The sequence below is a fragment of the Strongylocentrotus purpuratus genome, unplaced genomic scaffold (assembly GCF_000002235.5).
Source record: "Strongylocentrotus purpuratus isolate Spur 01 unplaced genomic scaffold, Spur_5.0 spur5_scaffold_8, whole genome shotgun sequence".
Classification (NCBI taxonomy): Eukaryota; Metazoa; Echinodermata; class Echinoidea; order Camarodonta; family Strongylocentrotidae; genus Strongylocentrotus; species Strongylocentrotus purpuratus.
In genome coordinates, this window is record NW_022145614.1 from 28,364,645 (window position 1) to 28,436,733 (window position 72,089).

Below are 72,089 nucleotides of genomic sequence, written 5' to 3' on the forward strand. Positions count from 1 at the left end.
CCTTGAAGATTTCATTTAATTCCTTATGTAATATGTCACACAACATAATATGATGAGATAAAAAAAATTAAGCCTGTCGAATACTTTCATGCAAAGCAATATAGGACCTATTAAAATATTATCATACTACTTTTAATGTAAGAAATATACGTGATATCAATAAAGATTAGATTGTAGATCATAGGTTCCTTAAAAGTTTAGATATTGAAGTTTTCATATCTTTCTGGGTTAGTAATTACAATTGCCTATTTCTTTTTTAATTAATACATGAAACAGTTTATATTCCTGAGGAATCGTTCGCCAAATCATGGTTTGAATATTTATTCACTTTCCTTTACTCTGGGATAAAATATACACACTTTTTTTTCCTTGATTTTCATTCCATTCTATATAATATTAATTATATATTTCACTTTGATGTATGAATAATCCACAAGCACGCGTCCGCCCTTCCACCCTTCCACACACGCACATAAACCTCGTCAACTCACACGCGCACATCCAAACCCACACACACACACATACTGATGTAAAATAAAAATAGACTAACAACCAGCTATTCGACTAGTCATCAACTCAAAAAGTCTTTTTCATTATTCATTTACTTATACTTTTTTTGGCATGAGTATTACAATTAAAAATATGTCCCATTTGCAGGCCAAAAAAAAATGAAAAGGTTAAATTCCAACGGCATTTGAAAGACAATACTAATTTAGAACTTCCCTATAAAAAAGGGGGGGGGCTTGAAAATGTCTTTAAGTGGGAAAATAACGACTATTAGTTGTCGAATCGACTTAGGGGTTATAGAGCCAGTAAGTTTGTACCGAATGGTCGTCCGTTTTATGCTGCCCAAAGATTCCATCTGTGTATTTTCGGTCATTACAAGAAGTGGGTTATTGATGTAGACAAATGATTATGTACCCTTTACAGCTCAGTTTATGTATGTTATTACCAAAGATGAAAACAGGTCAGTCAGTCACTCAATAGTGTCTGACAGTGAAGTCTAGCAAGTAAACGCGTTTCCTTGCATAATTTGAATATTAGGACACTGCTAACGTTTAAATTTCACAGATAGGACATACATGACATATTCATAATTCCTGCAAAGTTCTACAGAATTTGATGTTGGCTGCAAAAGGGACATAGTATCTTTAAGCTAATGAGATGTTATCTTTGCATTTATTCATAATAATAGAGCAATATTTTTCGGATAAAAAGATCGACCCTTTCACAGTTCCTTTTGTTGTTATCATCTTCGTGCTAGCTTTTATTCAAGGTTTAAAGGTTTCAAGATTTCTTTTTATTTCCACATGATATAACACAATCAAATGAATATGAAATATATACAAATTCAATAACATAATATTGACAAAACATTTTACAAATGATTATACAATTGTTTTAATTAATTGGCACAATGGTAAAACATAGTGGCGGAGTCTATTAAAAAAGCATGGCTTATGTTTTATAGACCCCTTGATAATAAAAGAAAGTTGCAAGTGCTCTGTAATTTAGTAAGAAAATATATGTATACAAATGCTTAGGTAATCCTACACCCTCCCCCCCCCCCCCCCCCCACGCTACAAAACAAGAAGGTTGTCTTTATTATTCTTTAATATGCTACCAGAAGTACCAGTTTTGATACTGAAATACTTGCATACTGCAATCGTCCCTCTTATTTCAATTGTACGACGCAAATATGTGCCTTACATAAGCCAGACGACTTCCACATTGCACTACCACATCAGCGGATGAACATGGGAAAACGGGAACTTGCGAAATATTCTGGTATATGGAATAAACTTCGTCTCTCCTTTAGCAATAATTAGGATTGATAAACTTGATGTATAGCTTAGATGCTTGAGCCTTCAACCCCAAATCGGAAGGAAGGATTCAAATTCTATCTATCTCTCTCATTCTCTCTCTTTCTCTCTCTCTCTCTTCTATGCAGTCTATTGTGTTCCTTTGCTTTTAAAATTAGTTCCATTAGTTTATCACTTTGAACTGCCCTTACCTGTCGTATAAATGATTGTCGTATCTCAGGCCATTGGTAGTTCATAATTTCCGAAGCACTGATTCAAACATTTATAATTTGCCAGTCAAATCGTCTCATCAAAATGCATATAGAGAAGTATTATACACATGCATTAGGAATTAGATGAACATTTAAATGGAAACACAAAAAAGGAACCATTTTCAATCCAATCTTTGTTTTATTCTATTGAATATGTCGTGCTCGGTTTTTTTTTTAAAGCTATAGACAGTCACAACCGTGAATTCATAATACGTCACCGCAGAACCAAAGTTATTTTACGCATGCGTAATCGATTCTCCTAGCACATTTTTTTGGGGTTGCAATAATAATCAGAAATTCCACCACTATATGTAGAGTAGTTTGTAACATGTATAATCCTTTAGGGATTTCGAAAATATGTAGCTCAGTGGCAGAGCAACTGACTTATAATCAGAACTGGTCCCGGGTTCGATCCTCGGTACCTCCAAGGAGATTATTTCTTCATGTCAATCCTCTTCAATCTCGTCCATTTTTCTTTCTCTTGATATAAAGGATATTTCTTTCTTTTTTCATTAGAGAGAGGGAGAGAGAGAGAGAGAGTAAAACCGTATTATCGTTGACTCAATGTAGATGTAAGGATAAGTTTCATTTAGGTAGGCTGTGGCGTGGCGTGTGTTCACCTTTGAGGCGGCACTGAAACGATTGGGGACACCAATATTTCTCGAAAAATGAAATGCAAATTTCCCTTTCCAAACGTCCATATTTCTCCATGACCCTCCTAACCCCTTTACACCATCCCTTCACTACCGCCCCAAATCCATCTCTCTCTCTCCCTCTCTCTATCTCCCTTCCTCTCTCTCTCTCTCTCTCTCTCTCTCTCTCTCTTTATCCTTCTTCTCCCTCTCTCTCCTCTCCTATCGTTCTCTCTCCGCCCTCTCTCTATCATAAATCCACACGTCATAAATATCTCCCTTTTCTCATATCGCCACACTCCAGTGTCCTCATCCTAACCTACTTAGCCATCTTTGTAAACCTCAACCCCCAAACTGATAATTGTTACTAAACTTTCTATCGCGTCACCATAAAAACACAGGATATTGCGAAATGTTCTCGTTTAAAATACCCTCCGACCCTCCTCGGAATATTATGGATTCATAAACCTCATGATTATGTCGAGGGGGTATAGCTCAGTTGGTAGAGCGTTCGACTTAAAATCGAAAGGTCTTGGGTTTCGAATCCCAATACCTCCAATAGAGGATTTTTCTTTTCCAAGGAATAATCAACGGTGTGTAATAATGGCACAATATTATGTCTGTCACATCCGTTCTGACATCTCTCTCCCCTTGTCTTTATTTCACCTATATGCTTTTGTTGCATATGAAATGTTTTTTCGCTCTCCTGAAAATTCATGATTTTTGAGATACGAGGTATTGTCACCCTATCGATGAATATCTTTTATATTCGGACTTCACAACAAAATCTACGAAGAATTCTTACCTTATCCTTTTCTTGAGTAAAGACTGGTTAAAACATCGCAGAAAATCTGAGACACTGTCTGTAAATCTTCGCTGGAAAGTTGCCTGAAAAAGGCTGAATGTTGCGATCATTCGGGAATCGCACACACACTGCACTGTATGTGGTCACGGCGCTCGCACAAAGAAATTTTGTACACGTAAACCAATGGGGTTCTCAGCCAAATTTATTCATGCGGCCTTTACCCGGGGCACTATTGACCGGTACGCGGGCATGGCTAAAATCACGACCCCAAATTCGACTATTCAGACGGCTATATATTTTTGAAGAAAGGTATATAATAGTTCATAAGTACTAAATCAAAAATGTTTAATTTACTAGTCATCATCTCATCTAAAGCACAAAGAGAAGAATTGTACATGTATTACGAAATAGATGGCTCTTTAAAATGGAATTTTAATCCTAACCCTAAACCTATTAAACCTTTGGCGAAAATTCCCCCAGCAATTGTCACAGGAATAAACGTCGCACCTGGAACATCATCATTATCCACCAACCATTATCCACAGAAGGCGTTCCTTAAAGACAATTTATACTCGTCTGTTTCCATGTCATAGTTCACATAGTTCACAGGGCTTCTTTATGTTGCTAGGGAGTGTTAGTTGGGTTTTGAGCATAAATCTCGTCTCAGAGAGAGCCGGCGTCCCATCAAGAAATTTCTGCAAGAGATTGGGAAAGCTTTCTCATGTCTTTTGGATTCAAAGTTCATGATGATGGTTGGGGTTGTTCTTGTGAAGTGCCGGGGTGGAGGGTACACACATTACGTTAGGCCTTCCAGTAAAGTGAAGTCCACTCTTGGGTATTGATACAACCTGACATCGTGATATATAGACTACCGAAGGCTGTCAAAATCTCCATGCTACGAATGGTGTTTTTAGAACATTGCGTTTCTTCCTTTCAGTGGTTTAATTCCTCTTCCATGTGAATTTCATGACCAAACTGTTCAGCATTTTAAAAACCTCTTGTCTGCACTGTTTAATGATGATAAAATAGACTACAGAGTTGGACCAGGTTGTACACGATAATATATATATAAAAGTCACTTGAGCTTGACGTGAAACTGGATGACCGAAAATCGGTTCCACGATTTCCGAAATCGTATAAGGAATCCAGCATATGAAATATGAACCGGTAATTGCAATTACAAAAGTTATCGATCTCAATTTCTTTTTCCTTGCTGCTAATGCACGCATTGCTATTTGGTAATTGTTTTTCATAACCCGATCTTTACACGAAATCGTTGATACTGACGGGTTGATACGATTGTAGAACTTTCGGATCCGGAATACAGATTCTTCCTGTCGAGCAATATCGTTGGTGTGTCTCCAGGCAGTTCGGATTACGATCAAGTAGAGTACCGTGATGATAACCGCCTGAGCCCAGATCGAGATGGTGTAATTTAAAATGGTTATTGGTAAGAAATCTTTATCGGTTGAGTCCATGAGGCACATCCCGAATTCTCGAAAGCGGACGATGTCAAAAGAGTCTCCTGCGAATTCCATCTCGAGAAGGCCAATGATAACGAAACTGCAACACGTCGATACTACAACTGCAACACAACGTCGTCGAGTTACAATGGACGGATATCGAAGGGGTCGAATTATTAGGATAAACCTGTCGATATTGAGTAGTGTCACTGTTGCTGCTGAAAAGGACGGCACGATTCCCGCAAGGGATCCAATCGATTTACAAGCTACTTCGCCATAAAACCAGTACCCCGATAGAGAAGGTTTGATCATAAGGATGAATATAAACGTGAGCATAAGATCAAAGAAGGCGAGAGCGATATAAAAGACTTTCGAAGTGTCTGCCAAATCATTCAGCCTAGGTATAACGATAAGGTTGATGGTGTTGCAAGAAATAGAAAGTACCGTGCATACAACAAGAAACCAGGCTGCTGGGATCGGATGAATATGTTCCCAGGATTCGGTACCGGCTGCTGATTCTGTCGCAGACATGATTGATGGTTGATATAACGCTTCTTTTTTGTCAAGATCTGCCAAATTCTACATCAATCAGGACATCAGAGGGTCCACAGATAAGACAGATCTAAGGCTTCGAGGGAAACTTACTTAACGAACTAAATGGATTGACTTTCATGCATGGACTCACGTTGTTTGTCTATCTCTACGCTCAGTTTACTCGACATCGATAAAAACATATTGCGTAGCTACTGCAAGCCTTCATCTAGACCTGTGTCATAATTGGGAATTCAGTAGCGCTGGAAATTTCTGTACGACCGTTATGATAAAGAAAAGGCTCAAGTTTGATAAACATTCGGTATTGATCAGTTTTGATGATTACTCTCTGCCTCATTAAGATCAGGCCGTGGATAAAATGGGATAATGTTTTGAAATATGTTTTAGGTAAACTCACAAATCTAACGGGCTATCTTTGCACCTTTGACTATCTGTCACTGCTAATTACATTGCTGTCTGCCCTTTTAACGAAGGGAAAGTGCAAAATGCAATATTCTTTTACCCGTCTTTCAACCTTCCATTCGATTGCAATCCACAATATTGCCAACAATGATGGTTTTTATCATGCAATGTCACTCATCGAGTCACGCCTCGTGAGTCCCCTAAATGTTATAACCTAATTAGCTTTTCAGGAATAGGTGTCAGATAGAAGAAAAGAAATCCTTGCTCGCATGTATTCTGATCACGTCTTCAAATACTAAGGACCACTCTGATTCTTGACAAGAAAAAACAAGCTCATCTTGGTATCCTAATGCTCGAAGAAGTATTACACATGATTATGACCTAATTAATTATCAACGGAAGATTCCAGATGTCATGTTTTATCATGACTTTCAAAAAAATAGTTTATTTATCGTCTGTTTTTTTCCTTGAAGATTTCATTTAATTCCTTATTTGATATGTCACACAACATAATATGATGAGATAAAAAAAATTAAGCCTGTCGAATACTTTCATGCAAAGCAATATGGGACCTATTAAAATATTATCATACTACTTTGAATGTAAGAAATATACGTGATATCAATAAAGATTAGATTGTAGATCATAGGTTCCTTAAAAGTTAAGATATCAAAGTTTTTATATCTTTCTGGGTTAGCAATTACAATTGCCTATTTCTTTTTTAATTAATAAATCAAACAGTTTATATTCCTGAGGAATCGTTCGCCAAATCATGGTTTGAATATTTATTCACTTTCCTTTACTCTGGGATAAAATATACACACTTTTTTTTCCTTGATCTTCATTCCATTCTATATAATATTAATTATATATTTCACTTTGATGTATGAATAATCCACAAGCACGCGTCCACCCCTTCCACCCTTCCACACACGCACATAAACCCCGTCAACTCACACGCGCACATCCAAACCCACCCACACACACACACACTGATGTAAAATAAAAATAGACTAACAACCAGCTATTCGACTAGTCATCAACTCAAAAAGTCTTTTTCATTATTCATTTACTTGTACTTTTTTGGCATGAATATTACAATTAAAGGTACTATGTCCCATTTGCAGGCCAAAACAAATGAAAAGGTTAAATTCCAACGGCATTTGAAAGACAATAGTAATTTAGAACTTCCCTATAAAAAAAGGGGGGCTTGAAAATGTCTTTAAGTGTGAAAATAACGACTATTAGTTGTCAAATCGACTTAGGAGCTATAGAGCCAGTAAGTTTGTACCGAATGGTCGTACGTTTTATGCTGCGCAAAGATTCAATCAGTGTATTTTCGGTCATTACAAAAAGTGGGTTATTGATGTAGACAAATGATTATGTACCCTTTACAGCTCAGTTTATGTAAGTTATTACCAAAGATGAAAACAGGTCAGTCAGTCACTCAATAGTGTCTGACAGTGAAGTCTAGCAAATAAACGCGTTTTCTTGCATAATTTGAATATGAGGACACTGCTAACGTTTAAATTTCACAGATAGGACATACATGACATAATTATTCATAATTCCTGCAAAGTTCTACAGAATTTGATGTTGGCTGCAAAAGGGACATAGTATCTTTAAGCTAATGAGATGTTATCTTTGCATTTATTCATAATAATAGAGCAATATTTTTCGGATAAAAAGATCGACCCTTTCACAGTTCCTTTTGTTGTTATCATCTTCGTGCTAGCTTTTATTCAAGGTTTAAAGGTTTCAAGATTTCTTTTTATTTCCACATGATATAACACAATCAAATGAATATGAAATATATACAAATTCAATAACAAAATATTGACAAAACATTTTACAAATGATTATACAATTGTTTAAATTAATTGGCACAATGGTAAAACATAGTGGCGGAGTCTATTAAAAAAGCATGGCTTGTATTTTATAGACCCCTTGATAATAAAAAAAAAAGGTGCAAGTGCCCTGTAATTTAGTAAGAAAATATATGTATAAAAATGCTTAGGTAATCCTATACCCTTCCCCTCCTCCCCCCCCCCCCCCTACGCTACAAAACAATAAGGTTATCTTTAATATTCTTTAATATGCTACCAGAAGTAGCAGTGTTGATACTGAAATATTTGCATACTGCAATCGTCCCGCTTATTTCAATTGTACGACGCAAATATATGCCTTACATAAGCCTGACGAATTCCACATTGCACTACCACATCAGCGGATGAACATTGGAAAACGGGAACTTGCGAAATATTCTGATATATGGAATAAACTTCGTCTCTTCTATAGCAATAATTTGGATTGATAAACTTGATGTATAGCTTAGATGCTTGAACCTTCAACCCCAAATCGGAAGGAAGGATTCAAATTCTATCTATCTCTCTCATTCTCTCTCTTTCTCTCTCTCTCTCTCTTCTATGCAGTCTATTGTGTTCCTTTGCTTTTAAAATTAGTTCCATTAGTTTATCACTTTGAACTGCCGTTACCTGTCGTATAAATGATTGTCGTATCTCAGGTCATTGGTAGTTCATAATTTCCGAAGTACTAATTCAAATATTTATAATTTGCCCGTCAAATCGTCTCATCAAAATGCATATAGAGAAGTATTATACACATGCATTAGGAATTAGATGAACATTTAAATGGAAACAAAAAAAGGAACCATTTTCAATCCAATCTTTGTTTTATTCTATTGAATATGTCGTGCTCGGGTTTTTTTTTATAAAGCTATAGACAATTATAACCGTGAAATCATTAGAAATTATGTCACCGCAGAACCAAAGTTTATTTACGCATGCGTAATCGATTCTCCTAGCACATTTTTTTTGGGTTGCAATAATTATCAAAAAGTCCACCACTATAATTATATGTAGAGTAGTTTGTAACATGTATAATCCTTTAGGGATTTCGAAAATATGTTCATGGGGGTGTAGCTCAGTGGCAGAGCAACTGACTTATAATCAGAACTGGTCCCGGGTTCGATCCTCGGTACCTCCAAGGGGATTTTTTCTTCATGTCAATCCTCTTCAATCTCGTTCATTTTTCTTTTATATAAGGATATAAGGATATTTCTTTCTTTTTTCATTAGAGAGAGGGGGGAGAGAGAGAGAGTAAAACCGTATTATCGTTGACTCAATGTAGATGTAAGGATAAGTTTCATTTAGGTAGGCTGTGGCGTGGCGTGTGTTCACCTTTGAGGCGGCACTGAAACGATTGGGGACACCAGTATTTCTCGAAAAATGAAATGCAAATTTCCCTTCCAAACGTCCATATTTCTACATGACCCTCCTAACCCCTTTACACCATCCCTTCACTACCGCCCCAAATCCATCTCTCTCTCTCCCTCTCTCTATCTCCCTTCCCCTCTCTCTCTCTCTCTCTCTCTCTTATCCTTCTTCTCCCTCTCTCTCCTCTCCTATCGTTCTCTCTCCGCCCTCTCTCTATCATAAATCCACACGTCATAAATATCTACCTTTTCTCATATCGCCACACTCCAGTGTCCTCACCCTAACCGACTTAGCCATCTTTGTAAACCTCAACCCCCAAACTGATAATTGTTACTAAACTGTCTATCGCGTCACCATAAAAACACAGGATATTGCGAAATGTTCTCGTTTAAAATACCCTTCGATCCTCCTCGGAATATTATGGATTCATAAACCTCATGATTATGTCGAGGGGGTATAGTTCAGTTGGTAGAGCGTTCGACTTAAAATCGAAAGGTCTTAGGTTTCGAATCCCAATACCTCCAAAAGAGGATTTTTCTTTTCCAAGGAATAATCAACGGTGTGTAATAATGGCACAATATTATGTCTGTCACATCCGTTCGGACATCTCTTTCCCCTTGTCTTTATTTCACCTATATGCTTTTGTTGCATATGAAATGTTTTTTCGCTCTCCTGAAAATTCCTGATTTTTGAGATACGAGGTATTGTCACCCTATCGATGAATATCTTTTATATTTGGACTTCACAACAAAATCTACGAAGAATTCTTACCCTATCCTTTTCTTGAGTAAAGACTGGTTAAAACATCACAGAAAATCTGAGACACTGTCTGTAAATCTTCGCTGAAAAGTTGCCTTAAAAAGGCTGAATGTTACGATCATTCGGGAATCGCACACACACTGCACTGTATGTGGTCTCCGCGCTCGCACAAGGAAATTTTGTACACGTAAACCAATGGGGTTCTCAGCCAAATTTATTCATGCGGCCTTTACCCGGGGCAACGGGTATCTTTTAAAAAAACTATTGACCGGTACGCGGGCATGGCTAAATTCACGACTCCAATTTCGACTATTCAGATGGCTATATTTTTGAAGAGAGGTATATAATAGTTCATAAGTACTAAATCAAAAATGTTTAATTTACTAGTCATCATCTCATCTAAAGCACAAAGAGAAGAATTGTACATGTATTACGAAATAGATGGCTCTTTAAAATGGAATTTTAATCCTAACCCTAATCCTATTAAACCTTTGACGAAAATTCCCCTAGCAATTGTCACAGGAATAAACGTCGCACCTGGAACATCATCATTATCCACCAACCATTATCCACAGAAGGCGTTCCTTAAAGACAATTTATACTCGTCCGTTTCCATGTCACAGGGCTTCTTTAAATTGCTACGCAGTAGGCCTACTAGTTGTTTGAGCATAAATCTCGCCGCAGAGAGAGTCGGTGTCCCATCGGGAAATTGCTGCAAGGGATTGGGAAAGCTTTCTCATGTCTTTTTGATTCGGAATTCATGATGATGGTTGGGGTTGTTCTTGTGAAGTAAGTGGAAGATGTTTCTGGAGGGTAAGCACATTACGTAAGGCCTTCCAGTAAAGTGAAGTCCACTCTTGGGTATTGATACAACCTGACATCGTGATATAGACTACCGAAGGCTGGCAAAATCTCCATGCTACGAATGGTGTTTTTAGAACATTGCGTTTCTTCCTTTCAGTGGTTTAATTCCTCTTCTATCTTAATTTCATTACCAAACTGTTCAGCATTTTAAAATCCTCTTGTCTGTACTGTTTAATGATGATAAAATAGACTACAGAGTTGGACCAGGTTGTACACGATAATATATATATAAAAGTCACTTGAGCTTGACGTGAAACTGGATGACCGAAAATCGGTTCCACGATTTCCGAAATCGTATAAGGAATCCAGCATATGAAATATGAACCGGTAATTGCAATTACAAAAGTTATCGATTTCAATTTCTTTTTCCTTGCTGCTAATGCATGCTTTGCTATTTGGTAATCGTTTTTCATAACCTGATCTTTACACGAAATCGTAGATACAGACGGGTTGATACGATTGTAGAACTTTCGGATCTGGAATACAGCTTCTTCACGTCGAGCCATATCGTTGGTGTGTTTCCAGGCAGTTCGAATTACGATCAAGTAGAGTACCGTGATGATAACCGCTTGAGCCCAGAACGAGATGGTATAATTAAAAATGGCTATTGGTAAGAAGTCTTTATCGGTTGAGTCCATGATGCACACCCCAAATTCTCGAAAGCGAACGATGTCAAAGGAGTGTCCTGCGAATTCGAATTCGAGAAGGCCAATGATGACCATGCTGCAACACGTCGCTACCAAGACAGCAACACAACGTCGTAGAGTAACAATTGACGGATATCGAAGGGGTCGGATTATTAAGATAAACCTGTCGATGTTGAGCAGTGTCACCGTTGCTGATGAAAAGGCTAGCACGAATCCCGCACAGGTTCCAATCGCTTTACAAGCTAATTCACCATAAATCCAGTAACCCGAAATAGAAGGTTTGATCATAAGGATATGTATAAACGTGACCATAAGATCAAAGATGGCGAGAGCGATATAAAAGACTTTCGAAGTATCTGCCAAATCATTCAGCCTAGGTATAACGGTAAGGTTGATGGTGTTGCAAGAAATAGAAAGTACTGTGCATACAACAAGAAACCAGGCTGCAGGGATCGGATGAATATGGTCCCATGATTCAGTACCGGCTGCAGATTCTGTCGCAGACATGATTGATTGTTGATATAAGGCTTCTTTTTGACAAGATCTACCAAAGTATCAATATGGACATCAGTGGGATTAACAGAAACCTTACTGAAAGAACTAAATGGATTTACTTCCATGCATATATAGACTCTCGTAGTTGACTCTGTCTATGCTCAGTTTGCTCGACATTGGTTAAAACACATTGCGTACTGACTGCAAGCCTCCATCTAAACACTGTGTCATAATGCTTTGAAGTCAGTAGCGTTGAAAAATTTCGGTACAACCGCTATGATGAAAAAGCTCAAATTTGATAGTCCTTCTGGATCGATCAAATTGAATGATTACTTTCTGCCTCATTAAGATCAGACCGTACAAACAGGAAACCGGTCACCAGGCGCGTACGCAGGATTTATTCGAAAGGGGTGTTTTAAAATGGGGTTGGGGGGGGGTATTAAGGTCAACTTTTTTAGATCACCTATTACCACAATTGGGTTTTAGTTATGATTATTTTTTATTTAATTTTTAAAAAGTTGAGGGAGGGGGGATATCCTCCAAAATACACCCTACAAAATTGAGGGGGGTTTGACCACCCCCCCCCCCTGCGTTTGCGCCTGTCTGTCCCTGTTAATAACATTCTTGTCTGCCCTCATAACGAAGGGAAAGTGGAAAATGCAATATTCTTTTAACGTCTTTCAACCTTTCATCAGATTGCAATCCACAATATTGCCAAGTGCAAATATAGGCATCAACGTAGAATCACTTTAAGCCAACCCTTATCATGCAATGTCACTCATCGAGTAATTAGCTTTTCATGAATAAGTGTCAGGTAGAAGAAAAGAAGTCCTCGCTCGCATTCATGACACTCATCCGAACTTTCTCGTCCAAACTTTCTCATTCTTTCTATTTTTCTTGTGCGCCTCGGAATAGCATATTGTCTAGATAGACGGCGCTATACAAATGCCTATTATTATTATTTATTTTAATCAGGACTTCAAATTCTAAGGACCACTCTGACTCTTGACAAGGACAAAATGCTCATTTTGGTTCCCTACTCAGTGGCGGATCAATGGGGGTTAGGGGGTTACCCCCCCCCCCCCCCCTCTTGGGCTGTCAAGTGAAAATGTGAAACGCATAGAAAAACGCCATCCTGTGTCCAGACCCAAAAATCGCCAGACCACAAACACACTGTTGGTCATAATGGTGGAATATTTATTTTTACCCCAGTTTAGGGAAGGATTTTTAAAAATTATTTATTTCTAATAGATCTAGATAATGGCATACATTCTCACATTTTATTGAATATTAATTTGCGAGTGTTTGTTTTGCGTGACTGCTTAATCATATGTGTGCTACTATGCTAATCAGCTGGGACCTACGTCCTTAAGTCATAATTGACAGTAATAAGGATTAATGCCTCACAAAAGAGCACTAATATATAGCTGATTGACACGATTTTTATCCTGGGGCCTCACAGTAACAAGGCCATTGCTTAGCCCCTGAATCATGACTGTACGCAGTGTTTGCCAGGGTACGCGGCCCCTTCCACAAATCCCCCAAAACGAAGAAAATGCAATAAATTATCAATAATTCATTGCATTTCCCCCCGGCCCCCAACAGGAAAAATTCCTCTGTAGGGCCATGCATTATGGTTCAAGGCATGGCCACAAGAGGACTGGCCTCATTACTGTGAGGCCCCAGGATAAAAATCGTGTCGATCAGCTATATTAGTGCCCCTTTTTGAGGCATTAATCCTCATTACTGTCAATTATGATTTAAGGACGTAGGTTCCCTAGCTGATTAGCATAGGAGCACACATATGATTTAGGAGTCACGCAGAACAAACACTCGCAAATTAATATTCAATAAAATCTGAGAATGTATGCCATTATCTAGATCTATTAGAAATAAATAATTTTTTTAAATCCTTCCCTTAACTGGGGTAAAAATAATTATTCCACCATTATGACCAACAGTGTCTATAATTATAAACGGAAGATTCCAGATGTAATATTTTATCATGTCTGTTATTTCCCTTGAAGATTTAATTTCATTCCTTATTCTATATATCACACATCATAATAGTGCTGTCTGTCGCAAAGCGACAGTGACCGCCTTCACTTTCTCTTTACAGCTGTTCTCCATTCAGCTCGCTGACATGCAGCAGTCGTCCAAGTCTTGATTTCGATTTGCCTCAGCTTAAGGTTCCTCTTGGCCATGTCCTTGTAGCGAAGCTGTGGTCGACCAATCCCTCTTAATTCGCCCGCGGGTAGTTGCGAGAATAGTATTTGCTTCATATAGTAACCTCTCAAAGGGCATCCTGATGACATGGCCCGTTCCCCGTAGGTTCTTCCTCATCAGTAGGTCCTCAATACAAGGTAGGTTTGCTCGCTCTAGTATCTCTTTGTTGTCCTTCCGTGTGGTTCTAAGGTGTCTCATCCTGAAAGCGTAAAATTTGTTTACTTGACTTTTGTAGAGAGTCCAGCTTTCCGCACCGTATAAGAGAGTGGATAGGACGACAACCCTGTATAGTTTGCACTTCACTCTTGTTGAGACATGATGATTGGTCCATAGCCTGATTCTTCCAAAGGAACTACTGGCATTTGACATTCTTTTCACCAGCTGAGAGTCGATGCGTCCGTCCTTGGATATAGTGCTGCTGAGGGAGGTGAAGCCATCTACCTGGTTTAGAGCTGTCCCATCCACAAGGATCTCCTCCTCTTCTCGGTGGTCTGTACCTGGTTGGAGTAGTACTATAGTCTTTTTGATGTTTATTTGTAGACCTACCGAAGGCTGGCAAAATCTCCATGCTACGAATGGTGTTTTTAGAACATTGCGTTTCTTCCTTTCAGTGGTTTAACCCCTATTCTATTTGAATTTCAAGACCAAATTTTTCATCATTTTAAAACCTCTTGTCTGTACTGTTTAATGACGGTAAAATAGACCACAGAGTTGGACCAGGTTGTACACACTAATATATATAAGAAAATCACTTGAGCTTGAAGTGAAGCCGGACGACGAAACATCGGTTCTGCGATTTCCGAAATCGTGTAGGGAATCCAGCATATGAAATATGAACCAGTGATTGCAATGACAAAAGTTATCGATTTGAGAAATTTCTTTTTCCTTGCTGCTAATGCCCGCATTGCTATTTGGTAATCGTTTTTCATAGCCTGATCTCTGCACGAAATTGTAGGCACAGACGGGATGATACGATTGGAGAACTTTTGGATCCGGAATACAGATTGTTCCTGTCGAGCAATATCATTGGTGTGTCTCCATGCAGTTCTGATTACGATCAAGTAGAGTACCGTGATGATAACCGCCTGAGCCCAGAACGAGATGGCATAATTTAAAATGGTTATTGGTAAGAAATCTTTATCGGTTGAGTCAATGATGCACATCCCGAATTGTCGAAAACGGACGATGTCAAAAGAGTCTCCTGCGAATTCCATCTCGATAAGGCCGATGATAACGAAACTGCAACACATCGATACTACGACTGCAACACAACGTCGTCGAGTTACAATGGACGGATATCGAAGGGGTCGAATTATTAGGATAAACCTGTCGATGTTGAGTAGTGTCACTGTTGCTGCCGAAAAGGACGACACGATTCCCGCAAGGGATCCAATCGCTTTACAAGCTACTTCACCATAAAACCAGTACCCCGATAGAGAAGGTTCAATCATAAGGATTAGTATAAACGTGACCATAAGATCAAAGATGGCGAGAGCGATATAAAAGACTTTCGAAGTGTCTGCCAAATCATTGAGCCTAGGTATAACGATAAGGTTGATGGTATTGCAAGAAATAGAAAGTACCGTGCATACAACAAGAAACCAGGCTGCAGGGATCGGATGAATATGTTCCCAAGATTGGGTACCGGCTGCAGATTCTGTCGCAGACATGATTGATGGTTGATATAAGGCTTCTTTGTGTCAAGATCTGCCAAAGTCTACATCAATCAGGATATCGGAGGGTCCACAGAAAGGCAGCCCTTGGCTACGAGGAAACCTCACTTAAAGAACTAAATGGATTGACTTCCATGCATGGACTCACGTTGCTGGGCTTTATCTCTATGCTTAGTTTGCTCGAGATTGGTAAAGACCCGTTGCGTAGTTACTGCAAGCCTTGATCTAGACCTATGCACAATTAATGCTTTGAATCCAGGCGTTGAAAACATCTGTATAACGGTTATGCTTTAAATAGCTCAAGTTTGATAAGTCATTCGGGATTGATCAGTTTTGATGATTACTTTCTGCCTCATTAAGATCAGGCCGTGAATGAAATGGGATATTTTTGGGGAAATATATTTATAGTAAACTCACAAATGTGACAGGCTACTTTTGATTACCTGTCACTGTTAATTGCATTGCTGCTTGCCCTTTGAACGAAGGGAAAGTGGAAAAAGCAATATAATTTTTACCCTTTTCAACCATCCCTCCGATTGCAATCCACACAAAGTCATAACTGCCAAGTGCAAATACAGTTAATACAAAAACTCTTTAAGCCAACCATGATGGTCTCTGTCACGCAATGTCATTCATCGAGTCACCTAAATTTGATATCCTAAAGAGCTTGTCAGAAAAAGGTGTCAGGTAGAAGAAAATAATTCCTTGCTTACATATATTTTGATCACGACTTCAAATTCTAATGACCACTCTGATTCTTGACAAGAAAAAAGGCTCATCTTGGTACCCTAATGCTCGATGAAGTATTACATATGATGATGACCGATATAATCACGCAATGTCATTCATCGAGTCACCTAAATTTGAAAACCTAAAGAGCTTGTCAGAAATAGGTGTCGGGTAGAAGAAAAGAAATCCTTGCTCACATATATTTTGATCACGACTTCAAATTCTAATGACCACTCTGATTCTTGACAAGAAAAAAGGCTCATCTTGGTACCCTAATGCTCAATGAAGTATTACATATGATGATGACCGATATAATTACCAACGGAATAATCCAGATGTCACGTTTGTCATGACTTTTAAACTAAGCTAAATTTCGTATGTTTTTCCCCTTGAAGATTTAGTTTCATTCATTATTTTATGTCACAGGAACAAATGTCGGTTCTCACCTTGAGCATCACCCTTATCGACAGGCATTCCTTAAAGATAATTTTACTCATCTGTTTCTATATCATAGTTCGCATACACGGGACTTCTTATAGTCTTTCGGATTCGGAATTCATGATGATGGTTTTCGTTACGGGTTGTTCTTTTGAAGTGGTTGGAGGGTACCCACATTACGTAAGGCCTTCTAGTAAAGTCACGTCCACTCTCGGGTATCAAGAAACCTGACATCGTTGAATATAGACTGCCGAAGGCTGTAAAATTTCGCATGCCACGATTGATGTTTTTTTAAGATTATGTTTCTTCCTTTCAGTGGTTTAATTCCTCTTCCATGTGAATTTCATGACCAAACTGTTCATCATTTTAAAAACCTCTTGTCTGTACTGTTTAATAATAATAAAATAGACCACAGAGTTGGACCAGGTTGTACACGATAAGATATATATAAAGTCACTTGAGCTTGACGTGAAACTGGATGACCGAAAATCGGTTCCACGATTTCCGAAATCGTATAAGGAATCCAGCATATGAAATATGAACCGGTAATTGCAATTACAAAAGTTACCGATTTCAATTTCTTTTTCCTTGCTGCTAATGCATGCTTTGCTATTTGGTAATCGTTTTTCATAACCTGATCTTTACACGAAATCGTAGATACAGACGGGTTGATACGATTGTAGAACTTTCGGATCCGGAATACAGCTTCTTCACGTCGAGCCATATCGTTGGTGTGTTTCCAGGCAGTTCGAATTACGATCAAGTAGAGTACCGTGATGATAACCGCTTGAGCCCAGAACGAGATGGTATAATTAAAAATGGTTATTGGTAAGAAGTCTTTATCGGTTGAGTCCATGAGGCACATCCCGAATTCTCGAAAGCGAACGATGTCAAAGGAGTGTCCTGCGAATTCGAATTCGAGAAGGCCAATGATGACCATGCTGCAACACGTCGCTACCAAGACAGCAACACAACGTCGTCGAGTAACAATTGACGGATATCGAAGGGGTCGGATTATTAGGATAAACCTGTCGATGTTGAGTAGTGTCACCGTTGCTGATGAAAAGGCTGGCACGAATCCCGCACAGGATCCAATCGCTTTACAAGCTAATTCACCATAAATCCAGTAACCCGATATAGAAGGTTTGATCATAAGGATATGTATAAACGTGACCATTAGATCAAAGATGGCGAGAGCGATATAAAAGACTTTCGAAGTGTCTGCCAAATCATTCAGCCTAGGTATAACGATAAGGTTGATGGTGTTGCAAGAAATAGAAAGCACTGTGCATACAACAAGAAACCAGGCTGCAGGGATCGGATGAATATGTTCCCATGATTCGGTACCGGCTGCTGATTCTGTTGCATTCATGATTGATTGTTGATATAAGGCTTCTATTTGTCAAGATCTGCCAAAGTCTATATCAATCAGAACATCAAAGGGTCCACAGGAGAGATGGCTCTTGGGCTTCGAGGAACTGTCTTAACGAACTAAATGGATTGACTTCTATGCATGGACTTAGGTTGTTGGGCTCTTTCTCTATTCTCAGTTCGCTCGACATTGTTTAAGCACATTGCATAGTTACCGCAAGCCTTCATCTAGACCTGTTCCATAATGCTTTGAATAAAGTAAAGTTAAAAATCCAGTAAACACAGATTGATAAAAATCTCAGGTTTGATAGTCATTCGGGATTGATAAGATTTTTTTGATTACTTTCTGCCTCATTAAGATCAGGCCGTGAATAAAACGCGATAATTTTTTGAAATATATTTTAGGTAAACTCACAAACTGACGGGCTTTCTTCGGATCTTTGATTACCTGTCACTGTTAATTGCATTCATACTGTCTGCCCATTTAACGAAGGGAAAGTGAAAAATGCAATAAAATTTTACCGTCTTTCAACCTTCCATTAGATTGCAATCCACATATTTAGGCTAAAAGGGTTTTTGTGTTGACTGTATTTGCACTTACTTTGCATTACAATCTAATGGAAGGTTGAAAGACGGTAAAAATGTTTTTGCATTTTTCACTTTCCCCTTCGTTAAATGAGGTTTAAGCCAACCATGATGGTCTTCGTCACGCAACGTCATTCATCGAGTCACCATAATTAGCCTTTCAGAAATCAAGTAGATGAAAGAAATCCTTGCTCGCCTGTATTTTGATCACGATCCAAATTCTAAGGACCACTCCGATTTTTGACAAGGAAGAAAAAGTTCATCTTGATACCTAATGCGCTATGAAGTAAATATCCACACGATTATGACCTAAATAATTGTCAACGGAGAATCCAGATGTCACTTCGTCATGACTTTTAAACAAAGCTAAATTTCGTATGATTTTCCCCTTGATGATTTTCACTCATTATTTTTTATGTATTACACAATTTAATATAATGAGATAGAAATTAAACCTGCCGAATATTCAAGGCAATATATAGGACCTATTAAAATGTTATCATACTACCTTGAATGTAAGAATGAACGTGATATCAATAAAGCTTAGATTGGAGATCATAGATTCCTTAAAAGTTTAGATATCAAGTTTTTACATCTTTCTTGGTTCGCAATTACATATTGTCTATTTCTTTATTAATTAATAATAACACAGTTAATATTCATGAAGGACTATTTGCCAAATCACTGTTGGAAAATGTATTCACTATACTCTGGGATAATATATACACCCCTTTTTTTTCTGTAATCTCCATTCCATTCTATTCAATATAAATTATATATTCCACTTTGATATATGAATAACTCATATCCTGCCATAAGGCTACATGCACGCTACCGTTAAAGTGCTTTGTACATGCGAGTGAGCCATTGCTTCGCTGCCTTGTGCATGATTGCACTCATTCGTAATAACAGTTATTTTTCATGCTCATTGTACTGTGCTGCGTGTTTCGCACGCGCTATTCATAGTACCATCGTATTAATCATATTATCTCAAAATAACTTGACACGGGGGGATTTATAGCTTGGCACAATGGGGATTAGCCTTGTGGCATGATAAGAGATAATGCACACGCGCGCGTCCGCCCTTCCACACTCCCACACACGCACATAAACCCCGTCCTACTCACTCTTTTTAGTTTTTGTAATTTTGTTTTATTCTTCCAATTGTAATACAAACAAGAACAACATATACAATTGAATAAAATAATGAAATTTTCGATATCAATTGTTTATACATGAACATAAGCAAACAAAAACTAATTTGCAGTATTTAACTGAGCAACAAAGTTAACTTAAAGTACATAAGCATAATTTACAAGTCAATTGTACATGTTATTCACTCCATATAAAAAAATCCAAAAAAAATCTGGAGGTTATTTTACTGGTAGGAACAAAGCTCCTCCTTGCTCCCGCCCTCCCGCACACAAACCCACCCACACACACACACTCACTCATCTAAAATAGAAAGAGACTAACAACTAGCTATTCGACTAGTAATGTACTCAAAATGTCATTGTCATTATTCATTTACTTATATATTTTTTTTTGAATGAGTATTACAATTTTGCTAGTACAATTTTATATTTGCATTAATTCATAAAGGAGCAATGTTTTTCGGATGAAAAGATCGGCACTTTCACAGTTTATTTTGTTGTTATCATCTTCGTGCTAGCTTGTATTCTTTAATATGCTACCAGTGTTGATACTGAAATATTTGCATACTGCTATCTTCCCGCTTATTACAATAATCGAACCACGCAAATACTGTATGCCTATACATTTATATAAGCCAGCAGGCGTGTACACAAGGGGGGGGGGGGGGGGGGGGGGGGGGGGGTTGGGGGTTAAACCCCCCTATGGGTATTTTTCTGTGTTAAACCCCCCCCCCCTCATAATCCCCTAAAACCCCCTCTCCCCTCCCCCCCCCCCCCCCCCCCTGGATTTTATTTTTTATTATTATTTTTATTTATTAAAAAAAAAATATATATATATTATATATATATTCCCATGGCTGACCTAAAAAAGCTTACCCTACCCCCCGCCCCCCAACGGAGCAAAATGTCAAATTTTCAAATTTCGAGACCGAAAAAAAAAGGGTCCTCTTACCTCCTACCCCTCCCCCCCCCCCCCACCCCCCCCCCCCCCCCCCCCCCCCCCCCCCTCCCCTTGAAAAAATCCTGCGTACGCGCCTGTAAGCTAGACAACTTCCACATTGCACTACCACATCCACATCAGCGAATGGAAATGGGAAAACAGGAAATTGCGAAATATTCTGGTATGGAATACTGTATTCCTGAATCCTAACACTTCGTCTCTCCTAGCAATAGTGTATAACCCTTTAGGAATTTTGAAAATATGTTCATGGGGGTGTAGCTCAGTGGCAGAGCAACTGACTTAAAATCAGAACTGGTCCGGGTTCGATCCTCGGTACCTCCAAGTGGATATTTTTCTTCATGTAAATCCTCTTCAATATCTCGTCCATTATCCTTTCTCCTGATATCTTTCTCTTTTCATTTATTTCACTACAATAGAGAGAGAGAGAAGGTGAAAAGTGATTACCGTTGACTCAATGGAGATGTAAGGATAAGCTGCATGTATGTAGGCAGTGGCGTGGCGTGAGTGGCACTTTGATGGGTCACTTAAACGATCAGGGACACCAGTATATCTCGAAAAATGAAATGCAAGTCTCCCTTTCCAAATATCCATCTCTCTCCATGACGTACCTCATAACCCCTTACCACCATTCCTTCCCTACCTTCCATACCATCCACTCGACCACGACACCTCTACACTCCCCCTCACTCATATCTCACTCCCCCTCTCTCTCTTCTCCTTCTTCATCCTTTCTCTCCTCTCTTTCTCTCTCTCTCCGCTCTCTCTCTCTCTGTCTATTATCAATCCACACGTCATAAATATTTCCCTTTTCTCATATCGCCACACTCCAGTGTCCTCACCCTAATGCTATGGTCACATTACCCACAAGTACCTGCTCGGCGGCCGAGCGGCGAGTTTTTAGCCAATTTTGCTCGGCCGCCGCCCGGTCGCCGCTCGGTCGCCGCTGGGAGATCAGTCGGTCACTGGGCGGCGAGTCCAAAATCGGTCGGCAGCCTTTGACCAGTAGCGGCTTCAATTTTAGACCTAAATCGCTCGGCGGCGAACGCTCGATTAGTTCGGTGCCCGGGCGGCAAACGACCAGGCACCGAGCGTATTTTGGAGCCCCGCCGATCACTGGCCGGCCGCTGTACAATATCTTTAAAATCAGCCGGCGGCCGGTGGAAGACTGCTCGGGAATCGGTGGGTCACCGGTCGGTCACTGCGGGGACACCGCGCGGAAAAGGTCCGCGATTTCGCCCAGTTTTGACCTAAAATCGACCGGCGACCGACGGGAAACCGACGGGAAACCGACAGGGGACCGCCCAGGCATCGCTGGGGCTCTACAGCCTGCTCGACTTCTCCAAAAATCGCTGGGCGATGCCTAAATTCTCGCTACCCCAAATAGCGATTGTGCCGAGATTTTCGTACCTATTTAGGGTAGCGAGAATTTCAGCGGTGACCGAGCAGGCTACTAATCGGTCGGTCGCCGCTTTGATTTGTGACCATAGCTTTAACGATTTAGTCATCTTTGTAAACCTCATCCCCTAAACTGAGAAAACATAGGATATTGCGAAATGGTCTCGTTTGAAATACCCTCGACCCTCCTCGGAATATTATTGATAAACTTCATGATTATATCGAGGGGGTATAGCTCAGTTGGTAGAGCGTTCGACTTAAAATCGAAAGGTCTTGGGTTTCAAATCCCAATACCTCCAATAGAGGATTTTTCTTTTTCAAGGAATAATCACCGGTGTATAATAATGGCACAATATAATGTCTTCCGTGTCCATTTGGACATATTATCTTTCCCCTTGTCCTTATTTCATCTATTATGCTCGCCCTCTCTCTCTCTCCCTCTCTCTCTCTCTCTCTGTCACCGTCAGTCTGTCTTCCCGTCTCTCTAAATTTTCAAATGTTGCTCTTCTAAATTAGTTTAGTTAATAAATTTGGAGGTGTAACCAGTGGCGAACCAGCCGGCGGGAAGAGGGGGGGGGGGCCAATCCGTAAAAAAATATTAGTTGCGACTCAGCCACCGGTGAATAAGCGGGGGGGAGGGGGGTAGGAGGCACTTTTTTTTTTTGGTCCAATTTTTCAGGAAATATTTTGCGCCGATTCAGTCAGCCGGTGAATAAGCGGGGGGGGGGGGGGTGAGACCACTATTTTTTTTTCTTTTTTCACCTAATTCGTGAGAATTTTTTTTTTAATTCTTGTTTTGTATGACCCGTCAGCCACCCCCCCCCCCCCCCCCCCGTGGATCCGCGCCTGCAGGGGATCCAGACGGCGTCAAGGGGGGAGGGGTAGCCAAATCTTAATATAAAATTTAGTGCCGACTCAGCCGGCCGGCGAATAAGCGGGGGGGGGGGGCTTTTGTTTTTTGTTTTATAAAGGTTAACTTTACGTTATTATCCTATTTTTTTTTATCGTTTTGGAGGGCTGGGGGCCGGGCAGGAATAATCGCCACGTGGATCCGCCCCTGGGTGTAACTCAGTTGACTGATCGACCGACAGAAGATTGGATCGTCTTAGATTCGATCCCTTACGCCTCAATCGGATAATTTCAATGAAGTATAGCCACTGCCCCCTCCCCAATCTTTCCCTCCTATCTCTATGTTTGAGTTCCAAATTTAATTTCACCATTTAATCTTATTAATGGTAAGAGAATAGCAAATTTAGTATGACCTCATGTCTCTCTTCTATTAAGCATGCGCCATTTCCCTTATCTTTTCTTTTTGCTTTTTTAATTGCAGTAAAATAAAAAATTCCCTACACATTGTTCTCCCCCGAATGTTATTCTTCAGGAACATTTGGTTAATACATTTGGGGGTTTAGCTCAGTAGGCAGAGCGTTCGACTTAAGATCGGAAGGTCTCGGGTTCGATTCCCGCTGCCTCCATGAGATGATTTTCGAGAATGATTTAGCCCACTCCCAACTTTTTCATCCTTTTCCCTGACCTCTTTCTCTTTCTATTCATTTTTCATTTAAATCCCAAATTTTATTTCATGGATGGTAAGAGAAGGACATGACTTCACGTCACTGGCCATCTCTTCAATTGGTTCGTTGCTCTTTGCAGTAAAATGAAATATCCTCTCCAAACGTGTACTTGTCTTTAATATTATTGTTTAGAGACAACCAAAAGTTATTTACGCATGCGTCCCTGATTCTTCCAGCATATCTTTTTGGTTGCAATAATAATCAGAAATTCCCCCATCAGATAGTATTTTTTTTAAATGTATCCTTAAAGGATTTTTGAGAACATGATTATGGGGGTATAGCTCAGTGGCAGAGCAAACGACTTATAATCGGAAGGTCTCGGTTCGACCCCCGGTGCCTCCATGGGAATTTTTTCATGTCAGCCCTCTTCAATCCCGTCCACTTTAATTTTTCTGATTACAAGGATCTTTCTTTCTCTTTCTTTCATCAGGTTTCTAGCTCTTTCTATTTCATGGAGAACAATCGAAAAATTGAAATGCAAATCCCCCTTTCTAAACATCCCTCTTTCTCCATCCACACCACCCTTCCCTACCCCCCCCACCCCTCTCTCTCTCTCTCTCTCTCTCTCTCTCTCCATCTCTCTCTCTCTCTCTCTTTCCCCCCTCTTTCTCTCTCCTCTTCATTCCCCTTTCTCTGAATCTCCTCTATCTCCCTCCCCTCGCTCTTCTTCTTCTTTTTGTTCTCTTTATCTGTCCTCTTCTCTCTCTCTCTCTCTCTCTCTCCCTCTCTCCCTCTCTCTCTCCGCCCTCTCTCTATCATAAATCCACACGTCATAAATATTTCCCTTTTCTCATATCGCTACACTCCGGTGTCCTCACCCTAACCGATCTAGCCATCTTTGTAAACCTCAACCCCCAAACTGAGAATTGTTACTAAACTTTCTATCGCATAACCATAGAAACACAGGATATTGCGAAATGGTCTCGTTTCAAATACCCTCCGACCCTCCTCGGAATATTATTGATTCATAAACCTCATGATTATGTCGAGGGGGTATAGCTCAGTTGGTAGAGCGTTCGACTTAAAATCGAAAGGTCTTGGGTTTCGAATCCCAATACCTCCAATAGAGGATTTTTCTTTTTCAAGGTATAATCACCGGTGGATAATAATGGCACAATATTATGTCTCCCATGTCCATTTGGACGTCTCTTTTCCCTTTATTGTATCTATTATGCTCTCTCTCTCTCTCTCTCTCTCTCTCTCTTTCTCTCTCTCTCTCTCTGTTAACAAGTGTGGGTGAGGGTGCGGAGTAGGGAGGGAGAGACTGACTTTCACTGTCAGTCTGTCTTTCCGTCTCTTTAAATGTTCAAATGTAGCTCTTCTGAATTATTTTGGTTAATACATTTGGGCGTATAACTCAGTTGGCTGATCGACCGACTGAAGATTGGATGGTCTCGGGTTCGATCCCCTACGCCTCCACCGGATAATTTCAATGAAGTATAGCCGCTGCCCCCTCCCCAATCTTTGCCCTCTATCTTTTTATTTAAGTTCTAACTTTAATTTCACCATTTAATCTTATTAATAGTTAGAGAATAGCAAATTTAGTATGACCAGGGGGCGTTTCATGTAACAATTAGTCGGTGGTTTTCACCGACTAATATCATGTTCATCGACAATTCTTTTGTCACCGACTATTTTCCAGGCCTGTGATTGGTCAAATTTAGTCAGCGCTGACTAAATTGTCGGTGAACATGATATTAGTCGGTAAAAACCACCGACTAATTGTTTCATGAAACGCCCCCCCCCCCCCCCCCCCCGATGTCTCTCTTCTACTGTGCATCCGTCACTTCCCTTTTCTTTTTCTTTTCTTTTTTAAATAAAAAATTCCCTACACATTGTTCTCCCCGAATGTTATTCTTCATGAAAATTTGGTTAATACATGTGGGGGTATAGCTCAGTAGGCAGAGCGTTCGACTTAAGATCGGAAGGTCTCGGGTTCGATTCCCGCTGCCTCCATGAGACGATTTTCAAGAATGATTTAGCCCCCTCCCAACCTTCTCATCCTTTACCCTGACCTCTTTCTCTTTCTATTCCTTTTTCATTTAAATCCCAAATTTAAAAAACTTCATTTCATAAATGGTAAGAGAAGGACATGACTTCACGTCACTGGCCATCTCTTCTACTGCTCATGTGTAAATAATATATTTCCTCGCTCTTTGCAGTAAAAAGAAAAATCCCCTCCAATCTACTTTTGATTAATATTATTGTGCGGAAACATTAGGATAATGATATTGGGGGTATAGCTCAGTGGGCAGAGCGTCCGACTCAAGATCGGATGGTCTCGGGTTCGATCCCCGATGCCTCCAAGTTGAAGGTTTTCGATGATTATTAAGCCGATCTCCACTCCATTATTCTTTGTCTATTAATCATGTTAAGCAATAACAATAATAATAATGGCGAGAAAATATTTGTTTTTAATTGCAAAATATATAGAATTCCCAGCTCAATCAGCCTAAATCCTTTTCGTAATCCTGTTTTTTTTTTTTCTGCTACTTTATTCGCTTTAGATAATTTGGCAAACAAAATACATTTAGGCTATATCCAGAGGGGGGGGGGGTTGAGGGCCGTAGGGGCCACAGGCCATGACACCATTTAGTAAACAAAATAATTATTGTTGGAACAGAAAGAAGAAAAATGATCGGTCTGGCGATAAAATGTTTATTTCATATCTGGTGAAAATCATGAAATGATGAATCGTTAATCTTTTAAACCCTATCCCCCTCTACCCCCTGGATCTCCTGTACATCCGCATGATCCGCTGAAATTTGGCGGGGTATCCACATTTCTCCTTCTCTCTCTCTCTCTTCTATGCAGTCCATTATGTTCCTTTGCTTTTAACCTTCGTTCTATTGGTTTATCACTTTGAACTTCCCGTCACCTTTGTTATGATTAATTATCGTATTTCAGGCCAATGGCCAACTAACTCAAACATTAACTAACTCAAACATCATTCACAAGTCCAAACATCTCATCAAAAAAAACATGGAGAAGACTATTATATTCGGCATAAGATAAATGTTTAAATGGAAACAGAAACAGGAACCATTTTCGTTTCCATCTTTGTGTAATTTCATTACAAATATTGTGCTCATTAGTTTTTTGTTTGAGCTATAGACAGGCACAACCATGAAAATCTTGAAAAATTACGTTACCGCCCAACCAAAAGTTATTGACGCATGCGTACCCGATTTTCCCATATTTTTGTTCACTTTTTTTCCTTTCAGAAATTCCCCTACCAGATAGTAATTTTTGTAACATGTATTTCTTTAGATATTTTGATAACATGCTTACGGGGGCATAGCTCAGTGGCAGAGCAGCCGACTTATAATCGTAAGGTCCCGGGTTCGATCCCCGGTGCCTCCATGGGGATTTTTTCATGTCAGCTCTCTTCAATCTCTTCCATTTTACTTTCTCCGGAAAAAAGGATATTTCTTTCTCTTTTCATTATCAGTTTTCTAGCTCTCACTACAATATGGAGAGAGAGAGAGAGAGTAAAAAGTTATTACCGTTGACTCAATGGAGATGATTGTAAGGATAAGTTGCGTGTATGTGGGTGGCGAGGTCGTGTCTTGGTCGAGTGGTTTAAGGCGCTTGACTGGAGATGCGAAGGTCGAGGGTTCGAATCCCAACACGGCACTAATATTCTTTCGCAAGATATTAAACTGGACTTGCTACTCTCCACCCAGGTGTCAAATGGGTACCCGGTAGGATGCGACCGTCATTGTTGGTCAAACAGCTTGTGAGCGTCAAGTAACGCCCGGCTGGAATGCTCTCCAGGGAGTGGAGATTGTGCACATAGTGTGTGCGGGCAAGCACTGAATCCAATGACTGGGGTAATAGTATATTTGTAAAGCGCTTAGAGACATTAATTAAGCGCTATATAAAAATTAAATATTATTATTATTGTTGTGGCTTGAGTTTACCTGTGAGGGGGCACTGAAATGATGAGGGGGACATCAGTATTTATCGAAAAAATGAAATGCAACCCCTTCTCCTCCCTCACTCTCTTCTTCCTTCTCATTTCTCTCATTCCCCTCTATCTCCCTCCTCTCTCTTCTTTTTTTCTTCTTCCCTCTCTCCCTTCTCTCTTTCTCTCCCTCTCTCTCTATCACAAATGCACACGTCATAAGTATCTTCCTTTTCTCATATCGAGCGTCCTCGAATTCTCAGCCTAACCAATCTAGCCATCTTTGACTCACAACCTGAAAATTGTTACTAACTTTCTATCGCATTACCATAGAAACAGAGGATATTGCGAAATGTTCCTGTTTGAAATACATTGCACCCTCCGACCCTCTTTGGTATATCATGGATTTATAAATCTAGTGATATTGTCAAGAGGGTATAGCTCAGTTGGCAGAGCGTTCGACCAAAGTTCGCATGGTCTCGGGTTCGATCCCCGATGCCTCCATGAGAGATGATTTTCGGGGGTGATATAGCCCCCTCCCACGCGTATATATTCTTATCTTTTCACCTGCCTCCTTCTGTAATTCTCTTTCTATTTATTGTCATTTAAGCCCCACATCTCATCTCATGTCATGAATGGTAAAAGAAATTAGAGAATAGAATTTTTAAAAAAACTTATGACTTAACGTCACTTACCATTTTTTAAGCTGCTATATACTTGTCAAATTTAGAATATGACGGCGTTTGAATTAGAGCCATTCTTTTCAGGGAACATTTTTTTCTCTGATGTTCGTCCACACTTGCATAACGCTCACAAATTATTTCTCACCTCTCCCCAGAACTCAACCTTCTGTTTTAAAAGCCAAACACCATCTCGTCCCTAAACAAAACACCCCCCCCCCCCCCCTCCCTGCACGAGCGCCCCAATACCTTGGTTCCCAGGTTATATTCATATCATATCATGATGCAACCATATGCAGTGATTGCGATTGCATAATCCCGAACGTGACCGCTCTTGGATTTCGTCAGTGAACAACACCGTAACAGATACAAAGCTGATTAATTCGAGACTCTCCACCTCAGCTCAGAACTGTGGTGCTTATGACTTTTAAGATCCAGCTGCCCGATTCTGATTTGCTTTGTCTACACTGTACCTGTGACTTTTACTTTAGGTATGTTTTTACTTCGATAATTAATACATTTTATGGTGGTCTGTCCCATGTGTTGATTTTTGTGTCACGTTTTGTACAATCACAATGCTCAATCTCAATAATTAAAAACAAGTCAGAACTTTAATTTTTCAACTACAAGATCGAGCATATGATATATATTAACTGGTGCGAGCCAAAATTTTCTTACAAATTTAAATTACTTTCAGTACACACCTACCATCTTCTGTTTTGGCACAATGTTGATTTAGTCGGTTGTACTAGTAGTCTACTACTACTAGATCTAGTACTAGTTGTGGGCACTCCAGCAAAGCATAGAGAGTCATACTAGACAGAAATAACCGTCTGATATGGGTCATTTCTTTAATAAAACTGACATTTGTTGACATTCCCCATATACAGACGGTACAACAGAGATCTCGTACCGTGGGGGTAGCTAGAGCCAGCGATGTACATCTTTCGTCCACGACATTTTCTCCCCGATTTTCTTTATTTAGATCTTATTTTCTGATTTCTAATTCAGATGTAAAATAGGTTCGAGTAGTGTTCTCCTATTTACACTACATATTTTTAAATGACCTCTTCTCCAAATATGAAATTAATGGACTTACTTATACGAATTGTCCCATTTTCGTCAAGCTGTACCTTTCGCCGTACTTGAACTGTGATCTATGATCCGCAAGATATATTTCTGGGTCAATGGACTAGCTGTATTATTAACGCACACAACGATCAGGGGTCTTTATTATCTTACAGGATCTCTATGGGCTCACTTACGCGCTCGTGCACGTACATGTATATCTGTGATAGGTCATTGGGGGTGGAGTCTATCGACCTTTCGCAAACTTTATAATGAATATTCATTATACTCAATTCAAGATGGCTGACTGACGAGAAGTCTTTTTCGAATGCAAAAAAATCTATTTTGGAGCTGAATAAGCAAGCTATCGTAAGTCAAAGTATATATTTAAGTTTTCGTTATTGAATAGATAACGGGGGCTGTAGTATTGCAGCAAAATTAGATATGATGAAGACGTAAAAAGTGACAAAAACCTCGGAGCATTTCGTTCATCTCTGTTCGGTCACTCTACCCTCACAGTCCCGATAGGCCATACTTCAGTCTCTATAATCGGAGGTCTAGTGGAGCAAGGCGTAGTCTCGGTGGAACAACCGACGATTAGAGAGACTGAAGCTTTCGGTCTAAGAGAGTCATAGACAGAAATAACCGTCTGATATGGGTCATTTCTTCAATAAAACTGACATTTGTTGACATTCCCCATATACAGACGGTACTACAGAGATCTCATACCGTGGGGGTAATCTGGCCAATCCAGCTGCCACTTATGGTGATAGAGCTTTCTCCCCTGATTTTCACTATTTAGATCTAATTTTCTGATTTATAAATCAGATATAAATTAAGTATAGACCTATGTATTGTACTCCTATTTACACTAAATAATAATAATTGACCTATCATACAAATGCGAAATTTTTGGACTTACTTATATGATTTATCCATTTTTTTTCTCCGAACCGTGAAACGTACCGTTCATCCATTCAAATTAGTAATCTATGACATCACCCGGCCGATATATTTCCGGGTCAACCTACCAAAACATAGCGAATGGCCAATCAAAGCACTCGTTTCATATTGGGTTTATGAATAATCATATATCACTGGGTTGACTCGTACGTAGCTATTGGACGTTCGAAAAGAGAAAATGAATATTCATTAATTAAAACCAAGATGGATGACAACGAATCATGTCGACTATGAGACTTTCTCGGATTAATCATTAATGTAGGATATAAATGAGCTAGCCATATTTGTTTGTTATTTTTTATATTTTTATTAGCCTATTGTAATATTGCAACAAAAGTGCATTTATGAGGATGTAAAGAGTGAAAATCTTGTTGCATATCTCATTCATCGCGGTCCTGCCGAACCGAACCATTTGTTCCACTAGTACGGCATAGGCCGTACTTCAGTCTTTGTATAGAGGCAGTCAGTGGAGCCAGATGGGCAATTCCACGGTAACGGAAGGACACTCAGACAAGATTTTTGAACTTCAGGTTCATACTAAAAGAAATGTTTTATTAGTATGTATTAAACTATGGGGAACAAAATGTGTTTCAGTCAAGTGGAAAGCTTCATCAACTTCACAAAGTTTGGATAAACACTAATTAACTGGAAAAACCATGTCCATTTTTATGTCCTTCCGTTACCGAGATAATTAATATGCACATTCTTAAACTAATTAACTATAATGACAATTTTTTTGGGGAGAATTAAAGGCACTTATATAGGTATTATATCTGTACTGTTTCACATCTTATACTAATAAAACAGTTCTTTTAGTATGAACCTGAAGTTCAAAAATCTTGTCTGAGTGTCCTTCCGTTACCGTGGAATTGCCCAGATGCAATCTCAGCGGAACCACCGTCGATATCAGGGACTGAAGCTTTCGGTCTAAGAGGGTCAATGCTAATGCGTATTGACATCTAGCACTGCATGCTTGCTGTGAGGCGGGTATTATTAGACCCATACACAAATATACACCCCACACAATATCGCATTGACTCTACTCAATCATGTCGATGCAGCTGTAGATCTAAGCAAAGTTTGACACTAGACTTACAATTTGAATTTTTAAATTATTCTTTTTAACATCAGTAAGTTAAAAAAAATGTATTTTACTGCTATTTAGGTGTCATCAATTGTCACTGAAGTACCGATTTTGAGTGAAATCAGTTGAGTTTTGTACAGTGGTGTTTGAAATGTTGAGAATCAAAAGCACAGCTTTTATTACACAGCCAGGATAGTGATGCTCCTATGGTTGTGGGTGTGGTCGACTAGATCTATATAAATTAGAATTGACTTTTTGTTGTCAAAATGCTTTACGTCACATGTATCTCTTGTTAGTATATCCGATATGTAATTTTGTGGCACTCAAAGCTTTAAGAAAAGTATGATATTGTAAGGTTTTAATTTCCCTAATATGATTATGAATGGATGCTATTTTTTTTTTAAAGAAATAGCATCCATTCATAATCATATTAGGGAAAATTAAACTGTTTAAAATGAAAGGTCACATACATATAGCAAATACAAAATAATGGTATGCTTTCATCAATGAACATCTTTCAAACAACGTCCTAACTTCAATGGGTTCTATCCTTTTTCACCCTGAGAATTCCAGTCGGATGATTTGTAGACATAAACATTAAATAATTTCCTTTTTTTCCTGTTTCTGTCACAAATGACAAAATATCAAATAAACCACAAACCTCTTTTGGCTCTCAGGAAGTTCCCAATTCAAGACGATGCAACTGGGAAGAGAACACGATGGATATTGGAACTCAATTCCTACACGTTCAGCCTTATTCACAAGAAAGGACAATCACACAGAAATGCAGATGCATTATCTAGACGCCCGAGTCAAGAAAGCCAAGTCACTCCAAGATTGACAGATCAGCTACTCAAGCACATGGTGACCAATTCACTGTGTAATGCAGTCGAGACTCGTTCATCAACAAACACATCTACTCCCAATGATGCAACGAGGCAGTCTGCACCAAACGTCCTTCATCCTTATCGTGGTGTAATCCTTGACAGTGATGTAGATGTTCAACATGAACAGCAACTAGATCAAGACATCAGTACAGTCATCGAATGCGTTAACAATGGTGAGCGGCCAACCATTCGACAGATCCGTAGACACAACCCCCGGGTTAGACGTCTCTTGTGGCAGTATCCCAAATTCATCCTCCAAGACGGTATACTCTACAGGAAGAAGAAAGACAAGCTTGGTAATCTCTCATTCCAACTTGTCGTACCAAACTCCCTCATTCCAAGGGTACTTCAAGAGTTACACGGTGACCCATCATCCGGACATTTCGGCGCTCATCGCACAATGCAGAGAGCAGAGTCAATGTGCTATTGGCCCTTCATGAACAAGGAAATCACTGATTTCTGCAACACATGCACAGCTTGCGAGTCCTTCCGGTTACCAACCCCTAAGCATCAAGCACCCTTACGTCCCATTACCACTACTCGCCCTTTGGAGATGGTTTTTGCCGACATTGCTGAGCTTCCAAGTTCAAGACGAGGATTTCGCTATATACTCGTTGTGACTGATCATTTCAGCAAATATGTCAATATCTTCCCAATGAAAGATCAGACTGCTCCAACCATCGCCAAACATTTGTTCGAAGAATATGTGAAAGAGCATGGTATTCCAGAGACTTTGCACACAGACCAAGGTCGACAGTTCGAGTCCAGATTAGTGCAAGAACTATGCAGCAAATTGGGCATCAAAAAGTCTAGATCGACACCCTATCATCCCCAAGGAGCTGGCATAGTCGAACGTTGTAATCGCACCATCAAAGATCAAATTGCGAAGTACATTTCTCATCAAGGAGGAGAATGGGACACTCACATCAATCAAGTCCAGTTAGCGTACAACACAAGTACTCATGCCTCAACAGGTTTGACGCCATACTACATCATGCATGGCAGGGAAGCCCGTACACCTGCGAACATCACCTGTTCAACTCCCCCTCCATCGTCATCTGGCAAGACACTCCTCGAATACACAACCAACCTGTCTGAGCGATTGAGAAAAGCATGGGAGTACACCATACAAAATACACGACAGCAACAGGAACAACAGAAACGACAGTATGATGTGAAGAAACGCATTTCAAAGTATGACACAGGTGACTTTGTTTGGTTACATGACCCTACCAACATCAGGAACAAACTCGAACCAAACTGGAAAGGTCCTTTCAGAGTATCTTCCTCATCAGATGATGGACTAAATTATGACATAGTTCATGTCCATGATGAAAAGTTCAAGCGACGGGTCCATCATAATCGTTTGAAACCGCATCGAGCTAGAGCCCCACAAGTGATGTCAACTCCACCATCCCCACCAACCCCACAGCCTACGTCAATACATGGGACTGAGAGGACAACGACACAGTACCCACCAGGTCCCCCAGCAGAAGACGAGACTAGGAGAAAGGTGCAGTCAAATCAACCTACTAGCCATGGACCAGCCTATATCACGTGGTCATCTCGACCACCAGAACGCATCCTCCATCACGAGCAGTCGAACCATGACCAACCATCACGGTCAAGTTTGTCTGTTCGGCAACAAGCCTCAAACCAGCCAACTAGTTCAACAGAACGCATCCTTCATCACCGACAGTCAGACCATGACCAACCATCACGGTCAAGTTTGTCTGTTCAGCAACAAGCATCACACCAGCCAACCAATTATAGCCACCACTCCAGGCTAATTGACTCAGCCCCACTTCAGCAACAACCTAGGCCATCACGGCCGACTACCCAAACCCAACATCAGCTGTCCTCGCCGGTTGGCCAACTTCAACTCAGACCCCAATATCAACTGAGGTCGACGACTCACCAATCTCAACTTTGGCCATCCTCATCAGCTGAGCAACCTAAGCCGTCCTCATCCGCTGACCAACCTCAACCTCAGCCATCCTCATCCGCTGACCAACCCCAACATCAGCCGTCCTCATCCGCTGACCAACCCCAACATCAGCCGTCCTCATCCGCTGACCAACCCCGACCTCAGCCGTCCTCATCCGCACGTTCGAGATCTGGTCGACAGGTTAAAGTACCCGCCAAGTTTCAAGATTACAAACTGTAAAGACTTTCGAGAACTAATGTTTGCAATAGTGGTAGATGATTGAAAGACTTGCTGATTTTCACTTTTCGCTGTCATACCTTGCATTCGCCATGGCCCCATTATTTGTGACAATATGTAATTGATAGAATTCTTGATTTTTGAACGTTTTGGAAGATTTATGATATTTTCGTAGGACTTGTCAGTAAAGATAGGATTACATTGTCAGTTTTTAATGTTTAGACGGGAAAAGGAAGAAGACAAACTTTCAAACATTTTGTCATGTGTTTTTCCATCAAATTTGTTAGTTACACGTCCATTGGGTGAACTCCTCAATGCGCCCATCTTTTATTTATATAAAAGAAGAAAAAAGACTAAAATGTCAATTTTGATTGCAATTTTGCAATTGTGCTGAATTTTAAGATTAAAAAAAAAAAAATTAAAAAATGTGAGATTCAGATTGTATTGGTCACAGGGTTGACCTGCATTATTTTACAAAAAGGACTATATAAATGTGTCAACAACAAAAATTGATGGGATTATTTGATTTTAAGTACATGTTTACATTGTTTTCTGGACATCATTTTTAGTCATTTGACTTATATTGATGTTTTTAGATATTTGGATTTAAAACAGATTCTTGATACATGAATTCATAAGATGTGTTTTTTCTCATTACATAAATCATGTATAGTCGAGATTATATCTACCATAGACACCGTATTTGTATAATGTCTCCTTAAATCTGGGACAGTTTTGAAAGAGTTATATGTCAGAATGCGTGCATATTCTCTGTGTACATTGTATTTCATTGTTTAGTTGGCTAACTTATTTAAAAAGAATTTTTAACAGCGATTCACGAAACAGTTATATATTTTTCTTTAGGTGAAGACATTGCCATGTATTTTGTTTATAGTTTTTGTTAAAAATTGCCAAATTGGGTATGAAGTATTTGATATTTTGTCATTTGTGACAGAAACAGGAAAAAAAGGAAATTATTTAATGTTTATGTCTACAAATCATCCGACTGGAATTCTCAGGGTGAAAAAGGATAGAACCCATTGAAGTTAGGACGTTGTTTGAAAGATGTTCATTGATGAAAGCATACCATTATTTTGTATTTGCTATATGTATGTGACCTTTCATTTTAAACAGTTTAATTTTCCCTAATATGATTATGAATGGATGCTATTTCTTTAAAAAAAAGAAAAAGAGAGAATTGTACAGAAGGAAAACTTCATGATTTGATGTGTTCAGGTATTTCAAGCAAATTTTATGTGACTCATTTTCTTCGAAAACAAATGCATATTAATACGATGTATCTTTTAAAATGAGGACATTTTTCTGTGAAGATGGTATATTATGTAAGGTTTTAATTTCACTGATCCAAGTGGTTACTTGTTTATTTTACACTGTACATTTAGCTTTCCACTCCGATATGCTTTAGCGCACTCCTGACCTACATTCATTCTCTCCTGTCTGCTAGCTCTTGGCTTCTATTGTTCTGTCCCTATTCATTCATCCTCATGCACATTACCTGCTATAGCATCACACACACACTCTTCCTTATCTCTTAGCTATTCAACCCAGCACACATGGCACATGGCACTCTATCTTTTACAAGCTTTTCTATTGGTTACCTATTTATTGTCCAATCTTGTGATTGGTTATTATTGTTTGATGGACTGGATGTCAGCCATCTTGGCAGCCATTTTGTGGTTGGAATAAAATCTAATAGTGCAGCTCAAGTCCTCAACCATGTGAGACCACTTTGTTTTGTGTGGGACTTTACAATATTGTGTACTGTCATAATTATTTTTCGGAGAGTTCACAAGTCCAAAATAGTTTTCTTTAATACAGGTGTTCTTGCACCATAATCAGGGGATCTATGATTTGTATGAGTTTGAAACAGTAAGCTACTCTAGATCTACTTCATTGTGGACTCATGAAGGCTGCAGATGTGGTTCATTTTGTAATGAAAGCTATCAAGCATTCATGTTTAAACCAAAATGTACAGAGTTACATGAATTGATGAATTTTCGAAATTTTTCCTTTTGTCATCTAGGAATGCAGAGATCAGGTATGAATACAGAAGGAAACTGAGCAGAAACTTCTTCTCTGGCAACATGGAGATGGCAAGACTCTGTCGTCACATGTTAAAGAACCCTTCAGCACTGACGAATGTCTGTCACTCCGGCAGCAATATGAGGAGATCACTTTTTGCACTAAGAACTAGCATCGGTCATGCTTCAGTGAAGAGGATGTTCTCTGAAGTGAAGCATGACATTGTTGCCGAGGCCGTGAAGCCCAAACGGAGGATACTCAGGAAAACGCTCCTGGGACTGACGGGGATAGCGGCTGTAGCAGGCGGTGTTACCTATGCTAGCATGGAAAGCGCTGGAAGGAGAAGAGCTTACGTTACTGCTGAAGGATTTATCAGATTTTTCAGGTAAGTTCAGGATTGTCCTTGTGTTTTCAAGCTTATGCAAACATTTGGCCCTGCATGTATTTACCTCAACTAATCTTATTCAAAGAGTGTTTGACATAGCGACTCTTCTTTGCAGAACATAAAACTGCACACATCACCATATACATGTACATGTATGTTTGTGCCATGTAAACAGTGATATCTTTCCAAAGAGACCAGTTGAGCGAATACGATCCACAGCAAATAAAGAAAGTTTCTTGAACCTCATACAGAGATCTCATTCATTCATGATGTGAATCATTCTTTGTTTGCTTAAAGCTAAAGACCAGTTATGGTCATGCGATTGTATTGTGAAAGAAACGTTGTGGAATCAATCAGAAAAGGTTGATCATCTAGCATATAAGTATTGGTGTGTACTGCAAGGTTCTGGAATCATCAAAATGATAAGAAATTTGACCCAGTCTTGGTAAAGTTACAAGCACTGTACACAGAAAGATATGGGACTACGCACATGTGCGCGACACATGCATTATCTCATCAGGTCCAAATAGATATAATAATTTACCAAATATATCAATTAGTAGGCGGTTTCTCAGCAAAATTTGTATGATCACGTATTAGTCAAAACTTATTCTTTCACATGATTGGTAATGAGAGCTTCCATTTCATTTTTTGAGAGGGGGGCGTTTCCAAAACTGGTCTTTACCTTTAATGCAGGTAGAGTGAAAAAACCAGTGTTCTGACATGACAGAAAGTTCCATTTTATTGAATACTGATGATCTTGCAAATAATGATATTTAGATATGAGTTTTCTTCCTTTTAATTTAACATTTCTGTATTCCTATCCAGGAAATGATATGCATTGTTTTCCTTTAAAAATAATGAAAAATATTCCCCCTTGAAACAGCAAAAGAACAGTAATCGCTCATCATAGAAAATATTCTATATATATATAGAGTATTGTTTTATTCTAAAAGAGACTTGATGACAAAATTATTAATGTTCCTACTCTTCCTGGTCACTCTTATCTTCCCATCTCACAGAACATTCTATATTGGAACGAGAATCTCCTTAGATTATAAATGGAATCTTTGGAAACTTGAAGATGGCAGCCAAGAATACAAAGAAGCCTTCAGAGCGTGCAACAGGAGAACAGGAGATTTGATATTAAAGGTATGATATGAGAGTCAATCCTAAACAATTTGAATGATTCCATGAATTATTGTACCTAACTCCAATCTGTGTGTGTTTGGTAATACCAATGAAAGCCTACCTATTTGTGCATTTGATTAAGACGTATCCACTCAGTATGTGGGGCTGTGACAATCAGCAGTGGACAGCCTGTAAATTGAAGAGGTAAAACAAAATAGGAATAATCTGCAGAATTCTTAACATTGTAGGATGATAAAATATCTTATTTCCATACAATTCCTTCACCTGGATCTCTATCACTGTGATAGAGAGAAATTTGGGGAGTTGTTTCGGCCAGCAATCTTGCTCATTTGAAACTCTCACATGAGTTGAAGAACACACACTCATCTATTGTAGGCAGTCCTAGCAGTACAAATGTATGACAAGCAAGGTTATTTATAGATAAACATCTTATATGTGTGAGTGGGACATAGTATATTGTTAAAATGCGGGAATGATGGTACAATGATTCAATTCGAGAAAACTATCCATGTAAAGAATATTGAAAAGATTGATATTTGAAATAAGATGAGTCTTAATTCACCAATTGAAGTGTAGTATAGTGGTGGTGGTTATTTTACCTGACTGCTAAGAAAGCATAAAAGCTTGTTAGTAAGCAACCAGAGGACGGACGGCTTTAGGTCGTCTCCAAGAGACCTGGTAATGAGGATTCATGCCTTACCAAAGGGCACTAGCGCATCACCTTGGTTTCGAACCCGGGTCACGGGATTACGAGACCATTGCTCTACCAACTGGGCTATCGCGCCTCCTCACATTGTAACAGGAGAACTTGAGAATTAAAAAACAACAACATTTGGTTAACCACCAGGGCTCAAATTAAATTTTTGTCCACGGGGGCTCTTCCAAAAAAAAAATAGCCCCCGTGAACCTTCTCACGTGGGCTCTTTTAGTGCTGACGGGGGCTCTTATTTTAATACAAATTTCCATTGGATGAAACTCCTAAATTCCTTGGTATTTTATCATTATCATTTATTTAAGTCGGCATTCTCCCCCTTAGAAATTTACTTGTTACATAGCTGTATACTTTTATCCCCGTGATCAGTGGCCGCCCCACCCCCCCCCCCTGGGAAAAAGGAAGGGGGAAAAAGGGGGATTGTTCTTCTTTCTTTTTTTTGAAAAAAAAAGTGTTCCTTTCCCACTTGTATCACAGAGAAACAACAGTTTAAGTTAAGTCTAACGTTAACGTTAACTTGTCATTAAAATGTAGAGTACAGCCCTTGGCCCTAGGCCTAATTTAGGTCGTAACTGTTACTGTTTGAAAATCTAATTAGACGGTTTTCATGGTTAGACCAAGTAATTGAGAAAAAAAAGTTTACCCGTCACTGAGACCAGGTCAATCAATCTTCTAGATCCATTATTAGGGTCTAACGTTAGTAGATATAAGGTAGATGCAGGCGCGGATCCAGCGGGGGTGAGCGGGCCTTGCCCCCCCCCCTTTTCCGCAAAAGAGAGAGAGAAAGAGAGAGAAGGAAAAGAGGGAAATGGAAAGAGGAGAGAAAGGGAAAGAAAGAAGAGGAAGAAGAAAAGAAAAGGGGGAAGAAGGAGATCGTTGGGGGGGGGGGGGAAAGAGCCTTGCCTCCCAGGCTGTTGCCTCCCCCCAATAAAACAAAATAAGAGAGAAGGAAGGAAGGAAATGGAAAGAAAAAAGGAAAAGGGGAGATAAAGGGAAGGAAAATTCTCGCTACCCCAAATAGCGATTCTGCCGAGATCCGGGGAAAATCCTGAAAACGCGCATTGCATTATGGGATAGCTTTTCGACATTACAGCTTCCTGTGCAGGCGTTCGTGATCACAACCCTCTCTTTCACGGTAGAGTTTAACGGCCTTTTGTGCTAAAGTCACTAATTCTGCCCGAAGCTTTCCATTGCATATTATAATCTGTACAAATTACACTGATTGGCATCGATTTTAGCGTGCGTGAAAACTCTGCACAGCGAACACAGGCGCTAGCGCCAGCGGGATGGGACTCTATACCGGAAGTTGTAGTGACGACCCGAGAGAGTGAAAATTACCTCGTCTCGCGAATTTCGAGATTTTCGTACCTATTTAGGGTAGCGAGAATTGAGGAAGAAGTAAAGAAAAGAAGGAGGATATCATGCAGTTGCCATTTTCCCGCCAACAAGTTGCGGATGGGGGTGGGGCAAAAGGCCTTTGCCTCCCCCGCCCCCGCTAAAAAAAAGAGAGAAAAGAAAGGAAAAGGAAAAAAGGAGAGCTAAAAGGGACCAAAAAAGAGGAAGAAGAAAAAAAAGGGTGAAAAGAATTTTGATGCGGTGTTCGAGTAGAATTCTGTGAAATGATGATATACTTTCTCGTAGCTTGATGCGACGAAGTGTCTCTATCCAGATATCTGTTGATAGTATTATAAAATATAGAAGCCTGATATGACCTTCTGCTCGTAACCGACAAGTCACCGCATTAAAATTAAATTGCAAAACATGATGGTGGATAAAACTTTCTAATATTCAAAGATATATGACCTTCAGACCATATTGTTTCATTATTTTTTATTCAATCAATCAACGTCAAAGAATTGATTCATCATCGCACTTCAATTCATTATTTCACCTTTTAATGTACTTTCATTCTTATGCATCACGAAAGAACACTGAATTGGATTCTTCAATGTTTGTTTTGATTAATTTCCTCCCCTTTCCTTCTCCCTGTTTAATACTGATAAAATTTTCAATTTGTCTTAATCAAAGCAAAATATTATTTTCATATTTTCTTTATGCAAGACAGGGAGGGAGAGAGAGAGAGAGAGAGAATATGTTAAGTGAGAATTATCGAGTACAACTATGAATTGCATCCTTTTTAATATTATTCAATTCGCTGAAAATCTTTATTTTATAATTCCACGGGGGCGATTTTTAATTTTGCCATCGCCACCGGGGACAACCTGATGGGGGCGATTATGGAGCTCACGGGGGCGAATCGCCCATCGCCCCTGTATATTTTGAGTGCTGTTAACCACTTTATTTGACTTCAAATTCCTGTTTGACTCTGTAATCTGTATATATACAGGGCTGTCTGAAGAACGGGGGTCTCTACATCAAGCTTGGACAGTACATGGTGACTGCTAACTACATCCTACCCAAGGAGATCCTGCAGAAGCTGGCCACACTTCAGGACAGAGCTCTCACAAGAGAATACAAAGAGGTGGGATATTCGTTTTTCTTATCTTATCAATACTTGCAGTACAGTGATCATGGTGATATACTCAAAAGTTGTCTATATGTAGAATCTTAAAGGGGAAGTTCACCCTGATATTGAGTAGATTTGAGTCAAAGCAGAAAAATGAGCGGAACGAATTAGTGAAAGTTTGAGCGAAATCTGATTAGGAATATGAAAGTTATGAAATGTTTGAAGTTGTCATTAGTAAAACATAAATTGGCAATATTGTGATCAATATCATGGAAGCTCCTCTGCAATTTGCTCTGTACAGAAAATGTCATAATCTTCAATTTCTTAATTATTTATGACAGAATAGATTTGTTTTGATACAGGGGTTGTATAAAAACATATTTGCAATTATTATATTTAGGGGTGAGTTCAGACTGAAAAATTTCTTACGGAAAACAAAATTAATTAAGTTTTTTAGTACAGGGCAAATTGGAAAGGAGCTTGCAAGATCCCTCACAGAGTTGCCAATTTGTATTTGATTGATTGCACCTTCAGAAATTCATTACTTTCTTATTTTGGGTCAGTTTTTGCTCAAACTTTCACTGATCTGTTTCTCTCATTTTGTACTTTTATTAAAACCAACTTCATATCAGGGTGGACTTCCCCCTTTAAGTCTATTCATGAACATGGGCCCTAGCAGGTATGTGGTTACATTAGCATCAGAATGGTGTTAATAGGTGGATTACACAGAAATTAAAAAAACTTTGTTTTGTTTATTTGTCTGCTAAAAGGGGCACAAAGATGTTAAACACTTTGTCAAGCTCTGAGTTAAAGGTACTATGTCCCATTTGCAGGCCCAAAAATGAAAAAGTTTAATTCCAACTGCATTTGAAAGATAATACTTATTTAGAACTTCCCTAAAAATGGTGGGGCTTGAAAATGTCTTCAAGTGGGAAAATAATGACTATTAGTTGTCAAATCGACTTTAGGGCTATAGAGCCCAAAAGTAATAGTCTTGATTTTCAGACAATTGTACCGAATGGTCAAACGTTTTATGCTGCGCAAAGATTCAATCAGTTTAATCTTGGCCATCACAAGAAGTGGGTTATTGATGTAGACAAATGCTCATGTACCCTTTACAACTCTTTTCATGTATGTTATTACCAAAGAAGAAAAAAAGCCAGTCAGTCACTCAATAGTGTCTGACAGTGAAGTCTAGCAAATAAACAGGTTTCCTTGCATAATTTGAATATGAGGACACTGCTAATGTTTAAATTTCACAGATAGGACATACATGACATATTCATAATTCCTGCAAAGTTCTACAGAATTTGAGGTTGGCTGCAAAAGGGACATAGTACCTTTAAAGTTGTTCCAACCACCTGAAAAAATAATTTGTGTAAAGCTTAAATGTGACACTTTTGATGATTATGGTTCACACCATGCTGCTGATTTTGGTAAAAGTAAAGGTAGCCCCCCCCCCCCCCCTCCTGGACTCTGAGACGAATTCATCCTTTACAGTTGAAATTATGGAGAGTTTAAATTTCTCACTAAAGACATTACATCTTGACAACTGTACTCCCAACCCAGAGGCTGCCAACCAATACAATTAGATCATATTTTGTATGATTTTTAGAAGTAAATAGGATTGTACGATTTTCCTCGATAAAAAACGATTCCCCCCCCCCCTTAAAGTATCCTACAAGCATCTCACATTAGAAATTTGGGGATGTTGATTGGTTCATCGAACACACCAGTCATGACAAAATCATGCATATTCAACCAATGAATGTAGAAACCCTAAGAGCCATTGATCCATGTTATTTTTTTTAAATACAATTTTTGTCAGTAAAATACAACTTTTGGAAAAGAATACAGTTTTTGAACTCCAGAGGTCGGCAGGTCTGCCAATGTTACCTTTGAATGTACACTACCATCCTTCAATTATTGACAGTCCTTTTTTTTTTTTGCATTCCACGTTATTCAGCTGGACAGATTATTCAAGGAAGAGTTTGGAAAGACCCCTGATGAGTTGTATGCAGAGTTTGACCCCGAGCCCATAGCAGCTGCCAGCCTCGCTCAGGTTCACAGAGCAAAGACACATGAAGGAGACGAAGTTGCTGTCAAGGTAGAAGAGAGTCCTTAATTTTTATTTTTAATATATCTATATAATTTCACCACAATGTCCTTACAGTGGGGGGGGGGGGGGGTGTTCATGTATCTTGGCAAGCCCCTGTGACATGGTCTAATCACAAGTTCACAAGTAGTATTAATTTTTTATTTGTTTTAATGAGGGCCTTCAAAAAGGGGGAAAACACAAAACGACACTGCTATAGAACAATGATTATAAAAATCGACATCAATTTAAAACAAAAAGAAATATATGATTTAAAGACTCTTCAATGGTAAGTGGGCAAATTCTCATTGCTCAGACAATTCCAAAGTGACCGCTTAGAGCAATATACTATTTGTATATTATCCAATGCAGTCCAGAAGGTATTTGATATAGCACCTTTCACTTGCAGAAGGGCTGCATGCACCCCTCCACATGTTTGGGCCACTTAAAGTAAACAATAATATCTTATCACATATTATTTAATCATTTCCTATTTAGCATGTCCCTCCCGTACAAGTTTAGCTAGAACAATTTATCGTTCTCTAGCAAAATCAATGGGACTTCATAAGTTTCTGGAACAGGTCAAGAGATGGATACTTTGTTTTGATTTGAACGCAGGTACAGTACATCAACTTGAGGGACCAGTACCCCGGTGACCTTCGAACTCTAGAGATACTCCTTGACATCATCCATTGGATGCACCCAAAGTCTTTCAACTTCAAGGATATATTATTGGTAAATATTTATTAAGCCAATAGAAGTTTCATTTACCTTTTTTTGTTAAAGAATGATAAATTTGAATTTCTATGATTGTTTTGTATTCAATTATTCATTATAAAGATTAGATGTGACCATAAGGTTTCAAATATAATACACATGGTGGACAAAAATGCCAATGTAATACCAACTCGAGTTTCTCAATTATAATTTTTCATGCTTATTGATGTATTTCATGTTTTATTGATACAGTGCTAGCCTCACTAGTTTTTAAACTGGTATGACAAAAGGCACCGGCACTACAAACATAAACATGTATACAGAATGTTAAATACATGTGGATTTTAAAAATATATATATTGTCATGATTGTGTGTAAGGTGTAGAATTGTACACACAAAAAAATCACATGATAATTTAATTAAAGGAGGGATATGGGGAGAAAAAGAAAGTTGAATTGATAATTATAAAAGAGAAGTGAAGAGGTATAATCATTCTCTCCCTATTTTCATCCTACGAACTGTTTATTTCATATATTCGTTAAAATATTGTAGATATTCTTTTGCACTTTTAGGATTTAGAGGAGCCGTTGGCCAAAGAGCTGGATTTTGAAAATGAAGGCAGGAATTCAGAAACCTGTGCCAAGCAGCTGAAACACCTAGACTATGTCTATGTACCCAAGGTTTACTGGAATCTTACTAATAAGGTAAGAACAATGTAAACTTACACTGGGGCAGCTATTGAGCTAACTCAGGAAATGTTCAAATGATCTCTTAAATATTAACAAAAATGAGACTTTTGTAGGAAAAGGAGCTGTAAAAGGATGTGAGAATCACTGCTAAGAACATTCATATTTACCAGTACTTCAAATTTGAAAATAGCTCCTGTAAAGTAAAGCATTATTTGCAGTATAAAAAGATGATATATTTACACACATAATATTTAGTGTTAAAAGCAATCTTCAGTTGTGATGGTTATACCAAAAGTATACCAGTATTTTTACAAACTAAACAAATACTTAAATGTTCAAGTCTTGTCTGCTAAATGATTGTGGTGTAAAATATAATTGTCAAATAACATTTACATTGTATTTGTAAATATCTAGTAGTCCCATCTACATGTACATGCACATAAACATTTTTTTTATCCAGTACATGTCATTATCTGCAGGTTTTTCTTCTATGTGTCTGCATTTGGCAGGTCCAAACAAAACATCTATTGCATAAAAAGAATTTGGAATTACTTTGAACTTTTGAAGCCAGTTCTTTTGAAATGTAAACAACACAAGATAAACTCTGATTTGCATCTGTGCAGAGTTAGTTTTTTTTTTCATTCAAAGACAAGCCTTTGAATTTCTCATCTTGATCCCCTAAGTGATAATAAAAAATTTGCCGTGACTGCTGCAGATTGTTATATGTAAATCATGTTATACAGTCAAACCTGTCTATAGCGACCACCCAAGGGAAACAAGAAAAGTGGTCTTTATAGGCAGGTGGTCTTTTGTACAGGTTCCTTTAGTACATGTTTCAATGAGAAACCATTTTCAAGGGAAACAAAAAATGTGGTCTTTGTAGACAGGTAACCACTAAAGCAGGTTCGACTGTATTTGTATATAAAATAAATCTGCTTTTTACTTTTACTCCAGAGGATTTTGACAATGGAGTTTGTGAAAGGACACAAAGTCTCAGAGAAAGAGAAACTGCAGGAAGATGGCTTCAGTCTAGCAGAGGTGAGAAAATGAACACTTATATACAATATAAGGTGATGCAAGCATAAACGCATGCTGCTTAGGGTTAGATCTTGATAATAATAATATGCTGTTCTTGTATAGTGCATATCACATTATAATGTAATGTCTCGATGGACCTTTGATATTATTTCATTAGGGCAAGCATTTTCAACAAAATGGGCATATGGTGGAAACGCTTCCTTTGAAATCCAGTTATGTAAATAAAACATAATTACCATGAACCTTCCTCTTCTCTATGATACCTACTTTCATTACAGTATTCAACAAGCTTGTAGTAGTACGACACAGGTTTAAAAAAAAACAACCTTGAGTTGCTTGTGATTACATTCATATTAAAAGCCTGTGTGGATACTGTTGACATAACCCAATAGGATTATCGTCTTTTCTATAGAAAATGAAATTTGCTCATTTTGTTTTCAGAGGGGAGGGAAAGAGGATTAAAAACGCTCATTGTGTATATAATTATCTGTAATATGTATCCGAAATTATTTGGGTATATAACCACAACATAGTTTTGAATTACTCCTTTATCTTCCCTTCTGCCCTACCCCCACCACAAAAAAAAAGAAAAAGAATAATAATCATTGTTTTACCTTGTTTTACCGGTTAAACAACTCGAAGAGATAGCTGAATCAGCTGTAATCGATAAGTTCAATTGTATCATTGAGGATGAAACTCATCCTCTACAGAGACATATTTTTTTCAACAAATCAGGACGGGTCAGGCTTCCAAAAGTCAAAACAAATAGATTTAGGGGGTCATTTCTCATACGTGCCATGACACTACACAACGACAGGTAATTGTTAATTATTTATTTATTATTTATTATTAGTTACAGAATCAGTTATTAAGGATATATGGATGTACTGCATATTTATTTAAACTCTTGTAATCTGCCTATAACTGTATAATGATATTACCAGTAGTGATCTCTGGTATGTCTATGGTTGTAATTTGTGTGTAATTATGTTTCTATACCAAAGCCTACACTGTATACCAGTCTGTACTCATATTCTATTGTGTGTTATATTTATTCCTGGTTTTGTACTTTGTATAAATTGATAGTACATGTATGTTAATTGATGTAATATAAATTGAGAAACAGCCGGAAAATGATTTTTATGCCATGTAATTGTGCATGATCAATAAAATTGAACTTGAACTTGAACTTGAACTTTTTACACATGTAGGTAGATGAAAAGCTGATTAAAATATTTGGTGAGCAGATTTTTCACACTGGATTTGTCCATGCAGATCCTCATCCTGGCAATGGTAAGCCCACAAATGAAATGAAAATGCTTAATCATCTTTAAAGCCACACTGTCCTACTTGTAGCTATTTGATCCCTCTGTATAGAGAACAATGCCTAATCAGAGACTTGTGGTCCCCCATGATCATCTTTTATTCATGTTAATGGAGAGCTGAGTTGATGAGATAACCACCTGTCCAAGGACCTTGCAGGGTAGTCTAATCCCTCCTATAAACTAGTACAGATAAGCTTTAAATTAAAGGGCAAGTCTAGCCCATTGCAAGTTCATGGAATAGATCGAAAGAGGAAAAAAATGAAAGTTTCGTAAAAATCAGTTAGAAAATAAGAAAAATATTGGATTTTCAAATTTTGCATAATTTCTTGAAACAGTGATATGTATCACATAGGCTGTATGCAAATTAGTGAGTTGATGATGAATTCCCCTCACTTTTCTCTATCCATTTGTACATGAATTTAACACAAATTAACTTATATTAGAAAAACAATTTGCTCAGGGAATGTTAAACATGGCTTGAATTCTCATTGAATAGGTGCAAAATCGCCATTATTGTAATGTATTGTAATGTAAAGGAAATTTTGTAAACCAGTACTAATGTGGAATAAGAAGGCAAACTTTAAATTTTATAAACAAAACATATGAGGAGTAGTAATGTGATGAATATTGTTGCAATTTTCTTAATCGGACCTTTTAACAGTCAAATGAATGTGACCATCTAAGCATGACAGTTCTAAACTTTATCTTAACTGAAGTTGATACAGTATTAATTTTTTTCTTTCATTTTATATATATTTTGCTATATTTTATTGATTGTTTACATCAAGATTTTGAATATTTAAAGAGTGTCCACTTTCTTTTTTGCGAGTGTATATAACGTCTGTTGTAATATTTTTCTTAGTGCTTGTCCGCAAAAATGGTAAAGGAAAGGCTGAGCTGATTGTCCTCGATCATGGTTTATATGAAGAAGTAACACCAGAGTAAGTTGTCATTCTTGTCTTACTTGACTATCCCTGGGGAGTGTTTCACAAAGACTAAGATGGACTTAAAGGTAAAGACCAGTATTGGAAACGCCCCAACTTCAAAAAATGAAATGGAAGCTCTCATTACCAATCATGTGAAAGAATATGTTTTGACTAATACATGATGCTAGATGCTAGATGATCAACCTTTTCTGATCGATTCCACAACGTTTCTTTCACAATGCAATCGCATGACCATAACTGGTCTTTACCTTTAAGTTGGACTTGAACTGTGGCAGGCTGTTCATGTCACTAGTTCCTCTAACCATTCCTGGCATTGGTTTCTCAAGGGACGTACAAATCGTGGTCACAAATCTACAGAATTTACATTTTTTTTAAGTTCAATATATAAGGAAAATATACTATTTAAAAATCATAATTTTTAAGGTTTTTTTTCCCTCTAATTTTACACCTGGTTCAAGATATTTTAAGTGCATAAATCGCATACCGTAGTATAAGTCCAAGTCTTAAGTATAACTTAGGTTTTCCGTACATCCATACGTCCCGTTCTCTTGATCGCGTTATCTCAAGAATGGATTGATGAATTCCCTCCAAACTTCGGCCATGTATGTATCTTGCAGAGCCAATGAACTGAGTAGATTTTGGGGGTCATGAGATTCAAGGTCAAAGGTCACAGGCTCATTATGTATGCAAAAATAGCTTGTGATCACGTTATCTCAAGAACCACTTGATGGATTCCCACCAAACTTGGGGTCAGGTATGTATCTTGCCGAGCTAATGAACTGTGTACATTTTGGGGTCACAAGGTCAAGGTCACAGGGCTCATTATGTTTGCAAAATTAGCTTGTGATCACACTATCATTAGAACTGATGGACGGATTACCATCAAACTCAAGACATGTATGTATCTCACAGAGTCGATGAAGTGATTAGATTTTGGGGTCATGAGGTCAAAGTTCAAAGGTCATGGGGCTCATTATGTATGCAAAATGAATTACAATCAAACTTGAACTTTTTCTGTTTTGGTATGTACAATTGCTCCATGGCGTAGGCATCATTTTCAACTGCACGCAGTTGAAGGTCCATCTAGTTTCTTCAACAACGAACTATCAAATGTGTAAATTCTGTAGACTTGTGACGACCCTTGAAAGAACAATGGCGAGAGCAACCAGTGGCATCAATGGTGCTATAGTTCAAGTCGAACTTAAAGTTGATTTTATTTTTTGTGAAACACCCCCAGGTGCTTTTTATCTTTCCTTTAGTATTTCTATTCATCAAAGGCACATCACACAAAAATTGCCTGTAAATATCTTTAAAAAAGCATTGGAGAGAATTGTTATTGTCATCAGGAATTTTTTATGATAACGTGAATACAAATATTTTTTAAATAGTGGATGTGATATGATTTTATTATACCTGACTGCTAAGAAAGGAAGTACCATATGCTTGTTGAGAACTGAGAACTGGAGAAAAGGGGACCCGTGGCATTCAGTCTTATCAGAGGAACCTAATTATCGAGGATTACTACCAAAAAAAAGGGCCCTAGCTTATCAACATAGACATACCTGGCACCTCCCAGCCAAGTGACATGTTCTTGCCCTGAGTTATCACACTTAATATCTTGTCATCGAAGGTTTCATGTTCTCCTCAAAATAGGTGTCATTTGGCTCACTGTGCTTCATCGGGTCTTCACATCAGGTCGGGTTGTGTGGTTACACAAATTTTGTGAATAATAAAGCCTTAATTCTCAAAGGGTCAGGTCTAACGTTTATAAAAATACACACCTCTTATCACCAAAGTGTTGGGTCCAGTTTACCCAACACTTCCTGAAAAACCTACGGCAAATCTACAAAAACTCGCATTTTGAACCAAGGCTTTTTTAATACGAGATAAATATAATCACTAGAGTTCATAAAAGGCCTGTCAATCATGTTATCACATATGTACAAGTAAAATGGTTAGCCTTATCTCAAGTATCATCTTTTTAATGAAAAATATGATTATTTGCTCTCAATTTACCTGACCTTTCGTGAATAGGGGGACATGTTTTCACAAAAGTTTGTGTAACTCAACAACCTGACCCGGCGCAAAGGCCCAGTAGAACGAAGTAAGCCATGTCATTATCTTATTTCTCCTTTTGATTTTGATTTAGAATTCGCATTGCCTTTGGTCAATATTGGAGAGCCATCATCTTGAAGAACGAACAAGCCATGATCCAACATGCTAATGAGCTAGGCATTGAAGGTAAAAACATGCAGGAAAGATGGCTGTTATTTCCATCTCAATTTCATTTTAAAGCCCCACTGCACTACTTATAGCTACTTGTGCCCTCTATACAGCAAACCATGCCTAATCTGTGACCGTGGGTCCCCCATGGTCCCCTATTTCTTATGTTAGTTGAGAGCTGATTTTATGAGATATCCATCGGTCAGTGACCACGCAGGGGGTCTAATCCCTCCAGGCCAAACTAGTGCAGATAGGCTTTAAAGGATAGGATATTTAGTTTGAAAGCAAAGAAAATGTTAAGAGAGGAAGAAAACAATCAGGAATAGAAAAAATTTCTGTGATAATTTGCTTTGCTATTATTGTGAAAACTGTTCATCATTCAACAACAAAAAATTAACATACGTTTAGTTTTTTCAATAAATTTCTGAGCTGAGCTCAGTCATCAGAATAATACAATACTTGTTGCACTTTTTTCCTGATTAACAGAAGCATTTTTTTTTCAACCCATGTATGTACTGTTATGTCTTTGACGTGTATGTCATTTACATGTTTTTTTCCAGCACTACCCAACATTGTCTTAAAATGTTGGAAATTGTTACTTGGGCATATTAACCATGAGAATGAGGCATAAGATTACCATTTCAAATGTTTAACATTATTTATTTTGCATTTTTCAACCATGAATTTTTTAACACATTTAATTCTAAGCCTGAGATAACTAGGGGTGAAACCTGCTTGCAATATGGGTTATTGGTAAGATTTTCAATCTTGGTGCCAAGCTGTAAAGCCTAATCTCAACACACTAAATAATATCTTCCCTTAGAGTACCTGTTGTTCGCCATGATGCTGATTCAAAGACCCCTCAACATGAACGCCAAGCGAGGGAGCCACATGACCTTTAACCTTTCCAACGCGGAGCTGCGCAAGCTGCAACGTGAGATCAGGGACGAGATGCACACTATGGAGGATAAGATTGAGGAGTTTCAAGAGAGGATGAATGTATTCATGGAGAGCTTTCCAAAATGTCTCTTCCTCATCTTTAGGTAATATGCGTATGGCCAAATGCAGAATTCTTATGTTGTCCTTGGAAATTTATTATTCATTGAATATATTTGTAGTAGTCAAAAGCAGCATAGATTTTTAAAAAATTTAAAAAGAGTGGAGGGGGGGTTCATGCCCCCTCCACTCTGGTGTTTTTATGCTTCCGTTACGAAGTAGCCGGAGGCATTATGTTTTCGGGTTGTCCGTCCGTCCCTACGTACGTCTGTACGTACGTCCCGTTCTCGTGATCGCGTTATCTCAAGAACCAACTGATGGATTCGTACCAAACTTTAGTCATGTATGTAACTTGCAGAGCCAATGAACTGAATAGATTTTGGGGTCACAAGGTCAAAGGTCACAGGGGTCATTATGTATGCAAAAAATAGCTTGTGATCGCGTTATCTCAAGAACCGATTGATGGATTCCTGCCAAACTTAGGTCATGTATGTATCTTGCTGAGGTAATGAACTGATTAGATTTTGGGGTCATGAGGTCAAGGTCAAAGGTCATGGGGCTCATTATGTATGCAAAAATAGCTTGTGATTGCATTATCATTAGAACCGATGGATGGATTACCATCAAACTCAAGACATGTATGTATTTGGCATTTGGGGTCATGAGGTCAAAGATCAAAGGGTCATACATGTATATGAGAAATAGCTTGTAATCACGATATTCTGAGAACCTGTTAATGGATTACAACGGAACTAGAATTTGACAAATTTCTTCCGTTTTGGTTTATAAACTTGCTCTATGACGGAGGCATCACTTTTGACTGCGCGCAGTCGAAGTTCCATCTAGTTTTTAATGTACAGCCTTACCAGTTAGAAATATTATAACTGATCAACATGCCATACAGTGTATTATGGTCATTGGATTCAATTACAATAAAGCATGTTACAATGTCATGCGTCCGCCTCACAACCGGGAAGTCATGGATTCGAACCCCGGCCTCGTCATACCAAAAGACGTTTAAAGACGGGAGTTGCTGCTACCTTGTTTGGCGTTCAACAATAAGGGATAGAGCAACGTCGATCTGGCGCTGCTCAGTGGCTGCCGGGCTCACTATCAATTGGGCTAAAAGAATTTCCATTTTCGGTTTAACTTAATAAAATTTGGAGTGGACTTTAAAAGATTATTATTATTTTTATTATTATTATTATTACAGTGCACACTCTCCACTCCATGGGGATCATTAAGCCAATCACCTTATTACAGAGGTGCACTTCCTAATCTACCCCAAAGTCATCTTACCAAGCACCCATTTATCTTCCTGGGTAGACATGCAAATTAGATAAAGTATCTTGAAATGCTAGGGTGCCATACTGGTAGCCACGTCTAAAGCCGGGGTAATAGTTGTCGGGTGCTAGGAGTGTCGAGTCTTACAGACATTATCGTTATACAAGAACCCACTATTATTATTGATACCCTAAGGTGCCTTGTCGGGGATTGAACCCGTAATCTTCATTAGTCAAGTCAAGTGTCAAACCACTCAACCAGGACTAATCTAAAAAGTAAATAAATTAAAAGTAATTTGACAAGTTCTACCAACGATGAAAATAACAATGTGATAACGGATATTTGGTACATATGATAAAAAGATAGATATTACGCACGTGTCGCACACGTGTGCGTAGTCCCATATACATCTTGATGTGTACAGTGCTTGTAAGTTTACGAAGACTGGGCCAAATTTCTTATCATTTTGATGATTCCAGAACCTTGCAGTACACACCAATACCTAGATGCTAGATGATCAACCTTTTCTGATCGATTCCACAACGTTTCTTTCACAATGCAATCACATGACCAGAACTGATCTTTATCTTTAAACATGTTCCACTTTTTTGTTTCTCATAGGAACATGAACACTGTGCGATACATTGACCGAGCCTTGGGTACTCCGGTGGACTACCTCGTGACGATGGGAAGATGGTATGTGAAAGACATCTAGGCCCATTTCCATGAAAATTATTATATAATAGCAGCTGCCAGAATTTTAGAATGTATCTGCTCACAGCCAATCAGATGCCATAATTTCAGTAACTTATATTAGTCTTTATGCAAGCCGACACTTTCAAGCAGCATCTATATTAGTCTTGTTTTATAAAACATGGGTCTTAGTCTGGCAGAGACATGAGAATAATAAGTGGGGGCGGGGGGGGGTTGCAGATAGACATCAACTTGCTTGCAAATTGTGGGGTCAGGAAATTTTATTGTAATGCATTGATTTTGAATGGACAAAAGTACTATGTGGATACAGTTCTGTTTCAGTAAACAAGTCTTGCATGAGTGGGATATGTTTAAAGGCAAACAAAAGCATAGTAAATATATATTTCAAAAATGGACTATAAATACATTTCATTGTACAGTCAAACCTGTCTATAGCGAGCTGCCGAGAGAAACACAAGTAGTATAGTATTAATGACTGCTTTGAGAGAAATAGTTGTTTTATTACGCTCAAGGGAAGGTTAGAATTGTGCTATTCCCCGAGGCTTGCCGAGGGGAATAGCCCAATTGTAACCTTCCCGAGAGCGTATGAAAACAACTATTTCTCGAATATTAAAGCAGTCATTAATACTTTTATATGCCAAAAAAAAATAGACTAAAAAATAAAAAATAAAAAATATTTTACATTTTTGTCGAAGACGGGATTCGAACTCTTGCGTACAACAAGAGGTGTATCGAAAGCCAACGCTTAGACCACTCAGCTATCACGCGCCGTTAACATGCTTGGCAGTTTTCTCTAATATATACATTAAAATGGATTGAAAACGGCTCCGCGTGAGGGATGCTTCGCAAAAGCTCCATGAAACGGACCCTTCTTTTACTTTTGCAATGCATATTGGCACGAACTTAGATCAAGATCTATCGGCAGATGTTGTTTTTTTGTTTTTGAGAGTTTATTTTCGTCTTCATGTCAACAATGCAAGATAAAATTGTCGGTAAGATCGATCGAGATTCAATTGTATTGAAATTGCCGACCAATTTTTCGCACACGTATGGTATCCTCCATCGCTCAAACCATTTTTTAACATGTAAACCTATGGGGTAACCATGGAGACTGACTTATTTTTTTAATAACCATGGTTATTAAAAATATTGAAATGTTTTAAGCATGGTTACCGGGAATTTTACAGGAACAGTTGAAGTTTATGAATGCAATTTCGACCAATCAGATGGCTGGATTACTTAAGTGAGGTATATAATTGTCTTTGAAGACAGGTTTCTTTAGTACATGTTTCAATGAGTAACTATTTTCAAGCAAAACTAAAAATGGGGTCTTTCGTGTAGACAGGTGGTCACTAAAGCAGGTTTGACTGTACCATTGTTGGTTTGAGTTGACCCGTACCTCAGTCCACCGTCACTCAGACAGGCTTGCACTCAATAGATTTCCATGTTGTTATCTTCCTACCAGTGCTGCAGGTGGCTCTGTATTTCTACCTCAGGATAGGTCTCTGAAGAGCCGTCTCCATGCCTTTTGGCAGCGCTTTGTCTACGACTTCACGCTCAGGTACGTTGGCATTGTCTGTGATACTGTGGATCTTTAAAGTGACTGGGTAACATTGCCTCAGATTCTGAAACAAAATCCTGGATAAAGCTCATGTTGCAATCATAATTATAATCCTTTAGCCGATAGCCTGTCTGATTATCAAGATATTTATGATTGGAAATCGAAATTTTATTTTTCGTTTTCCTAACGGCTTTTATAGCACTACAATCTATTGGGGAAAATGAATACCCGGTATGGTAATACCGGTCACTCAAAGATTTTTACTTTTTTGAGGCACTTCATGACTATTTTGAAGTGCAATTTTTGTAGGGCTTCAATAGTACACCATACGACAGACATTGATAACACGTAGGGCCATGAACATCAAGACAGGGCCATTTGATCTGAAAGAATATTCAAAGGCAATAAAGTCACTAGTAGAAGGGAAGAGCTTTGGGGAAGATGGCATACCACCAGAGGTTCTAAAAAGATGTGACCTGGATGAAATCATTCTGAGTTTCTGCAACAACGCTCTGATCAATGAAGAAAAGCCCCACCAATGGTCCATACTGAACATTGTTCCAATACCAAAGTCTGGAGACCTGAGCCAAGGAGGAAACTATTGAGGAATCAGTCTAAGCTCCATCGTGGCCAAAACTTTCAATAGATTGATTTTGAACAGGATCAGACCTGTACTTGATAGTCACCTGAGAACCAACCAAAATGGATTCAGAGTTGGAAGGACCACAGTGGGACATATTTTGGCACTACGTAGGCTTATAGAAGGAGTAAAAGAAAATCAGCTCCCGGCTATTATCACATTTATTGACTTTCGCAAAGCCTTCGATACCATCCACAGAGGCAAGATGTTGAAGATCCTTACTGCATATGGCATACCGGAACAACTGGTGAATGCTATTGGCAAGATGTACGAAGACACCAAAGCAAAAGTAATATCACCTGATGGAGAGACTGACCTCTTTGAAATCATGGCTGGTGTGCTTCAAGGTGACACGCTTGCACCTTACCTATTTGTAATAGTCCTCGATTATGCCTTGCGAGCAGCTATAGACGGCCATGAAGAAGAACTTGGATTCCAACTAGAAAGAAGGAGAAGTAGGAGAGTTGGTCCGGAAATCATAACAGACCTAGATTTCGCCGATGACATAGCCCTGCTATCTGAGGAAATAGAGCAAGCCCAAAAACTTCTGAGCAGGGTGGAGACATCGGTAGGCAAGGTCGGGCTCCGGATGAATTCAGGCAAAACCAAGTTCATGTCATTCAATCACAGGGGGATCATCACTATAAAAACAAATGATGAAATTCAGGGGGAGAATGTACCTGATTTCAAGTACCTGGGAGCACTGATGGTGAACACAGAAAAAGATGTGAAAGCTTGTAAGTCAGCAGCATGGAGAGCGTGTAGCAAGCTTGGAAGAATCTGGAAATCTTCTCTTCCTGGGCAGTTCAAACAACGTTTGTTTGTTGCTACAGTTGAATCTGTGCTTCTATATGGCTGCGAAGCATGGGCAGTTACAACAAAGCTGGCAAAAGAATTAGATGGTTGCTACACCAGACTTCTTAGGACAGCATTCAACGTGCACTGGAGCCAGCATATGACCAATAAGGAGCTGTACGGGAATCTACCAAAAGTATCAGAAAAGATCAGGGAAAGAAGACTACGTTTTGCAGGCCACAGCTGTAGGAACATCAATGAACCAATATCTCAGCTTTTACTCTGGAAGCCTAAACACGGGAAGAAGAAACCTGGAAGACCTCATCTTACTTATACAGACCTACTCAGGAAGGATACGGGACTTGAACTGTCAGAGATAAAAGCAGCCATGCTGGACAGGAATGTGTGGATGGCCATCACAGCTCGTGCAGTTGACCCGACTTAAGCAAGCAAGCAAGCAAGCAAGGGCCATGCATCTCAGATTTAACATTGTTAAACAATGCCTTTAAGAAAAAGTGTTTCCATTCACCCAGGAGGTAAGTGCTAGGCTGAGATTGGAACCCTCAACCCTTGGATGAAGAGTCAAGTGAATGAACCACTATACCACACCTCATCAACAGTAAAATCATTGTCTTTATAGCAATATTTAATCATGATCATGTAGGGTTGTTGTTGTGGTTTGATGGATAAGTCACCGGACTGTAGATAGATTACAAGGTACAGGTTCAAATTGCAACCCGGCACAGTGTTCTTTTGCAAGATGTTAATTTACATTTGCCACTCTCCACCAACGTGTGAATGGGTATCTGATATGCTTGAGCTCTAGTATCTTTGGCGGCCCAGCTACAACCAGGGTGATAATGTCTACATACCACGAGCGTCACTGTGTTACCGATATGAGTGCTTTATTAGTGGCCATTAGTATTATTAGGGTGGTATTTATTATTGTTATATATGACAGTAATCCCATGATCCTTTGTTGTTGCAGGTCGGATCAACTAATCCATAGGATTAGCATGGCCTTCTTCTCCCTCTCGATCAGATTAGGATTGGTGTCCTTCAAACCTCCTGGCAAGGGTAGCAACGTTGGTGATATCTTCAGCAGTCTGGTGCCCCCTAGGGCCAGTCCATCGACTGAGTAGCAGCAGAGACATACAACATCATCGGTTCATCTGACCTTTCTCGGTTCATCTGACCTTTCCCGGAATTATCTCCAGTGGTACCTGCTCCAGGGTTTTCTTTGAAGATATTTTGTTTGAAAACCTATGAATATCGCAAACAACATGAATTGTACTTTAAAAGATTGATGTTTCCAGTGTGAGTTGATTATGTAGTACTGAAATTTTACTATAGACAGGTTCTTGCCTAATATTTCTGTGTTCTCTTGCAAATCCTTTATTTTTCATTTTCCCTTTCTTTTACTTTCTTTCCTTATCTCCCTCTCCTTCTCTCATTCAAATGTGTTTTCTCTTCCCTCTTCATCCACCTGCATTCATCCAGTCCGGAGTTGGGAATCACATTTTGTTGATATGGTTTGCAGTTCTCAATAACTTGAAAAAAATCATCTCTTTTAATCAAAATGATAAAATCTCCCCTGACAAGCAGTAAAAATGCTCTAAGTGTGATATGATAAAAAGTGCATGAAAATTGAGTTTATCAGAATTATGTTATCTACACTTTGCTGCATATGAAATAGGTTTTACTGCAGATGGTATGGTCTATTTTGAAATGTTATGAAATGATTTTTTTTTGTTATTCTTGATGCTTCTTGTTAAATGTTGAAACCTGTTGAATATTTAATGTTTGATGGAAAAAGGAAGGTGTGATTACTGCAATATTGTGTGAGTGTTATTGTGTGCCTTCCACTATATTTGAGATATGGATTGTATATTTGGGAATAACACAAGTTTTATACCAAGTGCTATCTGTATGTTAGAATGTAGAATTACAGTATGTGAAATTATGTAAGAAATAATCAAAACTGGGTGCTATGAGTCACATAAAGTGAGGTCTAATGACTTTGATCATCATTACTTTACCCTCTTGTCATCATTCTTTTTATCCAACAAAACTAACAATTTAAGTGAAAGCTTAAATAAGAGCCAAAATTGTGGAAGTTTATTCCATGGTTGAATTGTGCAAATTTTTTGTAGAAATCATGGAGCAGGATATTATCAAGTTTGAACCAAGTCATCATTATTTTTGTGTCAAGAGAAGGATAATCTATTTTTCATTTTACCTTCTAGACAGAATAAATATTTTTCCCAATGGATGGAGGTAATATGGTTTGAAACAATCATGTTTATAGGACTTCAGAATACTGTTTCTTTCTAGTTCTCCTATGAAAACATGTCGTTTCTTTAGTTGGAAAAGATCTCAAGCTTCAGGGATATCTTGCAACCCATACCTTTGCCATAATTGGCAATGATGTCATTTCGAAAATGCGTTTGTAATATCTTAACCTCTATCATGCGGCAATTAATGACCTTTTCCAAGTGAAATAGATGTTGATTAATTATCATTTTAAAAAGCTATGAATGTATTGCAAAAAGTTGAATTTTTTGTATTTTTGTATTCAAATTATTTTTATTGAAACAAACAAGTAGTATATTATACAATTACATTGTCTGATATTAAAATGAGTGTTAATATCATGGGTGTCAAAAATTAAACAGAGTGCTCAAAACTAAAAAGTTAGAGCACTTAATGGTAGTGGGCAGAAACATAAGATGTTTTGATATTTATTGACGAAAATCTTGTGAGAATTATTGTATAGAAATATCTTTAGACAATTTCTCAGAAATCAGTGACAGCTCAGATCCTTGGTAGAGATGAGCTTATTGAGCAATATTTCTGAGAATTTATTTACACCAAGTGTATGTTGAAGTCAATTGATGGCAGAAAATCAAAGTGTGTGATTGTGAAATTTGAACATTTTATAACTTGAACTTATTGATTATATTTGAGAAAATGCTCTTAATCATGAATTTCTATTTCTTCCAAAGTTCCAATCAATAAATTGTAAGTGTAGACGTGATTATGTAATGAGAGAAACATCGTTTTGTATGCGCTATGAAACCATTTTAGATCATGTTAATGTTAATGTGGTTGGATGGATTAGCAAATGGCGCTTGTTAAATGGCGACTGGCTGGAATACTCCCCAGGGAGTGGAAAATGTGCATACATTGTGTTGCGGGTAAGCCTAAATCCGATGACCGGGGTAATAATATGTTCCGCGCCTAGAAACAAAGTATTAGGTGCATTATAAATGTGAGCTATTATTATTATTATTTTGTAAAGGTACTGTAAAAGTTATCTTGATATTTTTTAATCAATATATTCAACATTTCGTTAAAGTTTGTATGTTTTCAGTGCCATAACTGGGTAGTCATGATTTTAAAGATTTATCTTTCGTATTTTTTTTTTGGTGAACTTTTCATTACCGGTACATACATGTTAGTCAAAAAAAATGTCTTTAATTCTAGGAAGAGAGTTAAAAGAGAAACAGGTTTGGGTTAGAGTTAGAGTTAGACGAATCTTACCTAACCTAATATAGACAAATTAGTTATGCTGTATTACGTAGTAAAAATTGTTATCAGCTTCTAAAGTAAGTCATTATTTTTGTAACATTATGCTATAGGTTAGTGAATGTGGAAGGAATATAATCTATTTCTATTATGAATCGTTTGAAAGTCTGATGTATTGGCTTTCTACCTCTGATGTTATCTTTATTTTCTTTTCAGAAATGTTTGTTTTGTTACCATTATTATGCTCAACAACTCAAATGCTTATGAGTGATGTAACAGCACAATATTTTTCATGGTGGGGAAACTGGAATGTAGGTAAAGTTTTCAGGGTTACACCATGTAATTCTTTCAAAAGAATGAGAGCCTTGAAAATAGCTGGTGAGCTCCACTCTTAGTTCTCGATGTGCCAATCACTTTGCTCTTCTTCTTCTACTGTTATTTCTTATACTTTTGAAGCTAACTTTGAGCTCTGGTGTGGGAATCGTATTTGAAGAGAAAATTGCTATGATTTGTTCTGGATTGTTTATCCTGCAGTAGATTGGTTGTTTGAACCAGTGAAATAAAAATATGCACACTGAAGCTTACTGGGCATCATCTTCAATAAAAACAACTCTCATTAGCACATGGTGTCGGGTCTACACACCCGGATTTCCTTATCTTTCTATGCCCATTACTCTGAACTCAGCCACTGTGCATTTTCTTCCGAAATCGTTTGGCACATGTCATTTATTTGTTATCTTGAACATTCAGTGTTACTAAAGTTTTGATGGATTCTGTGGGATTTTATTTTCTTTATTTACCAGAACTCAAGCTTATCTTTAAAAAAGGTTGGTACTCTTCTGTCTGAACACAAAAAAATGTTGTCTTTTCCATTTCAAATATACATGTATTTAAAAAAACATATATATTTACATGTCAGGGACAAGAATAGACCAAAAGCTTCAGTCTCTAATATCGACGGTTGTTCCACTGAGACTACGTCTGGCTCCTCTGACTGCCTCTTTACAGATGTCAGTTTTAATGCCCCATATCAGACGGTTATTTCTGTCTAGCGTAAGAACTGCCTCTTAATAATGTAGAACGTTATCAACTGAAATGTATTCCTAAAGACTTCCTCCTCTGTTTATGCTTCAATTATTGCTACTTTGAGGGGAGGGGAAAGACTTTGGTTTTCCCTTGTTCATTTTGTAGTTATGTTTTTGGAGGTGCTGTACAGGAAGGATTGAAATGTTGCCGGGATATCTTAGGGCAATTAGTCTTTTTCTACCTCTTTACTTCTGTAATTAAATAAGAACTAGGTACCGGTAGTTTGTTGTCTTTAAGGAAGGGTATTTTCCTACCTCTGTACTTCGGTATTGCATTATTAAAGAATTTGTTGAATTCGAGGAAGGGTAGACAAAGATATATGCAACTGGTCTAGTAATTTATCATAAGCATTAATGAGGTACCTGAGTAATATCTGTGTAACATTCATCTTTCTTTGTGCAGAGTAATTTTCTGTCCATTTTTATGGTGGATACCTTTGTATATGAATTTACATTTTCAATATATATATTTAGATAAGAATGATAGTGAAATGTTGAATCATGAACTTTATTTATGAGCAGATATTTTAAGTGTATTCAAAATAGAATTATTAAATCAAAGAAATGATACTTCATAATAATTCTGTTTTTGTCAAATCTGTGTTTCTTTGCTGTTTACTAGTGAATGTACCCTTTTCTTTTAATGTAGTATTTCTTGTGTATCATTCTGTTCTATATCACGTAGCTCTACATTCAGTGCCATATGTTGATGATAATAATGATCCCTCCTCCCCATAGATCCTCCTCTCCATAGATCCTCCTCCCCCTCTATATCCCGAATCTGCTACTGACAGAATTGGAATTTGAGATTGCTTTGCAATAAGACTAGTGATAAACCATAGCAAAAGTGCGTTAACCTTTTCCAACATCTGATTATTGTTTGTAATGGTATTTGAATCGCGAACCCACACGACAGGGGATATAGGTCAATTGCGTTTGGGGGTGATGCAAATTTAATGTGAATAACTCTGTGTATTTCTACGGACTAAAGGACATCACGAATAGGTCATTTTCGTAACGTAATCAAATTTAAGGCACAAATCAAGTGTTTCATTACAAAACATTTCATTCACCTGTTACAAAAATGATTGTATTTCAATCATCAGAATATGAATTGCATACATTCCGTGCTGTTGGGTAGGACAAGCCATATTTGTCCTATAATACCTATAGCAACAATTAATGTAGGATATGCAATTCGCATTCAGACTATTGAAATAAAACTATTCGTAACAGGTGAATGAAATAATTTGTTACGGGGCACCTAAAGATGAATTTGATTACATCACGAAAATGGCCTATTAACACTTGAGTTAGTTGAACGTCGTGCCTATAGCAATGCTATCTTTGACTTTGCATTTGTGTTTTAATTTGGACTGTTATTTGGTTGTAATGTAATATTATGTCTCATAACCTTAGTCTCCAAAAGACCTGAACCGACATTTCATTTGTCTGGCAAATGTTTCATATTTTTCATTCAACGTGAAGTTCATTACTATATGCCGTGTTGGGACTTTCGCTCCGTTGAGAAAGAATCCTCTAATGACCACGCCCTAATTGGTTGTCGATGCAACAAGTTGGCCATGCAAAGAAAGTAAGGGCAAATGGACATTGTCATTTCGTCATCTTGATCGTCGATATCTCATCGTGGGTTAATAAACCTGGTGGTCGATCGTCAAATGTTGCAAAAGGATCATCTGCTTTGGCGTTCAACTCGTCATGGACTATCATTATGGACTGCGTATGAACATCGGGTCCCAAAGTCGCTTCCCTTCTTATCAGTAAGTCTCTCACAGTAATTAAATAAGCAGTGTCAGTGAACTCAATCTTCATTTGTATTCGTTATCAGATAACTAACAAAATCATATTACAGTCATCGTCTGTATGATGGATATTTCTGCATGTGGAAATGGAAAACTGATTCGTTTGAAAATAACTATTTGATAATATTTGCTTAAAGGTCCAAGAATTTCCTTTTAAACATAAACTTGGCTCTTAATTGTAGTGTTTAATATCACGAAGCATTATTCACGTAACTGTTGAAGTATAATGACATATTGACAGGCAGTTTATGCCAAGGGGGCGAGGGAAGCAAAATTTGACATCTCTTCCTCTCCCCTGGTTGCCCCCCCCCCTGGCTGCCCCCCCCCCCTGTTTCTCACAATTAACTCCTCTTCAAATTAACACAGGCGGAGGTTTGATGTTGTTACGAATCTGCCCCCTCCCCTCCCTTCCCTCCCTTCCCTCCCTAAAAAAAAGGGAACCCCCTACCCTCAGCTAGCCCATCAACCCTCTCACCCCCCCCCCCCCCCCTCTATTAATGAATATCCTGCTACCGCCACCGAGTATTAGATTGGGATGACAGAGAGGATCTTTAATAACGGTACATGTACTCGTGATTCTTTCATCTCTCTCCCGCGCATCTATCATCACGATTCCAGATGACTCGCACGCATTGAGCGAGGCTAGATGGTGAAGCCATGTGTTTCATATCGCGATAATTCGCCAAAAGATGCCTGTTAAAATATTTTAGATAAAATGCGACACGGGTCACGTCTAAAAATAATCACCCGACTCGTATTCGTTTATTAGCCTGACATGATATTGCTAACGATGTATACATAATACAGTCTGTATTCACCTTGCTGTATGGATTTTTTTTTTGTCCTTTGAAGATCTAGATGTCGAACCTTTAAGAATGAAATTAAAGGTATTATTGAAAGCAGAATGAAATATGTGCCAAACTTTTACTTATTTGGTTTAATTCAAGTACTGATACACATTATATTTTCGTAATACACGTTTAACCAATTAAAGGGGGAAAAGAAGATAGGCCCTTTAAATGGAGTATAAATTGTACATTATTTAACAAAAAAGGTTAATGCAAAGCAAAAGAGCAAAATTGATTGTTAATCCTATCTAGTCTGAGGCGTATTCATTCTTTCTAATTAGGTACAGACCTATTATAATCATATGCATACACCACATTTTCCCCATTGCTCATCCCCCCCCCCCCCGAAAAAAATCCAGGCTACGCCACTGGCTTCCAATGTCTATCGAATATGAATGGTACCCTTCACATTCCAATCAACATTCTTTAACACAAAGGTTGGACGCTTTGACAGCATTTAGCCGCAGGCTTACGTGGACTGGGATCGGTTTGTTTGATTGTTTGTTTCATTCTTGTCAGGAAGCGAGAAACTTGAAATATCGAGACAAAAAATGATAAATCATCTACCTGAGTGATTGAAACTGATATGAACAGAATTTTTTGTATAGGTATTTTCACCACAAAATGTTCAATGAATGTTTGCTCACATGTGGGTAATCGTGCATGAGAACAAATTTATAACAACAGTCTATATAGGGGGAATGAAACTCAATTATTGACTGAAAATCCTGCACTGTGGTACATTAAGTGGTATCCATTTATTATCACCCCTATCACTCACCTTTTCCCCCAACGATCTATGTGATATACTTCCTGTACTGTACTTTCTTGTCCTCTTTACATATATTTGTATTTGTAAGCGCTATGGTACTTGTTGTTTTTAGCGCTCCTAAATATTCGATATTATTATTATTATTATTATCATCATGTTATTTTGTTTTGTTAACATTTAGGTATAGAAGGTAGCCCTTAGCCAGTGACATATTGCAAGATTATATTTAGGAAAATATGCAAAATTTAAAAACTGGCCCGTATATAGGGCTAGTAAATGCTTCTTTATCAATTTCATTAGACACATTACTCAATTTACAAAATGCAATTTTCACTTCGTCAGCCAATACAGTTTTCTTCACCTTTTGAGGAAATTTCGATATAATGAGCCATGTTGTCTTTTGCCACGTAGGGAACGTGAAACGCATGTCAAATAAGGAGGCCAAATCCAGCAGCACAAGATCATAACGATTATGATGTACCCAATAATAAACACCGATGCCTGAAGAAATTAATGTCAACTGCTTCACCCAAACGCAGATAAACAATAATTATAGTAAATGTGTAATTGTGATAGTCCCCCACCTATTGGTGAGTGCGAACATCACAAAGAGTATTATGTAATCCGAACATACAACAGGCCTATAGGGACTATTTAATTATCTTTGAGGTGATTTCTCGAAAGTATTTGCGATGTTATTTATAATGTTGGCATGTTATAATATCGTTTTATGCCTTATTGTCTTTGCGTGTCAAATTGTCCCGTTAATTACACACACAAACGTATTTGTAGAGGAGACATAAGGGTGAAATGCCCAACACTCCTAGTCAACATAGAGTCAATATTTCATATCATTATTAAACTCATCGAGCACGACGCACTTTTTTCAGCAAATTTTCCCTCGCTCAGTGACGTCATTTCCAAGGGACCTCACCATGCCATCAACAAACGCACGAGTGATGGCACGTTGACAGATCAGCCAGCAGGCTACACGAAAACAAGCTAATACTCCAATTTCCCCGCCAATATTCCGAAGAGGATGCACCCATTCCACGAGAGCACATTCAGCTCATAAACAACTCCGTGATGAATTTGTAGGCACCACAACACCAGAGCGCGCTGAGCCCGGTATACGCACAGGCATCCATGCATGCAGGCGATATCTATAGTTTTTCATTTTGGCGCGTGAATACAAGGAAACGACGTTGCTTCGGAAGTAGAATACATGCGCTGATACGATACGATAGCTTGATAGGCAAAAATCTGCAGACGACACTGGACAATTTATTGAAAATGATCATCGAGAGCGCTAGCTGTTACAATTTGTACACTCATGATTTGATTTGTTTGTTTTAATTTGTTTTTTCCCGTAAAGAAAGCTCCCATACTCGTCACGGGAGAGTGTCATCGACCGGCTTACCATCCACAAGTTTACTGAACTAGTGTGTTTTTGAGGAGCTAAAATATACCGAGGGGAAAACCACAACAATTGGACCTAGAGATTATCGCGGAAATCGTGCTGGAATTTCACCGCGTATAATACGATATTGCTTCGTGCCCAGCTATAAGCAGACATTAATTAACACTTTGGAGCTTGGTTCTCTATAATATAAAACTATTTAGCTTGAGTAATCAAATACGGTGATTATTGTAACAAATATAACTTAAAGGAAATGCTTTTGAATTTGTCAAAGGGATCACTCGAATATCTGTAGAGGAATACTCGGCATCCGTGTTCAAAGATTCCAGAAACCACCCGCAACAAAACTCAACGTACACGAATCATAAAGGAAGTCAGCATAGACCTACGCTCAAAATAGGAATATAAAACTTGGATTCATACATCGAAGGTTAAGCCCCTCGAAAGCGAAATAAATGACATCATCATCTCGTTCATCATTATTATAATAAAGCATCGTGGTAATCTCCTAACGACATATTGCGAGGTTGTGCTTTCATCGGGACACTCGTAACGCCCCATTGCAGAGAGGGACTTGAGGAAAACAAATAGGACATCGAGAGCCTGAAAGTGATAGCATAACTTGCATTCCCAGCCAGATATTAAAGCTACACATCAGCTTTTGTTGATACGTCACTTGTTTTTCCCGTGGAATATATACCGCGGTAAGTATAGAAGCACGAAATAGATAATATTTCATTTCATTTCAATTACTCAGATTTGAGTTGAAGTATAATGTGCATAGTCTATATATTTTCGTTTAAATGAACATTATGTATAATATCCCTTGTAGTGTGTTATTTTGATTCGAGTTGCTTTTGCAGTTTTAATTGCACATCGTAAAGCATAATCAGTCTCTGTGCATATATTATTGTCACTGCGTTTACAAGAACTCGGTAATAATTATTATTATTATATTTACTAGTACTTGAGGCCTTCTTAATAAAAAAAAAAAATACATTCCCGAATTCCCTCCCCGACTCATTCGAGTTATATAGATCATATTAATGATGATCAAGTCAGGCGCGGATCCAGGATTTCTTAGGGGAGGGGGCCCAACTTTTTTTTTTTTTTTTGCTCCCGAAAATTTGAAAATCGCGCCGGCCGAAAAGTCGCTCAGTGGGGGGGGGGGGGGGGGGGGTACAGAGCACAATTTTTTTTTTTGCTCCCGAAAATTTGAAAAACGAGCCGGCCAAAAATTCGCTCAGTGGGGGGGGGGGGGGGGTAGTGAGCACATTTTTTTTTTTTGATCCTCAAAAAAATTTGAATTTGCACCCCCCCCCCCTTGAGCGCCAGGGGGGGGGGGGGGGGCCCAACCCCCAAAAATCGTAAAAATCACGTGATTTTACATGATTTTTTTCTCAAGGGGGGGGGCCCGGGCCCCCCGGGCCCCCCCCCCCCCCCCCCCCCCCCCCCCCCCCCCCTGGATCCGCCACTGGATCAAGTTACTGATTAAGTAATGAGCCATTAGGACTTTCTGTTTGGGGAAAAAATAAATGACAAAGTTACATCAAGATAGACCGTGTGGCTTGCATTGCTATTCGAGGCACTGGGAATCCCGGTACGATGACATTATCAAAATTGTAATGATACTCGCGAATAAATGATATATCAATAAGGCCTCGCTGTCTGCATAGAGGATTATAATTGAGGTACAAAAGTAGGCCTAAGTAATTCTATTCCATGATTGTTGTCGTACGCAATTTGTATGAGCGACATGATAAGTGGCAAGATTGATTGCTTGATATGGGGAAGATATGGGTCAACTCGAGCCGGTACAGGTAATATGAACTTAATTAAATCCCCGAGACATGTTTTGTAGACAAACCTAATTTCCACCGGCTATCAATCAAGGTATCTTCTCCAAGCTTGGAGGTTGATTTCAAAAAATTGTTAATAAAAGCTAATTATAGAAGTTGTTTTCTTCTTCAAAAGAACGTCCTGAAAAGAAAGAAAAATACCATCAACAACAACGGAGGGGGGGGGGGTGTCGAAGGATTGTCCCTCCCTGTTAAAGAGCGATCGCCATGATAGATATATGATATACCCGTCACGATGATATGAAATATTTTTCTTATGACGTGATCCATCCCTTATCCCCAGAAGTGAAAAATAATAGCAGTCTATGTCTGTAATACTTATCCTCAAGCATGCACTTGAAATTCTTTGATTGTGATAAATTCCAAAATACTCTTATTTTTTATATAGAGACTTAAATACAAAGTCATTTTAATTCTCCAAAAAATGAAATTAAATTTGTAGATGATAAAAATGAACAGAAGCTACGAAGTAAATTACCTTTCATTTTTATTTTTAGTTCTTCTTCACGTCACTGTCGACTTTTTTTCTTCTTTTGATTTCAATGACATGTATTTATTTTTGAAAGTTGTCTCCTTCTTTTATATAAAACGACCACATACTTTCTCCTCGTTGCTGTGAATATTGCATTTTTATATAGGCCTACTTGGCCTTTAAAAATAACTACTGCATGAATCATAGTTATACACGTGTAGCGGCCTCCACGTTGCTGCATGTTTTACATAGCCGCATGCATGATAACAAAAGTTGGTACCGATTGCAAGATTCCTACAACGTCTGTTAAGAGCCAGTAGGGCATTATGTCAATGGATATGATTATGAACTAACGACCCTCTGACTCTAAATAGACGGTTTAATGGATTGATGCCAAATCCCGGAGAATTTAGATCAAGTATATAGTGTTGTATTAGGAAGGGGATATTATAAAAGGTTCATTATAGCAAGATTTGCAAAAATATTAGGCCAATATCAACAAAATGAAGTGTTTCTCGTCCCCGCCCGCCTTCTTTAAAAAAAATACTATTTACTATTTATTTATTTTTAAGCTTTAAAAAAAAAAGGCTGTGATATAATTTTTGTTTAAATAGCTTGTAAAGTGATACAAACCATTTGTTTTGCCAGACATTGCATCAGTATACTCACAAACCACAATATCTGTGAATAAATAGGCTCGGCCAGCTATAAGCAGCATTGCAGCCATCTTGGAGAAAAAAATAGCTAAAAGTTGCAAAATAATTAATAGTAAATGCCCTGCCTCCTCCTTTTTTTTATAATCCGGACGAGAAACACATTATTTTTGTTATTTGGAATACGTTTAAGAAATGTATCGTGTTTTAATATGTGGACTGCTTGCACTATTATGTATGAAATGCTTCTGTACCACTGCAAGCATGAAATTAGATGAAACATTATCATATTTTTTATCTATAGCTAAGAAAATATTGCAGGAAGTCGGGTTTCCTCTCTTATTTCCTTCTCGGCGGTCTACTTTCCGCATCGAGTAGACAGCCAAAACACTTCAATTTTAGGCGTTAGAAATTGCTATGATACTGAAACTGTTCTAAAATATACTAGTCGGATCATATTACAGTAAAGTTCTATTAGTCTTTATTAGAAATGAACTATGACATGGAAAAGGGGAGGAAAGGCAATAAGTATCATCGAGATATTTTGCGCTATATGTCACCAATAAATTGATAACGCCTTTTAACAAGATTGACAGCCAGGGTGCTCATCCCCCCCCCCCCCCACTCTTACGACCTGAACAACAACCATTATGATAATTTTATATTTATGATCTCATAATTTATCTTTTGCATCTTTTTCGTATTTATTTATATAATATCTTTTGTAATTAATGTATATTTGTTTATAGTTATGTATTATACCATCAACTAATGAGGAGAGCCTCCTATTCTGAAACTCAGTTTCTTTAGGTAATCCTCAGGCATTAGTTGATGGCTTTTTTCGTGTTGTTGTATTTATTATTATAATTCGTTTTCTTTGTTATTGTTAAACTCCCTTATGTTCCTGGAAATGAAATTTATTTAAAATATATATATATATATATATATATTCCCATCCTCTTTTGCAGTGCAATATAAACCCTAGCCATGTCAGCCCAAGTGAGCGGAAACGAGAAGTCTCTGAAGGGCGTCTTTCAGAAGTATGCTGTCTTCGGCCGTCCTGGACAGACCAAAGACATCACCAGTAAGAACTTCTCCAAGATGATGAAGGAATGTGACATCATGGACAAGAAGGTCAACCAAACCGAAATCGACATCATCTTCCAAAGGTACGGCATCGTTTTAAATTTCTCTTTCATTTTTGTTATATAAATATAAAACAAAATGCTTAGAAAATATAAGTTGCAATTGCTATATCAATAATACTCGTAGAAGTAGAAGTAATAGTAGTAGTAGTAGTAGTAGTAGTAGAAGGAGTAGTAGAAGTAGTAGTAGTAGTGGTTGTGGTGGTGGTAGTAGTAGTAGTAGTAGTAGTAGTAGTAGTAGTAGTAGTAGTGGCAGTGGTGGTGGTGGTGGTAATAGTGGTAATAGTAGTAGTAGTAGTAGTAGTAGTAGTAGTAGTAGTAGTAGTAGTACTTCTTCTAGTAGTAGTATAGTTGTTGTCCTCGTTGTATGATCATGATCACCATTATATAATGAAGAAATATCCAACGTAGGATTTGGTCACATACATCAAATGCGTGATATACAGTGCGAATCCAAAAAGTGTACCTAACTTTGGCAGCTTCTAAGTAAAAAATTATAACTTACGGACCTTGAATCATATTCATGGCAAAGAGTAACTAATACCCTGTCTAATGATACCATATTCATTATTATGCAGCCACGGATGGCTGAGCAGCAGGCTTTAACAAAATATTGTCAAAATCCTCCTATACCAAGTTTGGGCTGGAGCAATGAATGTGGGTCAAAAGTCATGATAATTGTATTAACTCATTCCAAACAAGATTTGCTTAATTATTGAATACACTGAATATTAAGCAGTTGAAAAGAAAAGGTGTTGCTATCGACTGAAACTCAAGGAAATGCTTTTTACAAGCAAAATTTATGAATTTTGTTTGTTTTCCTCTTCATTGTGATGATTACAGTCTATGAATAGGGTACTCTCTTTAAAAAAAAAAAAGGAGTGAATTTTCACTCTATTTTCACTTTCTTGGGAGTGACGTCTGTGATCACTTGTTTAGGAGTGAAAATCGATTGATTTTAGAGTGCTCGATCTCTAAGAAGAAAAGAGTGAATGTTCACTCTATTTTCACTACATTTTCACTCTCCAGAGGAGTGACGACCGTGATCACTCGATTTTTTTTTAGAGAGTATCATTGGAAAGAGAATATGTTATTCTACATCATGAAATATATTTCAAAGTCATATTGGTTATGAATTTCTTATTAGGAGCTACCACATTTTGGTACACTTTTTTTTCAACGCACTGTATGACGAATTTTAAATATTTATTGAAACTTCAAGATCAAGGTTTGCCATTCTCGCTTCTATGAACATATATATTTTGTTGTTTTAGAGCCAAGGCCAGCCCTAAACTGAAAGTGTTGACGTACGAGAAGTTCCTGACTAGTCTTAAAATGATTGCCAAGTCCAAGTATGGAACGGACGAGGAAGAGAACTTCGGAAAGATCAAAAATCAAATCAGGTCGTCCTCGGGACCAAGTACAGCAGGCACAACGGTACGTTGACATGTTCCTGTCGAGATTGGGGAGGGATTGTCATTTTTTTTTTTTTTAACTAAGGGCCCGCGCCCTCTGTATTCGAATCAATATTTGGAGTTATTCCTCATTGGATAGCATTTCTTTAAAAAGAAAATGACATTAAATTATTATCTAAATTCCGGATTAATATTATTTGCCACTCGCCCTTGGGTTTTTCTAACCCATCTACCCCTTCTCCCCTCCTCTCTCTCCTCCTCTCTCCCCCCCCCCCCCCCCCCCCTCTCTCTCTCTCTCTCTCTCTCTCTCACAGTCACTCACTCTCTATCATTCATTAATGTCAAGGACTTTTTCTATATGATTAAACCAAATCATGTTTTGACCGATCGGATCACATTAATTCAAAATCAACTAAAACCATATGTTCGATTTTGTTTACAGAGTACATCGACGACGGGGAAGGTGGACCACTTCACGGACGTCACCAAGTACACGG

The 72,089-nt window shown here is 38.3% G+C and overlaps 2 protein-coding genes and 10 non-coding genes across 12 annotated transcripts in view; all 12 read left to right on the forward strand.

Moving 5' to 3' along the window:
* The first annotated feature begins 3,190 nt into the window (after positions 1-3,190).
* Positions 3,191-3,264, forward strand: TRNAL-UAA. Its single transcript has one exon. It is a non-coding gene; the product is annotated as a tRNA-Leu (tRNA).
* A 5,596-nt stretch (positions 3,265-8,860) lies between these two features.
* On the forward strand, positions 8,861-8,934 carry TRNAI-UAU. Its single transcript has one exon. It is a non-coding gene; the product is annotated as a tRNA-Ile (tRNA).
* A 680-nt stretch (positions 8,935-9,614) lies between these two features.
* On the forward strand, positions 9,615-9,688 carry TRNAL-UAA. The gene has a single exon. It is a non-coding gene; the product is annotated as a tRNA-Leu (tRNA).
* A 12,998-nt stretch (positions 9,689-22,686) lies between these two features.
* TRNAL-UAA lies at positions 22,687-22,760 on the forward strand. Its single transcript has one exon. It is a non-coding gene; the product is annotated as a tRNA-Leu (tRNA).
* Positions 22,761-23,863: 1,103 nt separating this feature from the next.
* TRNAL-UAA lies at positions 23,864-23,936 on the forward strand. Its single transcript has one exon. It is a non-coding gene; the product is annotated as a tRNA-Leu (tRNA).
* A 1,088-nt stretch (positions 23,937-25,024) lies between these two features.
* On the forward strand, positions 25,025-25,098 carry TRNAL-UAA. Its single transcript has one exon. It is a non-coding gene; the product is annotated as a tRNA-Leu (tRNA).
* Positions 25,099-25,918: 820 nt separating this feature from the next.
* TRNAL-UAA lies at positions 25,919-25,991 on the forward strand. The gene has a single exon. It is a non-coding gene; the product is annotated as a tRNA-Leu (tRNA).
* A 277-nt stretch (positions 25,992-26,268) lies between these two features.
* Positions 26,269-26,341, forward strand: TRNAL-CAA. Its single transcript has one exon. It is a non-coding gene; the product is annotated as a tRNA-Leu (tRNA).
* A 985-nt stretch (positions 26,342-27,326) lies between these two features.
* TRNAI-UAU lies at positions 27,327-27,398 on the forward strand. The gene has a single exon. It is a non-coding gene; the product is annotated as a tRNA-Ile (tRNA).
* A 975-nt stretch (positions 27,399-28,373) lies between these two features.
* Positions 28,374-28,446, forward strand: TRNAF-AAA. The gene has a single exon. It is a non-coding gene; the product is annotated as a tRNA-Phe (tRNA).
* A 479-nt stretch (positions 28,447-28,925) lies between these two features.
* Positions 28,926-58,323, forward strand: LOC590121 (uncharacterized aarF domain-containing protein kinase 5). The gene is made up of 15 exons (XM_030975182.1): positions 28,926-29,113; positions 36,833-37,216; positions 38,239-38,368; positions 41,428-41,562; positions 43,514-43,654; positions 44,261-44,377; positions 44,933-45,064; positions 46,004-46,087; positions 47,299-47,380; positions 48,275-48,353; positions 50,509-50,600; positions 51,406-51,625; positions 53,484-53,558; positions 55,042-55,137; positions 57,561-58,323. The coding sequence occupies exons 1-15, from the start codon at positions 29,043-29,045 to the stop codon at positions 57,712-57,714; spliced, it is 1,992 nt and encodes a 663-aa protein (XP_030831042.1). The 5' UTR covers positions 28,926-29,042; the 3' UTR covers positions 57,715-58,323.
* A 7,259-nt stretch (positions 58,324-65,582) lies between these two features.
* LOC589245 (tubulin polymerization-promoting protein family member 2) overlaps positions 65,583-72,089 on the forward strand; it is an 8,299-nt gene continuing 1,792 nt past the window's right edge. Inside the window, exons 1-4 of the mRNA XM_788894.5 lie at positions 65,583-66,752; positions 70,001-70,201; positions 71,452-71,614; positions 72,035-72,089. The exon at positions 72,035-72,089 is cut by the window's right edge and continues 1,792 nt beyond it. Coding sequence (XP_793987.1) covers positions 70,020-70,201; positions 71,452-71,614; positions 72,035-72,089 — 400 coding nt within the window. The 5' untranslated portion in view covers positions 65,583-66,752; positions 70,001-70,019. The remainder of the gene's footprint in view (positions 66,753-70,000; positions 70,202-71,451; positions 71,615-72,034) is intronic.

Coding starts and splice junctions, on each gene's coding strand:
- LOC590121 (XM_030975182.1), top strand. CDS start 29,043: ATGACTTTTAAGATCCAGCTGCCCGATTCTGATTTGCTTTGTCTACAC. Junction 29,114..36,832: donor ACCTGTGACTTTTACTTTAG/GTATGTTTTTAC, acceptor TTTGTCATCTAG/GAATGCAGAGATCAGGTATG. Junction 55,138..57,560: donor GTCTACGACTTCACGCTCAG/GTACGTTGGCAT, acceptor TTGTTGTTGCAG/GTCGGATCAACTAATCCATA.